Source organism: Rhipicephalus sanguineus, chromosome 4 (assembly GCF_013339695.2).
Source record: "Rhipicephalus sanguineus isolate Rsan-2018 chromosome 4, BIME_Rsan_1.4, whole genome shotgun sequence".
In the NCBI taxonomy this organism is placed as follows: Eukaryota; Metazoa; Arthropoda; class Arachnida; order Ixodida; family Ixodidae; genus Rhipicephalus; species Rhipicephalus sanguineus.
This window is the reverse complement of record NC_051179.1, coordinates 211,684,541-211,746,201: the sequence shown is the minus strand read 5'-3', so window position 1 is coordinate 211,746,201 and position 61,661 is coordinate 211,684,541. Positions and strand designations below refer to the sequence as shown.

General features: G+C 45.3%; 3 protein-coding genes across 3 annotated transcripts; 2 read left to right on the top strand and 1 right to left on the bottom strand.

The window, feature by feature from the left end:
• Window positions 1-2,678: 2,678 nt before the first annotated feature.
• Window positions 2,679-22,859, top strand: LOC119391091 (keratin, type I cytoskeletal 9). The gene is made up of 4 exons (XM_049415043.1): window positions 2,679-2,741; window positions 12,835-12,936; window positions 18,830-18,863; window positions 22,044-22,859. The coding sequence occupies exons 2-4, from the start codon at window positions 12,916-12,918 to the stop codon at window positions 22,679-22,681; spliced, it is 693 nt and encodes a 230-aa protein (XP_049271000.1). The 5' UTR covers window positions 2,679-2,741; window positions 12,835-12,915; the 3' UTR covers window positions 22,682-22,859.
• Window positions 22,860-38,230: 15,371 nt separating this feature from the next.
• Window positions 38,231-49,712, top strand: LOC125758382 (uncharacterized). Its single transcript, XM_049415486.1, has 6 exons — window positions 38,231-38,353; window positions 40,078-40,142; window positions 45,156-45,257; window positions 46,435-46,464; window positions 49,502-49,621; window positions 49,677-49,712. The coding sequence occupies exons 1-6, from the start codon at window positions 38,311-38,313 to the stop codon at window positions 49,710-49,712; spliced, it is 396 nt and encodes a 131-aa protein (XP_049271443.1). The 5' UTR covers window positions 38,231-38,310.
• A 36-nt stretch (window positions 49,713-49,748) lies between these two features.
• Window positions 49,749-51,857, bottom strand: LOC119392030 (basic proline-rich protein-like). The gene is made up of 2 exons (XM_049415485.1): window positions 49,864-51,857; window positions 49,749-49,814 (listed from the first exon to the last, which is right to left on the bottom strand). Exons 1-2 carry the CDS (start codon window positions 51,025-51,027, stop codon window positions 49,749-49,751), a joined length of 1,230 nt encoding a protein of 409 aa, XP_049271442.1. The 5' UTR covers window positions 51,028-51,857.
• Between the last annotated feature and the right edge of the window lie 9,804 nt (window positions 51,858-61,661).

Below are 61,661 nucleotides of genomic sequence, written 5' to 3'. Positions count from 1 at the left end.
GATAGATTAGATAGATAGATGAGATAGATCATAGACTTAGATAGATAGGCTCCACCACAGGCGTTTAATTTGGTAGACCCTTCGGACATTCAGGGGGCACTCGTTTACCATTCGCGGTGCGAAGGTAGGTAGCCTCCTGCACAGCAAGGTGCTCTTTGCAGTGGACAACTGCTAGAACAAGCAGCGGCAATACGCACTGACAATCACGTGCTTCTCATGTCGCCCGCGGATGTCTGTATGCCTATATTTTATGATAAATCAGTTGGTGTGTATGCCTATACGATGAGTGTACTATGTGTGTACGACCAATTTTTTCGGGTAAGCTTACAAACCAATTTCCCAACATAATAACAAGAGCACTTTGTCAGCAGATGCAAATTGAAATCAACGAGGCCTCCTCGCATGACAACAGTCTGCAAGCAAACAGTCCCAGAGTCCCTTATTGCATTGCCTCAGACGACTCGAAGGAGAAAACATCTTACTTTTCTAGCAGTCGATTGTATGGATCGACTTTCGCCATCCCAGCATTTGTGGGAATCAATTTCATGTGTGAGGAGGAAGAAGATCGGCAAGCATGAGGCCCATCGGCTGGCACACACCAACGATTCGCTCTCTGGCTACGCCCTGCGCGCTGCTGCTGCTACGATCGTCGCTCTCGTAGAATCCTCAATAAACCCCCCGTAACAAGTGGTGGAGGTGCGGGGTAACGCATACACATCCTTTCGGGTAATCTTGTTAAGCCGTCGATAATCGACGCAAAATCGTATGGTACCGTCTTTTTTCCGAACCAGGACGACTGAGGCCCAGGGACTGTTGGAAGGTTGAATGACACCACGTTGGAGCATGTCTTTCACCTGCTCATCGATAACGTGCCTTCGCTCACCGATACTCGTTAAGACGCTATCGAATGGGCGCATGGCTTCCGTATCGATGGTGTGCGACACAGCCGTCGTGCGGCCAAGCGACGTTGCGTGGAGTCCAACGATCAGAAACCTTCGAGCAAGCGAAGAAGCTGGTCGCGCTGCGTCGTCGTAAGCGCTTGCAATAGTTGGTGTGAAAGACCGCGGCAGTGACTGAGGAGGAGAGGTCTCAAGGGCGGCCAGGTCAGCGGAGTCTTCCATGATGTCGAAAATTGAAGAAGATGGCAGTGGTTCGCTCTTCCTAGGCTTTCACGGTGGCGCAGGGTGACTGGTGCGGCCGTTGGGTTTGACACGTACATCACAGAGGTGCCAGAGTTGAACTGAAGGACGGCAAACGGCAGTGGTAGTGATCGGCGGCGAAGTACAAGGTCAGAGGGTGCGAAAAGCAAGGTGCCGTCGGTGATAGAAATACAAGAGATGCTGACAAGAGCAGTAGACCAGGCCGGTATAACGGTGTCTTCAGAAACTGCGATTTTACAAGAGTCTGTGTGGTAATTGATAATATCTGGTGAAAATGGAAACAACTCGATTTCGGCGCGGGCGCAATTGATGATCGCATGGTGCATAGAGAGAAAATCCCAGCCTAATCACGTCGTGAGAACATGATGGCAACACGATGAATTCGATGACATAGACGACATTCTGAATTACGACACGGGCTGTGCAGGCGCCTGACGGCTCGACGTGCTGTGCGTTGGCGGTACGAAGAGATAGTCCAGAAAGTGGTGTCGTCACTTTTCCGATTCGGCGGCAAATGCGGGCATCAATTGCTGAAAGAGCAGCGCCAGTGTCGACGAGCGCTAGCGTCCGTATTCCTTCTATGGCGACATCAATAACGTTCTTCGGGGAAATTTGAGGCCTTAGACATTTCGCTGGCACCGCAGTTCTTGCCTCCTGAACTGCGCTACTTAGTTTTCCTGGCGCAAAGGGCTCCGCCGTCGTTGCATGGGTGAAAGGGAACGGCGGTGAGGAGAAGGCGAACGGCGGGAGGAGAGTCGTGCCTCAGCGACAGGAGCAAATTCGCGGTCGTCCGAATAACTACGGCGGGGCTGACGTGGCGCATACGTGACCCATGGTGGACGCATATTGTTGGAGACGTTCGGTACACGAAAGCGACAGTAACGTGCCACATGTCCAGGAAGACCACAATGAAAACAGATAGGACGGTTGTCTTCTGTGCGCCAAGGATCTTCAGCTCGTGCGTACTGTACTGCTGGTCGGGCGGGTGGAGATACTGGCGGGCGCCAGTACTTTTCGCCAGATTTTTCGCTTTGGGCAAGCCTTATGATGTGAATCAACGACTGTGTAAATTGTGTAGCTGTGCGCATATCTCTGTGTTGCCAGGCCGAAATCAAGTCGAGTCAAGAGGTGGTCAACTATGGAGGCGTGTACAGGAACATACTGAAGAGAGTATACACAATGCTACCCTTTGAACTCCATTAAAACTTATGCCATATGTGAAACGGGTGTTTGAAAACAGTGGGCCTTCATCCAACGAGGCCACCGGACTGATTTGTGGCTCTATGAAAAAACCACAGAGCACTGTTGATGTATGTCGCGGAAACCGGCATTCTATTGTATTGCGTATGCTCTCGGCCAAACGTTCGAATAAAAAAGTGGGTGTCTACTTACCACTCGTCTATGTTTTAGCTTTCTGCGCTGTAACGACCACATAACTGTTCTTCTAACGTGCCAGAAAGTTTGCCGAGACTCCTGAAGAAGTTCACCTATCTCTACGCATTATATTTTTCAGCTTTGCCGGACGTTCACGCCTACACATCAAGTAACCCATTCTGCTACCGACTTGTTCCCCATGAAATAGTAAGTGCACAACTTACCCAACCGTGCGCTCAACCCATTGAATTATTGCTGTCACTGTTATGCAGGGAAGAACACTGACATTTGTGAAAACTTACAAGGATACGTATCCCAGGTCGACTCTGCCACCGCACATTATTTCCAATAGAAACGCATGAATTTTTACGATTGTTCATATGTGAATTGTGCGCGTTGACATAGCACAATTACTCGCCTGTATGCAGGTATTCCAGTATAACCATTATTTTAGTTGCGGGAAAGCGTTCGTATTGTCTTCACGCTCTTTATAAGCATGTTTCTTGTTAATGTAGCACATGACACATCTATGTCAGGGACGACCTCTTTTTCACTGAAAATACTTCTTTCTGGGCGAGTTGGTCCATTATTAAAACCCAGTAACAGCACTGAAGACACGACACACACACACACAGACACACAACATTTTGTGTGCCCTCTCAGGAGTGGTTTGTGTGTTTGCGCTGTTACTCCACAAGTATTTTTGTGGTGATAAGCTCTACAAGTCGGGTGCGATTACATCTACATGAGCGCAGAATGCACGAGCACCAGTGCAATTACATTGCACCGTCTTAGAGGAATGGACCTGCTTGTTGCAGAGGAATAAACGCAATACTTATACTACATAACGAAGAGCGCGGGCTTGTTTTTGTAAAACTGCCACCTTACCGTTTTTCAATCACGCCGCTCTTCATGATGAAACCGATCTTGTTTAAACATAGGCCAACTTTGGCTGTTCAAAACGTTTCGGAGAGCAGGAGGATGTTAGATGTAGGCGGATCTAGCATTGCAACATAAGCGGCAACTTCCCCGCCCGTTTGCTTCCTTTCAGAATGCATGAAAGGAGACGACGTTCCTCTATGTTCTCAACTGCCGAGTATATTACGTAGAGGCTCGACTACCTGGTATCTGAAATCATCTGCCATGCACGTAGCATGTGAATAAAGACTGGAATAGGAAATCCAAAATAGTACCAAGCCATAAAACACAGTTACAGTCTCATGAGCATGTTGTTGCTGTATGGTCCATGCGCTTGCTTCAGTAATGCAGCGGGTCTCGTCGAAGAAAAAAAGAAAGTCACAGTTTCGCCGCAAGGGTGGTGCAACGAATGCGACAACAGCAAATGGAATGCTTTAAGAAGTAGACTAGCAGCTCAATCTTATCACGCGGCCGAGCGTAACCCAATAAAACGCTGCAGAAGAAATCGTGGCCGCTGCAGCAAGCGATGCGACCATCGCGCTGTCTGTGGCTTCAACTCAAGCTTTGCGATGGAAAGCACAGCACCTACAAAGCTATGAGCCACCTGGTAAACGTCTCGCAGGTTGGTCATGCTTCAGCTCCCTGGCGCCGCGGATAGCAAGGCGAGCGCCGTGCAAGCCACCTCGGTTGCGCCGGGCCGCCACCACCTCACAAAGCGAAAGAGCCTGAAAGCGAAACTTCTGCGCCGATCAAGAATAAACGTGATGCAATGCTTCGTGCTTAATCAGTTGAATGCAAGAAAGCTACGATGGAACTCGGCAGGATTAATGCCACTGACAACCCGGTTTTAGAGCGCCGCTCTTAGGCGCCCGTTCCTGCGTTATGGATCGTTCACACTGAGCATTCCGGCGACCGCAGAACCGCAGAATTCGGTTCGGCGGGTGGCGAGATTCGCCAAATCGGCCCTCTCCGCGCCGATCGCTCCCGCATCGACTTTTGCGGCACCGCCGCTGGACCCGCTTGCCGCGGACCAATAGAAACGCTAGTCTATGAATTTGATGAAATGGCGGCCAAGTCCGACACGCTCGTCTCGTCGCAGTCCAAAAACATCCACATAGCGGAAATGCTAATCGAAATGGTGTCGAACTACCCCGTCCTTTATGACAAACGCCACCCGAAGCACTAGAACAGTTGGGATAATTTCTGGAATGAAATTGGCAACGAGCTTGGATTGACTGGTAACAGGGCTGGGCAAAGATACTTTGAAATTGTATCGCAATACGATACAAGATACTCGGACAAGACGTATTTGAGATACAGATACAAGATACTAGCGCAATAATTGTATCCGATACGATACTTCCCAATTGTATCTTAAGATACTTCGATACATTTGCAAATCTACTATTATAGATCGATATAGTGAAGCAGCAAAGACCTATTTACAAAAGTGTTTACTGGAAAACTTCTTAATGCGACCAACTCAGTATAATTTTATTAAAATGCCTGTTTGTAACTCGAAAGTTCAATCCTTCTTGCTGAAAGTATACTCGTTTCATTCTGAAACAAATTATTCAGATTTCTTTGGCTGTTTAACATGACAGCTCCATGCGCATCGCCATATTTGCATCGCGCGTCGCGCCACCCATCGCACACGCGACGAAACAACATGCGCGGGCTGCCACGCCAGCAGACGCTAAGCAGAGCAAACGTGAAACTCCCGAAACTCAGCCCGTCGGAGAGCGTGTTTCGCGTCTTTTCTAGCCAGGACATTTTCGCTAATTTTATTGGAACATCAAGAACATCTTGCTCATGCAAGTCCACAATGTATACAGTACGTGCTGAGTGGGCTGCGGAAGCAACCTCGTCAGATACGTACGCTGTTACATTTGTAAAAAAAAAACGTTCTCGCTGTAGTACGCGTGAATTCTAATTGCATTGCAGCTCACGAAAGAGTGAAACGATGTTTTGTTGCCCCATATTACAAGTTGTGCACAAAGTTTTGTGAAAGCTCATCATTTCAGCATGCATCGCGTAATAATTAGTGTACGCTTTACGGGTAGTTTCGCGGAAGTAATTTTTGTTTCACGAGCGCTCTTACAATAATGCGTCTTGCTCACGAAAGCGTGCTATCAGAGAGTATAACCTGCAGTAGCGTTCAGCGATCCCTTTTGGAAGCTACCTGCGCGATTTTATTCTTGTAACGACGGTGCTTTACAAGCGAAACTGTGCTACTCTTAGTCAAGCTGGTTAGCTACGCCTGCGACGTAAAGAACACTGGCGCGAGTACTGTTTACTTACGTGCCAATATATGTATTATGTGCAGCTGGATGCCTCGTGTCCAAATAAATTTGGGGACATCAAACACTGAAATGAAAGCACGAAATTCTGGCCAGCTGTGGAGGAGCACCGTGACATTTATTACCTTTTGAAGACGAAATCTCGAAGGCGTGGATGCCATCAAAAGCACTAAAGCTTACTACTACGTTGAAAGTGGCAAAGCATGCTGATTGCTTGTGCTTGAAAGCACTACCTTGCACTAGATTGTCGTCAAAGGAAACGCTCAAAGGTATGAAGTGCACCCCCACACAAAGCTCGCGCCTGCCTTCAATTAACCCAGCTGCGTGTCACGCAAATTAGGTTAGCAAAATGAAATAGGTGGGCATCACAATGCGGAATACACGCAGTTAGTGTACTTACTCGCGCATTTTCACTCGGCTCCTAGTTTTTTTGCTTGAATCACAGTTATCCACTCGCGGCGAAGCTGAAAACACCGCACCGGCACTATTTCCGTGGCGCGTCGTAATCGTCGCAGACAACGCTAATATTCTCTTGTTGCGCTGCTTGTTTTGTCATCGAAAGACGACGCAGTAGTGCCCAGACGAGCTCTGATACGCTGAAGCGCCGTGAACGGGTACTTTCTCGCACTTTAAAGTCTCAGAACTGCCGCTTGCCCTGTTTACTTGGTGCAGCCCGCGCGCGCCTTGGCAGCCCGGTCAGCCCGGCGTCTGGGTGCGTGAGTATCCGCTCGGCTCGCCAGCAGCCTGGGTGCGAGACAGGCGTGCTCTGGTGTATACACTGCGCTGTCAGTGGTCTTTGCTTCACACTTCTGTAATTGATGGGTGTCGCTGCTCTACTTCGCGATCAGCTAGCGGGTCGCCATCTATTTGCAAGAGCACCATTACGAAGCCTCCGCACGATGTCGCGATGGCTGCTGTGCAGTCTTACCTTGTCCGTAAGCGTATTACCGTTTTCGCAATACCGCATCACCCGACAGTTGTAGAGCAGCAACGCTGGTAGCGATATTTCTTGCATCGTTTGAGACGATAACTACAGAGTCAGTGCTCAAAATTCATTCAGGACATAAAACTGCAATGGGTTTCATATTCTACTTATCAGCTGGCGTAAAGCGTTCGTTAGCAACATATTCACTAACGTGCAATCTTGCACCAATTCTTCTCCGAGAGGAGTTGTACCAACCAGAGACGTCTCAGACATATAGTATACCGGCAGAAAGCGTCGCAGGATATCGCTGCTATTCACACTATTGTCACTTCTAGCTCTGCTACCTGCTGATTTCTAAAAGTGAAAAGCAAAAAATACGGTGACCTAAACAAGCAAAATGAATATAAGCGAAAAAGCAGGGCGGTTCGGTATTAAACAATCAAATTGAATAAGTATACACGTTTCACGTAAGCAGAACCAAATATTTAAAAAAGAAGTGGTTAACCGCGACTGAATGAAGCCGACGGCATATGGTCTACCGTCATGTGGCGCTCGTTGTAGTGTTTTTGTATAGCGTTGAATTGGTTAATTAACTAAGGGCAATTATGCAACATTTTCAATTATCCCTTTAGGCCAAGTGTGCTTCGTCACGTAATAGAGCGCATTTGAAAACGACCGATAGAACTTTTTTGGCGACGTACATTCTGCGTGGTGAATGAAATCAAACCACGTCACTGCGCCGTACGGCAGCGCTCTGAAACGTGCTTCCACCGAAACAACCGGCGCGCGAACCGTCAGCCTATCGCTTCTCAGGGACGATGGCGTCTACTTGCCGTGTGCGGCAGTCAGAAATCCGGACGCACTATGGAGCCGATACTTAGAGCAGCGGCCGCTCATTTTCCCGCGGTCCACTCGCCGGTCGTTGCGCTCGATGCACGTTTGAGGGCGCTGCAGTACGATAGCGCACGAAGGCAGTACGTGGTAGTATTTCTCCGGCTTTCTATAAACGTCGGAAAAAGTCACTACGTAGCATGTACAGTGGGGATGGAAAGAAATTTGAAGAGTGCTGCGCGCTGTTTTCCTCACGCTGCGACCTTAACGCTGCGACCTTCCTCACGCTGCGGCCTCACGCTGCGACGCTGCGGTGACAATAAAAAGATGCTAGAATGGTGCTTGATTGTATAATGGAAGACTCTATTGGCTTTTATTATCATTCAGGGTACAACAGCTTGAAAAGATATGCGAAACAGTGGAGAATGTAGATGCCGCACTGTTCTCGTTTCTTTACATCCCCCCTGTACGTTTCCACAAAAACTTTGATAGGTCGTTTTGGAATGCCCTCTACAAAGTAACGAAACGTACTTGGCCCTAAAGTGAATATTATACATGTTGCATAATTCATCTTAGTGAATTAACAAATTAAGCGATATATAAAAATACGACATGGTTTACGACATCACGATAAACCATGTCGTTGGTTTTATTCAGTTGAGGTTAACCACTTCTTTGTAAATATTTGGTTCCAGTTACGTGAAGAACCCTGTATAAATACGATAAAGGCGGCACCCCTAAAAATTATGACAATAGAGCATGATGAATCGTCAACTTAAATCTTAAGGTGAGACAAGAGGAGACTCATTGCCTATAGAAAATAGCATGAAACGGCTCGTGGGGACGCTCATGAGAAAAACGGAGTACTTATTACTTTGTTTCTTAAATCTCTTTCCTAACGTTCTTGATTTGTTTTATAATTTCATTTATTATAATACAAACTCAATTTCGCTATTTTACTATATCGTAAGCAGAATTTTTGTTACGGTGTCATCTAAGCACGCTCAAATTATTCTAGTTTTGTCTTCATCATCGCCTTTACATAACAGTAAACTCACATGGAATTTATATATGGGAATAGTAGCAATGACGCAGGTAGTTAAAAAATAAAATAAAGCTGAGAACGAATTTAGGAACAGGTTACAAAAGATATATTACAGTAAACAAGCGAGCAAAAACTATACAGAAGCCCAGGTAATGCAAACGGAGGACAGCAAAGAGAGCACTGTACTAACGGTCAAATTATCATTAAAAGAACTTCTTGAATAATTCAGTAGGAATTACAAAGATATCTTCTGTTTCGTAAATTCTCGTCTCGTTCTACTGCATCTAGCATCGGCAACGAGGTTGCGATGGTTGTTACCTCATTTGTATATAAGCGAATCTCGTCGTATGTAAGTGAAGCTTACATCCATGATACATCACTAATCGCTGATGTGTGAAAGCAGCGAGACACAAAGCAACCCCATTCTTGCATTCCTGAGACTGCAAACGAAGCACAACGTGAGAAAAACTTCGATAACGACACTATCAATAACAATAATGACACATCATAATTTGAGCGGAAGGCGCCACACGCAATGGAGTACGCAACACAGTGCCGTGGCTACGAACAAATGTCATAACACTGACACAACTACAAAGAAAGTAAACATCGAGAAAACAAAAGGCCGGATGCGCGTAGACTTTCGCGCGCTAGTTTTTGTCGAGATGGCCCGAGTGCCATTACGTGACACTGCTCCACCAATGGGGACGCGTAGACCTAATAGCGTGTGCTCGCTGAAGCACTCTGGCGGAAAAAATAAAAGAATGTCACTGTCGCCTAGTTTCATTCTGGTAGCTTAGTAGTAGCAGTATCAGCTTGAGAAGCGGAGTTCAGCCACGTTTATCGTTTCGCTCGGGGGTGTTTCTATAGAAGTATCTTGTATCTTAAGATACACGATACATTATTGAATGTATCGGAAATACACATACAGATACTCGTTTTGCGGGACGTATCGCGATACAAATACAAGAAACCCAAAGAGTATCTAAGATAGTATCTAAGATACATGTATGTTCGATACTTCCCAGCACTGACTGGTAAGTACGAGTTCTGCTGTCTGTATTGCTTTATTTCTAATATAGCGAGCACTCGTTTGAGCATTGCGATGTAGCTTCCTTGCACGCCCTAGTCGCAAAGAGCGTTGAAAGGGGCATGGTCGTTTATAGCAGCGTTGAAGGCCCGCAAAATTGAAACGTGACGCAGTTGCGAGCCGCCACAAGATCCGGGCAACTGCGAATCCATCCCGCGCTCACCCGTGGTTGATGGTTTACTCGACAGGTGGCGCAACATGGCTATCCGGCAGCACGGTGCGCGTGCAGTGCGAACGACGCTGTGTTTCGGCGACAGGAGCATTCCGCTAGCCGTAGGCGGCGGATTCTCCAGTCTGAACTAGGCATTAAGCGGCGTCGCCGTCATCGGCGTAGCCCTTAGAACGAACGAGGGCGAAAGAGAGCGCACGCGGAGCGCAGTGAGCCGCTGCGTTAGTGTCTGCAATGCCTCGTGCCCGCGCGCGCCTCTTGTGACAGCGAAGAAGGGAAAACAGCGCTGAATTTTGGACGAACACGAAGGAAGACAACACAACTTACCCAAGCCTTACCCCTAGCAAGCTTTATTTCTTGTGACAGAGCAACGCATGCCTCTCGCACACGGGCCCGAGAAAGTGAGTTGACCTGCGAGGCTGCGGAGAAGACGTGCGTTCGTTGAAGGGACCTTTGAGTGTGGAACGCTCTAGCGGACTCTTAGATTTTGCATCACGTTTTCCGGGCACAAGTTCGCCCGTAATAAACAAGCTTTAGAGCGCAGGTCTTAGGCACTCGTTCCGGCATTGAGCGGTGTTGTCGTCGTCGAAACCGGCAGAGCAAACGAGGGCGAAAGAGAGCGAACGCGGAGCGCAGTGGAAGATGAAGGATGGCGATAGCGAGGAGAGCGCGAGGAGGAGGGAAGGACAGTGGTGAAACGACAAGTTCCGCGGCAACCACCCGCGGCGCCACAGATGTACGCGTCATCATGCTGTCGCTGATGACGTCATCATTAAGGTATACGGCGAGGGCGTCCGCTGATACCGTATATGGAAATAAAGCGCCGCATGAACGGATGATTGTCAGGAGCAGCTGTTGTAGAACGCGCCCACACGCGCTGCCTTCCGCGGTCTCCCAGTTAGCGACGCAGCCGCGCCTCAACTTATCGCAAGATCAAAACACCTGAACAACTGCGCTCAGAATACGCATTAGGCAGTATCGTTACCGTCGGTGAACTATTTTTCAGCAGAAACTTGTGGAAATGTTCTTAAATTGTTTTTCAAAATTGTTTTTGGTGTGGAAGAACTCCTTATTTTTTTACCACGTAGTGTTTTACTGTGGCACGTTTATGCTGTTTATTCTGCAGAGTGTTCAAATAATCAGTTGTTAGGCGGCAGTGTCATCGTGCATTTTCCTTTCGTTCTTCCGTCTAAAATTGGTGCAACCAGTCAACATGCAAGATTACCAACGAGCCCATATGCAAACCATACACTCTAGCAAAAACGAACTAATAAAAGTTTGTTAACGGAGCACAAGGGACAAATACTTGAACGTCTTTGTGGGCAATACCCCCAATAAAAGTGCGACAACAATCACCGAATATGTTAGAGACTCTTGCAGGAGCCCACCGGAAAGCGCCCGCTATCTGCCCGTCTGTGGGCACTATCTCAAGTTCACCGTATTCGATGTCAAATAATAAGGAACGGAAGGTCAGGCTGCTTCGAAACAAGCTTTGTACACCTGCCACGGATACATCCGCACTTAAAGAAGCACCTCGTTACAAACGGGCTTTGTCATGAAGAGTAACCTTAGCTGTCATCAGCAACGAGCGCGCCGTGGTTTTCCACCTGGTATAGGAACAGGCTACATTTTGAAAGCCTCCATCGAACGACTTTGATCAGAACGAAGCCAAACACTTTAAAATGAACTTGAGAGAAACACTCCATTACCTGCATGCTTTCAGTACTGAAAAAAACTTCCCTTCACACCCAGTATACGTGAATGCGTATCAATCTGCAGATGCGTTCTGGGAAGAGTGAACCGACCCATTTGCAATTAGGTACCACACTTCAATCTTCTAACCAGTATGGACGGTTTTGAAAAAAGAAAACGAAGTTTCTCACAATAATATCGCTGAATTACTCGCGACATTGGTTGATAAGTCATTGTAGTGTCACTGCGGCGGCATCAAAACAGGGCTTCAATATGTTTCGAAATACTGGTGTGTTTTCACATATTGAATAGTAAATGCGTCTTTCGGTTCGAAGCATAGACCAAATAATTCAACTCGAATATTCGAAGTTTGAAATATTCACACGTCGCTATTTTTGAACGTGGACCATTCAAAAACACCTCTATGTACCATACATTAGAAAACAATTTTATGTTAAAGCATAAGATATGATGACAAGAAAATTTGTGCATTGGGCTCCACAAAAACGGCCATATTCTGGTGAAGCAAAAACAGACAAATGCATGCTGATGTGCACCTAGAACCAGCTCATTGATATGACGCTAACACTATCAGACCCTGCGATGCAGCACTGTCTTCCACATCGCACTACTTTGCAAGCCAGAGCACCGTCAAAGATATTTGGGTAAAACTACATTAATTTTCGTATGAATTTTTTTGCTGCAATTGTCTGCTATTATGTGGTGCACTCGTGGTGTCAGGAGCCTAGTCAGGCGTGCATAGACATACCTTTTTCTCGGGCATCGTGGCAATTTATGTCTCACGTATTGTCAAAACAAGGAAACTTCAAACTTCAAACTACGGGAGTGTGGTAGCTCCGCGCCTACGGCGTTGCATTGCTCACTGGAAGGTAGTGCGATGAAATCCCGGTCACGGCTACCGAATATTTATTCGCGCCAAACCTAAAAAGACTGCGCAGCAGACATTGGCAGTGCATTAAAGAACTACACGTGGTAAAAATTAATCTAGTGTCCTTCATTAAAGTGTACTTTACGGTCATATCCATGTTTAGAGACGTAAAATACCACGTGTTAATTTCTGAATCGCTGCGATACAACAAACTTAGGCGTTGAATCCAAAATGATTTTACTTCCTATGTGCTCTTGGACATCTGCTTCTATCAAGCTCGAATAAAAGGTCCAGCAGCGACATTGACTGAAATTTTCTCGTACGAACAATTACAGCGTCAATCCTTGATGTGAATTCAGGCGCAAGTGTTTCCTCTGAAGACAGTTCATTGAACAATTCATTTACGAAACTCATCAACGTTCGTTTGATTTTTTGTTTCAGACGGCCGTCCAGACACCGTGCAGGTATCCATGCTTGCTGCTCTCAAGCAACGTGCAGCCTACAGTACACGTTCAATACGAAATGGACGGGGCGCCATGCATTGTGAGTGCCAACGCTTGTACTTGTTTAACCCTAAACAGCGCATCGCCACCACCTTATGGAATTTTCTACGCGTGAATGCGCCACAGATTAGCATGACATAAAATTCACCTATACGATAGTGATTCAATATATATGAAGGTAAGGCGTTCGAGTGAGCTTGACGTCTACTCTCTCTTTATCCGCATTGTTCCCTATTGAGTTCATAGTCGTCGTGTGCGTCGTCTGGTGCTGTTCTGCTGTGTCCGCTTCTGCACGTTTTACCTTTCTTCGTGATAAACAAACATGGGTCATTTTGATCCAACAAAATAAGTAGAAAATGCGCACGCACAGAATAGGCAAAGCGCGACAGGGCTGCAACATCATAAATGTTGGGTGTCGTCATTGTAAACGTTGTGATTGTGCGACAAAACACACATATCTATTGCGAATGCTTCCTCAATCGCTTCCCTGATAACGTGTGATGCAGGTATAGTAAACATTGTACATACACCATTGTGATGCACTTTCTAGGTTTATGGCTTTCTTTTGGCCGCTTTTAAATATGCTACCCTTTATCACATCTCTCTGGGAGTTTACACAGTAACGAAGCTTGTTGCGCATGCATAAAACCATTAATACGCACTGCTTAAAGATTAAGCATCAGTCCACTTTACTTGACCGTTACTTATTCTAGTTGCCCACACTATATGCTTGCATCTGTAGCTTGCGTTATCCACTTAATTCTTCAAAACTTAAACGTCAAGCTCTATGCTGCTACGTTATTGTGTTGGTGAATCAGCTACCTTCCGTGGTGAGAAAACTACGTTCATCTTGGCGTGAACGATACCAATACTATCAAAGCGTTTCACAACCAGCGTAGCATTGCTGCTCTTGGCTTTAAGTTCAAATTTCCAGGAGTATGTAAACTTACTCGCAGCATTATTTTCAACGGTTTACTCTATCAGTATGCTATAATAGCATGTTATCTAATTGTGGTTGGCGTTCAAACTCATCTAATTTTCCGTTTGGTTTTGCATAGAATTTCCCGTGGCACGTTGAACGTACATAACTCCAATATAATAAAATGATAAACACGTCATTGAGGGGCGTAAACAATGCAACAACAATATCTCAGTGAACTGCAACAGACACCTACCGTAGAATATTCGTAGCATATGCCCCCCCTGATAGATTAAGTAGGTCCCTACAGAAATGTCTCATCAACTACAAAAGTGCGGAAAGCTGGGCTTGTTGGTTACAACAAGCCCAGCTTTCCGCTTTCAGAATAACAGCGCCAAAACCCACAGGACACACAGGAGGGACACACAGCGCTGTGTGCGTTCCCTTCCTGTGTGCCCTGTGGTTTTTCGCGCTGTTATTCGGCTCACGAACTACGTTGGATGTTCTGATTGTTTCCGACAGTGTGCGAATGCGTTAGCAATGAACCGCTAGTTTTAGTTAACTCCTTATGTCCCGTGGCCAATCCAGCTATGGAAGTAATTTTTTCAGTGCACTCAGAACGTTAGAGAAAAGAGAGGAATAACCCGAAAACTATTAAAATTTAGCTTTAGTTATAGAAGAAAACGAGTGTACGCATGTGTGGATGGTGGCAACACCAGGTACACTAGGTCCATCATCCTTCTTCATCCCACATGGGAACTTTGCTGGGCGATGACTGTGTTTCAACGTTTTAATCAATATAGTCATCACCGATTATCACAATCAACGTCTTCATGATCAGTTCAACGCGTTCATCTTCAGCATCATCATCATCATCATTCTTAGAGCTCCTCCTTGCTAACGGCTCTGTTTCGACATGTTCGTCATTATTTTTATTTATCACCGTCATCAATGCGTTTATCCTCACGCCTCGAATAAAGCAAGTAAATTCTAAACACATACTTCTAGAAGGCGTATTTAGTCCTGTTGCAGACAACGTTTTGTGCAGAGCCACACGGCAATGAGCGTGTTCTACTAGCATACGGCGTTCTATGAACTCACAAGAGCTCGGTATGCCAGGCGTTCACAAATTGTGCGCTATAGTGACAAGCCAACATAGAAATGGTGGCAAAAGGCCATGTAGGCGAGGGTGTTTCAGCTCCACTAACGTGAATCCTGGGAAGAGGCGAAGTATGCAGTGTGCGCCGGTGTTTCCTACAGTAAAATCTTTACTCTTTACTGCGTTACTTGCCACCGTTGCACTAACGCACCATCACCTTGCAAATGTGTTTCAAGATGTGTTGTTTGTGTGTCCCGTTTTAGATAAGAAACTTGAGCGCCTTGGTAAATTTCGTCGGGGATTCTGACAGCGTTGCCTAGCCAAACATGTTTTCAACAGCAACGAAGAACCTTTAACTCATAATATGCATAGTATGGGCCGGTGGTGAGCGCTGGGATTTACCCAATTTTTGTGGTGCATACCCGTTCATGATGGACCATGACGACGGCATGACACGCTGACAAGCCGAGAGGTGCTTCGCCCCTGAACCTTTGGATGTTCTCAGTGCAACAAAAGTTACATAAAAACAACATAAACTCTTCCTTTTCTCGAGTAAAGCCAAATAGTCCAAAATCTCTAGGAAATTTAGGGTGAAATTATTGAGAAAATGTAGACATAGATTACAACGAGCAACTTGAATAAAATACCACTGTTCTGTGCGCAATTACCGCGGTTTGTTCACAGCAATTTTGTCATGGAGATATGTTTACGAAACTTTGAAGTAGTGCCACCTTTGTACATCGATTTTTAAGGCATTGCATTGGCCTGCTAAATCAAATTTTATTAAAACGGACGGTTTTGTTCAAATATGCAACGCCGTGATATAAAGTTGAAAAGTAATAGCGTAATCTTGCCCTTCCTTTTTAACGTATTTTTGTTGCGACAACGTTGAGGCATTGGAAGTAAAGTTAACCGTGCGTCAGCCCGTGCGCCCATTATGCTAGACTGCCGATGTCCACTATCGAAATCGATGACACAGAGTGAAAGGTTTTATATCATCATGGCGGTTGATCCTCCCCCGCTTGACCATGTCCAATGCGTGAGTAAAAAGAAGGGCTTTCCATAACGATCGCCTACGCGTGAGGCAACCTTGGCGAGGGAGTAATGTTCGTTTCGAAGGCGAACACATTCACGTGCCCACTCAGCAATCGTGTCATCGCTCTTAGCGCATTTTGGTGCTAACAGCTTGACTTAACGCAGCCGCCGATAGGAAAGGGCTGCTTGCGTACATTTTGTAGGCCAGCATAAGCAATACTGTATCCTCAGAGCATTATATTTTACAAGATGTCGATGTTCTTGCGTGCACTTGCACATTGATCCTCCTTAAAATGACACGGGAAAATAGCGTCGGCGGCACGAAGAGGGCACACATGACAATGATGACGATAAGGTCCCTAAATATGACGTTTACTAACAACTTATATCAGAAAACTTATATATTTAAATAACAGTAGTAAATGCACGGGTTTCACGTGCCAAAAACACGATATAGTTATGATGCGCGCCATGGTGGGGTATTGCGGTTTAAGTTCGACCGTATGGGGTTCTTTAGCGTGCACCAAAATCTAAGCACACTGGTGTCTCTTGCATAATGTCCCCATACAAACTCCACCGCCATGGCTGGGAATGGAACCCGCACATTGACCTAAGCAGCCCGACGTCGTTATTGGAATTCTAAGCAAGCAATTATTTGTCGTTACACGTGCAAATATAGCATTAACTATACAAACTGGTAGTACAATAATATGATTGTGTTGAGTAAGCGCCAAAGATGGTCCTTGTGTGTTTGTGGGATGTACAATGCAAATGACCAATTGCATCCTACTAGCTAAGTGTCATATTTTTTTCTGTGTACACTTGTACTGCTACACTGAAAGTATATGAGCTTCAAGATGACTATTTCTCACGTTGTTATATGTTGTACTTTCGATAGCAGACATGCTGCTATGTGAAGGCCTTCAGGAGTATTCAAGCTGCATGTCACAGCTTTTTCCTATGCGTAAAATAAATTCAGCCTGATCACGTTGAAAAAAAAGTACATATGCAAATAAACGAAACATTCGGTTGGAATATACATACACTCTGATTCTTATTCTCACGTATCATAGTAAATGCGGCAATATTCACACAGAAATAACAAGGCTACTTGTAAGGCACTGCGTACCTTTCTGACATCAACAGAACCAGAAGTACGCGACGCACAACTCCATGCGCACTTTTGTAACAGGAATATTAGGGAGCACATTATGCCAGTTGTGCACTACTTAATACTACGCGCTGTTATGCTGAGCTGTGATAAGGACACACACACAAACCTTGGTATATCAGGGCCGACCAGCTTGCTTAGCCAGAGCCCAGTTATTTAAAAGGCGTCGAAACACGCCACCCGATGATCTTCCAGTTTACAATAGATGTAACAAGCGCTGTGTCTGCTGTATAAGATGACGTGGCCTCCAACATCGATAATACCAAATCCAGACTTTTACGATGCATTACAGAGTCTTCAAGGCAGGCCACATTAACCAACGCAACAACTCTTGACAGAGTGCACACGTACTGCACACGTGAATCCGAGCATCACCACTTGTTGACGTAGGGAAAAAAACGGAACCTTTGCACAGCGTCTCAGACTTACAACGAATATAAAAGTGAGGTAGCATTATGGAAGTAGCTGTTTCTCGAATGTTGCCACAAGGAAGAGCGCGAGTTACCGGAGACGGCGACCTGCTTTCGGGCTTGCAAAAAAGCTCTCAGTATGACGAGCCACTCATGTCCTTTTATCTTCAGTGTTTCAAAATTCCGCTATCACAGTAAGTGAAATAAGTGCTGAACAAATTGCTCAAATTATTTCTGGGGAATGACGAATCTTCAGCTTGACGTGGACGCGCACCAAGAGTGTTAAAGACGAGCGGCTCCAGTTAAAGCAGGAAACAAAATGACTGACCGCAAGCCAGGGGCGTAGCCAAGGGGGGGGGGGTTCAAACCCCCCCCCTCCCGAAAATTTTGTTTTGCTTGCTTATATATACACGCACACATACAAACGCACGCACAAACATACATAGTATGGTTTGAACCCCCCCCCCCCCCCCCCCCCCCCCGAAAAAAATTTCTGGCTACGCCCCTGCGCAAGACGTGTTGGAACCGATTCATTCTTGTAGAAATGGCGCGATGAGGAAGAAAGGCGCTGGAAAAGTGCACGCGTTTTAATGTTTACTTCTAGGTTTTCCTAATAAATAAGCAGTCTTGAGTTCGCGCATTAGGGTCTTTTCTTTGCTCACATCCTTGTTCTTCGTAGATCACTATTGTTCCCAGAATCTCGCATCAAGACGTGAAGAAAATTAAGAACAATAGAATTACCTCCAGCAATGAAATATACGGTAAAACAAAATGAAAACTGTAGTATTTCCTCTATCATCCCTGTATTCAGTCAGGTCGACCCCATGAGGAAGCCACTTCTTCTTGTGGTTGTACTAAATGCGTGCGGCAGTCCACCGCCAAACAGTTGGCGACGTTCTATCCCACTAGTATGACATGATTGCCGAGATCAAGCACAGAGACGCAATGGTAATAGGTTATAATCTCAAGCATCTAGCACACCGCAATATTGAACCTCGATGTGCTTCTACGTAGAGACAGTAAATTAAGATCACTGTTGATTCTAAAAGTTCTTCGCGATTGACAGTTTGGAATGACTTTTTGAAGGACCCTGTTTTGATGCACTTTCTACATAATCTTTATGCTTTCATAATTTCAGTACAATTCGAGACACCTAAATCAACAAGTTCCCCTTCATTTGTTGAAAGTTAGCACCTGTGTACGTGCTCTCCCTACTTGTCCCATCTTCATAATTCTGCGCTAAACGCTTCAGATATGCTTCAGAAGTTCCTCTCAACTTGCGCCGCTTTTATGTTTCAGATTCCGGGCAGCCACTACGCGGGACAACATGAGGCTAGTATATTCTAAATTCTTAGTAATCTTGTTGTGCCGATATGTACACTGGTTATGCGAAGGGTGAAAATTTGTGCGAGTGCAGAAACTTTTTCCTAGAATGGCTTGAACGTATACTGCTACAGCAAGCGTTGGATCTGCGCGGTTCGTCTTCAAATTTCGTCAGCTTCATTCGCGACAACGCACGCTGTAAACCACTTTGTACCCTTAAAGCGATTTCTAGCAAGCAAAATACCAGCTTGACTAACCAGAAGTTGGAAAAATGGGGTGTAATGTGATCTTACTTCCGCAAATAGCCTTTTTTTAGGCGTTAGCGTTAATGTTTTACCTAAAACACCCTTTAGGAGCCAAGGGTGCTGTGGATTTTCAAAACATGTGTGGCCCATACGACAGGAGTGCCAGCTGATAATTGGAACTCGCTAAATAAAACAAGCGGTGAATATTAGGCAGGTTTAGAATAACATATATGTCCGTTTAACAACTATGTACTAGGTCAACATAAATTTACGCGCATTTTGTGAAAGTTTAATGTCTATTTATGTTTGTCCGCCGCGGTGGTGTAGCGGTTACGGTGCTCGGCTGCTGACCCGAAGGTCGCGGATTCGATCCCGGCCGCGGCGGATGCATTTCGGTGGAGGCGAATTGCTAGGGGCCCGCGCACTCTACGATGTCAGTGCAGGTTAAAGAACACGAGATGGTCAAAATTTTCGGAAATCACAATTTACGGCGTGCCTCATAATCATACCGTGGTTTTGGCACACAAAACACCAGATATTATTATTAAATGGGAAGAGCAGGAATACCCCCACCGCCACTCTACGCCGGCTCAATATACTATGCGCATATTGACGAGCGATGGTCATGGAATATGGTCAGGTGGTAATAGCAGATGGTCATATAATAGCTGTGCTCTGTCCACCTGTTGCTTTACGATGTTATCTTTGTCTGATTGGATGTGCGGTATCCCATCTTTCTAAGTTGATAGAATTGGGCTTTCCTCACAGGTAACCTTTCTTTTTATATTTTTTCAGTCATTATTATGAATCGTGGTCGTTATCACTCTCAGCAGCCTAATGAAAGACTATTGAATAATGAACATTTTAGTGGGTGAAGTAAGCGGCCATGTTTGCATTGAAATGTTGGAGGCAGTCGCGTTCCTGCATTATTCCACTTGAAGTAATTTTTCTAGCATGTCTGTGCTCTGAGATATCCCGCCGCAAAGTTTAATTGCGATTCGGATGCATGCGCATGCAAGAGAGTGAGGACGGCAGCACAAAGCTCCTCCCTGTTGTAGCACAGACATGAAGAAGAAATATTCCAAGTAGAGCTGCGTAGAAACACGACTGCTTCCAACTTTCAATACAAACCTTCCGCTTAGCGCTGTCAATTAAATGCTCACTACTCAAGCTTAGTTAACTGGGATACTGACAGTGATAACAATTCTCTTACTTCGAGTGCCCCTGTACACATAACATATGTCCAAAGGAAATCCAAAAAAAAACGGCAGGAAGTAGAAGATGAAAGTTTGCGAGGAAAAAAAATCCGTAAACAGGGGGTGGGTGCTCGAGCCGACGTTTCGACAAGTGGACATGTCTTCTTCAAGGCTGTAACTGATTTCCTTAGCTATCGTGTGTACATGCTTCGTGCCCCCTCCAGAGGGGGGGTAGGGGAGAGGCCGCCGTGACGAACTGTGTGAATTGTGGCGAATTGGGCCTGTTGGTTGATCATCTTAAACACTTCGCAGCGCAGGAAAAACAGACACAAAGAAGACGACACCAGCGCTCGTATGTTGTCTGGTGTCGTCTTCTTTGTGTCTGTTTTTCCTGCGCTGCGAAGTGTTTAAGAACTGTGTGAGTCATAAGGAAGGCGGGAAAAAAAGAACAAAACGCGGGGGGGGGGGGGGGGTTGTACGTTTCGCTGAATGATTGTCAGCGGAAGCACGCGGCATTTTAACAATACTAGGTTCGAAATTCCTAGAAGAAGGGCTTAACTCTCGTTGGTTTCCGTTGTGTATGTACCATACCGAATCGATTCAAAAGCCCCCTTAGAAACGGTAATACCTGCTGACTAGAGTGTATGGAACTTGTGAATAAGGTATGACTCTGTATATTTTCTGTCCCTTGGGGACCGGAAGTTGGACTGAAGTATGTAAAGTTTGAGGTCTTCGAAATTGTGACCTGCTACATTAAAATGCTGTGCCACTGCTTTGGGTAACTTCTTCGCCGTGTCCGCGCGGTGACCGTTTATTCTAACATTAACAGGTTGTCCCGTTTCGCCAATGTACCGTTTTTGACAATATGAACAATCGATCATGTAGATCACGTTTGAACTAGTACAGGTAAAACTAGATTTTATGTGATGGACGTAATCACTTCCGGTGCTTTTAACTATAACGTCATCTTGATGTGTTTAGAAGTCTTACATCTTGCACGAGAACAAGGTGTTATGTGGGCAGTAGAATGAGGGTTTACTTTTGCATGCACTAACATGTCCTTAACATTCCTGTTGCGGCGATACACGACATTTGGTACTCCGGGAAAAGCTTTTCTAAAGCGCTCGTTGCTTGCCAGTATTCGGTAATACTTACGGAGGATATTATTTATGCTTACCTTATTCACAAGTTCAATACACTCCAGCCAGCAGGAATTAACGTTTCTAAGGGGGCTCTTGAATCGATTCGGTATGGTACATACACAACGAAAACCAACGAGTGTTAAGCCCTTCCTCTACGAATTTCGAACCTACTATTGTTAAAATGCCACGTGCTTCCACTGACAATCATTCAGCGAAACGTACACCCTCCCCTCCCCCCCCCCCGCTTTTTGATCTTTTTTTCCGCCTAGCTTATGACTCACACAGTTCGTCACGGCGGCCTCTCCCCCCCCCCCTTCTGGAGAGGGCACGACGCATATACACACGATAGCTAATGAAATCAGTTCCAGCCTTGAAGAAGATAAGACCACTTTTCGAAACGTCGGCTCGAGCACCCACCCCCTGTTACGGATTTTTTCCATATGTGCAAAGGTGGTTTTCACGCACCTCCCAGTGCTAAATTTTAAGAATACCATAAAACTTAACTTTGAACACCCGATATATTGGCAACAAGCGACATTGCGTCGCAAGAAAATTGCTATTGCTTCTGTGCCTCTTTTTATTTTATATTGCTTTCTCTTAGCAGTGGTTTCGCACTGCATGGACGGGGTATGCCTGCAGCGAAAGGCAACCCACGTACTAAAACGTTCGAAAAGGGCATGCCTACTTCTTGGAGTAGCAGCATTGAAAATAATTAAGAAGATCAAGGAAGCCAAAAAGAGACGAAGGGATATGGAAATGGCCAGAGAAGCTGCTTCATACGGAGGTTCAAGCAGTGAAGATGAGACGGCAAGCGATGGCGGAGCCAACGGAGGCGTCAGTGGAGCGTTGACTAGAGGGCGGGGATCTAGCCCACGAAGCATAGGAGGAATCGGCAGTGGCCCTGGTGGAGCTATTCAGGGTGGATTTGGAGGAGCCAACGTGGGTGCTGCTGGAATGTTTCCAGGAAGATTTGGAGGAGTCAACAGACCTAATAGCGGCGCGCCCTCTTATTGGTCCCAGAGTAGTGGGGAAGGAGGCCCTGATAGTGGTGGACCTAGAGGTTCCTGGAGAACGAACGCTGGTGGCGGAGGCATGGGAAGTAGTGGAGAACCTGGTTTCACGTCAGAAAATTTTGGCCCGTCGAACGGCAGACGCTTTGGTTCAGAATACACAAGTTCTGGTGGAGATAGTTACGGCAGTTTTGGAGGTGACAACGGCGACTACCAGTCAAATAAGCTGAAGTGATTAGAAGAATTGCCTGTGAGGCTCATGTGATAAAAACACGCTTAAGCATGCCTCGCACAATGCAGATTATAAATAAAAGTCACAAAGTGCCCATGTGGGGACGCGCCAAGCAGAGTGAGCCTCAATTTCGCTCCTGAAATATCCGCTGCATAAATTGCGAACGTTTCTTTTGCTGTAATGAACTGGCCGTCATTCACATTTGTATGTTTTGTCGGTGACAGAGAATGTAGATCTCCTAACCCGCCAACATTTACTTATGAATTCTAAAAAGATACCTAAGTGGTGTAATCGTTTCTGGATATTCCTATCACGTCTTCCCGTGAAAGCGTTCCAAACGTATCGTTTGCTTTTAATCAATCTGTTAAGTAAGTTTGTTTGATCAAACATTTCTTCCGACGGCAGCTTGAATGGTCACAGCGCACAAGCGGTTCCCTTCAAGAGTAAGCGCCTAGTTCATGTTCGCTATATTGGTAGGATGACGAGATATGCGCATGCTTAAATAATAGTGCTTTTCTGCGTTGACATAAAAGCAGCTTGCGCTACAGAGCAGCACCATGTTCTCATGCCATTTTGACAAGCATTAGAATTGTCCATGGCCCTGTACAACTTCGGTACTATTCCCACAATCTTTGCGCACTTGCACACTTTAACAATCTGTCGTGTATGTTTCGTACAGGTATGAAAATTACAAGGGCGTATTCCTTCTGGTGCACTCAAACACAAGAAACATTCGAATACCGCACTGAACATGTTTTTTAGTTCGATGGATTAGTAACCGTCTATTGACCGCAAGATCAGACAGAGTGGGCACCTAGCGGCGAACGGACGAATCTCCGAAGTGTGGATGCCGGCGGCCTGTCGCCGCTCCAGCAGCAGTGTGTGTTGTGTTTTTTGCTCCAGAATTCACGATGGAAGTTGACGGTGACGATTTGGTCGACGTCGAGTAAACTTATTCTTTCCTTTTTTTGTAATTGAAGTTTGTAAACTCAGTCGACTTTTTTTAGAAGTGGCGCGAAAATCACTTGTCTATCGCGACCGCACCATATATGCTTGTCGCTTTTTAACGTGTTATGAGACTAACATATGTAATTCCGTGTCGCACTACCCTTGCCTCTGAGCACAATTCTGACTTATGTCGGGGACCGCGTCAGTTTGTTGTCGGTGGCAGCAAATTCGTTGACGCGGGCCGCATCACCGAATTCAGTGCCATCTCGTCTACGTACCGCTCTTACGATGCCATGTACGTTATCGCATTTGTGCTCCAGTCTTCCTGGCTTCGCAAAGACCCCAAAAAGAAGTCTACGTCAGGTTGACTGACGTAGACTCAAAACTCTCAAAATCCTCAAAACTCTTCCGAGTTTTGAGGATTTTCGGACAGGTTTCTTGGATCACCCTGTATATCCTCCTACTTTTTTACACGTGCGAGTTCCCTTATTCTAAAAACATTCCCCCAAGGCCGCTGATCACGGCGTCTGAACAGTGCCAAAGCGTCGGAAACTTCGTCGCAGCGCCTGTTCCTGCGTCGTCGCTCTTACGGCGGGTAGAGATATTGACATAACAGTGCGCTTAACCATACACGGTTGTGAGTGGCGGTTCACAGCGCGCCGCGAAGCAGCCGCTCAGTGCGTTTTTCCTGATAATGCATTATTCGTCTAGAAATGATTAATTTATGTCGATTTTCGTGTTCAGTGTGTTCGAAAGTACGATATGGTGCTTATGGGTCCAATTTTCTCGAAATTTCTTCAGCTCTGTGACGCCCAAAGAGCCAGCATTCAGGTCGCTCCTTTTCCTCGTGACGATCCTCCAAAGCACAACATGGGCACGCGCAGGGCTAAGGCTGTCCGGCTTCTCCGACACACCAGGTACGAACCTCGCTCGGCTTGCCTCGTAGATGCCGCCCAGTATGACCTCTCGGCAAGATTCGCTTGCGCTGTCTTCGATAACAAGGTTTCGAACCTAAGATCCGCATCTTTCAATGACTATACTTCCTCGAGGGCCGAGCGGGCGGCCATAGCCTTCGCCCTCCTGGACGATAGCAGATTGCAGATCTACACAGACTACATCGGCGGTTACGGCCATTACTTCTGGCTCCATTTCAGTCAAAGCTTCTAAAATTCTGGGCAATACGATTATGTCCCCGCGGGCAATTACTTGATTTCCAGACAACTTGATTCTCAGTTAGATTCCCTCGCCAACTTCAATGATACTGCTCACTCTCGGGCGCGCTCTAACCCTCTGCGCCGGGGAGGACGCAGGTCTGCAGGATTGAAACGGGGAACGGAAAGACTTTTGTTCACCATTAATGAAGTCACCAAGCGCTATTAAATGGGCAGGCAGGCCTTTCCGCCCCCGCACGGTAAACTATGCAGGCCTCAGGCAATTAAATTTCGAATGTCGCAGACAAGGTCATATCGCAATTTGGATTTCCTCTGCATGAGTGCTCCCGACGCTTTCAAGTCTACCTGAAAGGACTGTGGGTTGGTTATCAACCTAGATCACATGCTCTGGTGGCGCTGCTCGTTACGGGCGTCGAATAAAGTGACCGAGGTGGAGTGGAGCTTTCTCATCAAGAGTTCCGAGCTTTTTCCACAACTCCCGGCTGTCGGAGAGCCCATGATGCCATGGTGAGGCTACGACTCCCCGTGCCCGCGTGGGAGTGGCCCGCAGTGCTGCTCTATGGGCGGCGCTTCTTAGGACCTGAATAAAGTTATTCGTCTATCTATCTATCTATCTATCTATCTATCTATCTATCTATCTATCTATCTATCTATCTATCTATCTATCTATCTATCTATCTATCTATCTATCTATCTATCTATCTATCTGTCTGTCTGTCTGTCTGTCTGTCTGTCTGTCTGTCTGTCTGTCTGTCTGTCTGTCTGTCTGTCTGTCTGTCTGTCTGTCTGTCTTCAGCTTTCCTGAAGCATTCCCTGCTGACTGGCACCAAAGAGAATTTTGATATATGTGAATGCATGGACTTGAAAGCCTGATCTGATATTTCCTGGAGATGTCTCTGCTAAGGACTTCCAACTTTTACATCAGGTTCACGTATGGGTGATTCCACGAGAAATCGAACATGCCTGTCCGGTCGATATTTTAGATGCGAAGTATCTTATGGCGGAGTTCAATCCGGTGGCGGTGGTGGTGGTGTTGTGCGGCGTGACCACCATTACTGCGCATGCGCATACCCTCTCCCCTCCCCCTCTCCACTTCCCCTCTCCCCTCCCCTTTTCCTCTCTTCCTCTGAAACGCGGGCTAAACATGCCGAAATTCTCTCCTGCGCAACGCCGCGATGAGCACCAGCGCATGTGCGTCCTCTCCCCCTCTCTCTCCTCTCCTACGCTGCCTCCCTCTCGCATGCCTGCCGACTGCGTTCCCCGCTCGCCCTGTGAGAATTAACGGCCAGGCTAGAGGGAAGACAAGACGCGCGTAGCTTTCCTCTTTGCGTTCCACGACGCGAGGTCGGTAGCATGCCCAAAGAACTCCATCGGAACGCGATCGTGCAAGTGCACCGGCTTCGCATCGCCTCATGGTCCCCTTTAGCACGAAATGGTGTAATTTTTTGTTTTGCCTTGGTTTTTTATATGTTATGTGGGCATATTAAAAGTGCACGGAACTGAAAATTTTATTTCTAAGAAACGCTCCCAGCGCGCCAAAAAAATATTTGAAAGTGGCGGCGCGGGTCTCCTGTTTTTGCTCACTGCAATGTTTTCGAATTTCACGGCCGAATATAACGCGAACTATAAACGATGTGTCGAAAATGCTTCTTGTCGGTTTTAATACGCATTGCTGTGAATTACGTCCAGGCTTTTTTATGCCGTCCTCAAAAGACAAAAATCTGAAAAAATGCCAAACACGGCCAAAATAAAAAAAAAAGGTGCTAAGTTTCAGGCGCCTTGGCACCTTTCCTATTTAAAACAGAAACTTGAAAACAGTGTCAAATATAGAAATGAGCCTTCGCAACATTTATACGGAAGGTAATGTTCCTACGGGCAGCACGAAAAGAGAAAGAAATAGTTTATTTATTTATTTATTTATTTATTTATTTATTTATTTATTTATTTATTTATTTATTCTATACTGCGGACTCGTGGTCCATGCAGGGTGGTTATTACAAATACAAATACAAAAGAAGTAGCAATGACACAACAATAATAAAGGGTGAAGAACGTTATTTTGCAGTTGGATCACATGTATCAGTAAGGCAGTTCCATTCACTAATGGTTCTCGGAAAATATGAAAACTTAAATAGGTCAGTGCGAGCAAAATATGGGGCTAAGGCGTTTGGGTGTTGGTGTCGAGTGGGCCTGCTAGTTAAGGGCGTCAAATACGGGGATGGATCTAGAGCTAGTTTTTTGTTCCAAAGTTGATAAAGAAATTCTAATCTAGCGTTTTGTCTTCGTGCCTCTAACAAGGGAATGTCATTGGTTTGCATTAAATCTGAGGGTGAGTCCAACGGGGAAAATTTGTTAAATATAAATCTAACAGCCTTTCTTTCAATACGTTCGAGAGAGTTAATATTACGCTTAGTGTAAGGGTCCCATACTATGCACGCGTACTCTAGTTTTGGTCGCACAAGGGCAGTGTAGCAGAGCAGTTTAACATTTGTGGGAGCAGTTTTAAGTTTATGTTTAAGCAGACATAGTTTGCGAAAGGCAGATGAACAAATATCATCAATATGGAGATTCCACGATAAGTTAGAAGTAAGTGTCACGCCGAGGTACTTGTAGAAGCTTACTTGTTGAAGTGGTGAAGACCCCAATATATAAGTATATGATATTTGATTTTTTTTTACGAGTTACTGGAAGGCAGACACATTTGCTCGGGTTAAGACACATTCCCCATTCATTACACCATTCATTTATATTGCACAGGCTACTGTTGAGGTCGTTGTAATCGTCATTGGAAGCGATTTCTTTAAACAAAACACAATCATCTGCAAACAATCTTATTTGTACACTAGGGTGGATAACATCAACAATATCATTGATGTACAATAGAAAAAGCAAAGGGCCTAACACACTGCCCTGTGGTACGCAAGATGTGACGGGAAGACAGTCTGAATGTTGACCCCCCACATCAACGTACTGTTTGCGGTTATTTAGAAATGCGGAAATCCATGAAACATATATTTCTGGTATACCTAATGTTCTAAGTTTAAAAACCAGTTTATTATGAGGAACTTTATCGAAAGCTTTACAGAAATCTAAGAAGAGCATATCTATCCTACCGTGCCTATCGAGGGTAAATGCAAGAGAACGAAACAATGAGACGAGTTGAGTTACGGTTGATAGTCCTTTCCGAAAGCCATGTTGATGTTTGGTCAATATTGAGCGCTCTTCGAGGAAGGTAGTTATACTAGTAGCTATGATGTGTTCGATGAGTTTGCAACATTGCGAAGTTAGGGAAATAGGGCGGTAATTTCCTAGTGCTAAGCGGTCTCCCTTTTTAAAGATTGGCACGATTCGGGCTGTCCTCCAGTCACTGGGCAGTTGTGAAGATAACAAAGAAGAGCGAAAAATAATAACCAAAAATTTTGCAACAGATAAAGCATATCGTCGTAGGAATACGTTCGGTATGTTATCAGGACCACACGATGCTTTGGCCTTCAAATTTAGCAACATAGATACCACACCAGGATAAGAAATAAAAAGTTGCGTCGGCATAAGGAAATGCTCTCGCGTTACATGCACAATTGAATTCGGAAGTGTTGAACACACTTTGGAAATATTGATTGAAATGCCGGGCAAATGTCCCTCTGATCCGTCACGTTGGTTCCCTCGTCTGATATTTGCGATACTGGTTTTTTTTTTCGCTGATAAAATTCCAGAATTTACTGGGGTCGCTTGCAATAAAGTTAGGTAACGAAGTTTTAAAGTAGTATTCTCTCGAGCTGTGCACAGCTAGAGCGAGGCTGTTTTGCGCATCACATACCGAATTAGCCGGTGCGTGTCTTTTTTTCAGTCGCTTAACTTTCCGCTTCATCTGAATAATGCTGCGAGTTATCCAAGGTGTTTGCCTGTTAACTTTTTTTACTCTTAGATGGCACAAAGTTATCTAAGCAAAAACAACACATTTCTTTGAATCGAGTCCAGAGTACGCTGACATCTGAATCGTCAAAATCGGTAAGGCATGTTTCCATATGTTGAATTATGTCTGCATCGTTAGCCCTGGAAAAGTCTTTAAAGTAGCGAAGTGACGGATTTTTACGGCTTGTTACTGGAACTAATGAAAATGAGACGCACACAAAGCTATGATCAGAGAGACCTTGCCCTACCTCTACAGCATATTCAGAGAAATTGCGCTTTAGAAACACAAGATCTAATATTGAGGCGGAATCGCCCTGTACGCGGGTAGGTACGTGAACAACTTGCAACAGGTCATGCATAAGCATAATATCAAATACAATGTTAATATGCTTTGAAGCGTTAATACCGGCATCAAGGCGCTCCCAGTCTACTCCAGGTAGGTTCAGGTCGCCAATCAATAAGACCTTTTTGCTCTCAAATTTAGCCATGTAATTTTTCACTGTGCTAAGGTATTCTGGAGTGACATCCGGCGGTCTGTAAAGCCCAATTACAACAAAACTATGACCCCAGCATGCAGCCCTAATACATAGGCATTCTGTGTCATCAAGCTCGTCTAATAAAACAGCATCGATACAATTTTTACCAATATAGCTACCCCTCCTCCCCTTGTGCGTCTGTCTTTACGAAAAACAGTGTACGATGGGGGAAAAACGTCATCATCGGGCAAATACTCATGCAGCCATGTCTCGGTAACAACCGTGATGTGTGGATCGTGTTGTAACAGAAGTACTTGAAACGCTTCAGTTTTGTTCACAATACTTCGGGTATTAATATTTAGAAGCCTTAGCTGCTTGCTACATGGCGGTGGGGTAGGTCATGTGTGTGTATTGGAAGAATGACGGTCTTCTGCCTTCACTCTCCTGTTTTGTAGTTCATCCCAATGAAATGTTTCTTTATCAACTATAAGCCTGTCATGAACTAAGAATACTTTTTTTCCTTGCTGCTTTTCGCTCTTAGCACTATCCCAGAGTAACTTCCGCTTCTTGAGCGTCGACTGTGAATAGTTAAAGAAGCGAGCTTTTTCAAAAAAGTTCATTTTCCAAAAATAAATTTAAAACACTGCGGTCACAATTTTGACGACAATTTTTATCGAACAGCGCTTATGTCAGTGAGCACACGGTTTTAATATCATATGTCCTCATTTCCTTTGTTCACGAGATAGAACTGGCCAAAATGACCCTTGCTGTGTGTGCTCACTTCAATGCGACTGATGGTTGCTATCAGCTTGCATTGTGCGTAAAACTACAGCTTTAATTATTCTGCTGCAGCAAAACTTTGCTCTGGTGGCCTTTTGTCAAGAAAAATGTGTTCTCAGATTTTATTTGTTTCTAGCGTGTGCGAACGTGGGCTGCTGCCGCCCTTAAAGGGCTAACGTGTACACAGTTTGCAGCCTACAACCTCGCCTAGAAGCATCAGAGGAAAGGTGGGCGCGCCTGTTCAAGATATCAATCGCTTCTTCTTCCTGAAGAAATGCTTGGTCTAACTCATCGCAGTTACATGTAGACAGGTTTTCCTTGACGAACTTAAAGCAATGTAAGCAGACCTCGCAGGTGTCGCCAAGATCCTTAGCCTATGACAGTAGCTTCTGGGGGTAGGCAACAAGAAGAGCAAGGAAAAAAAGTTTGCGCAACGAAATGTTTTTCTCAGCAATCTTCTTTTTGTGAACACGTAAGTAATCGGCACAGAATACTCGGACCTAGCCATGGGCCGCGCACATGGCGTGCAGTGATCGCAGCTAGACCGAGTCGAAACATTTATACTGAGCAGCGCCGCACACATTCTCTCACTTCTGCGCTGCTGTCATGAATGAGTTTCTAAAACTGCTCACGGTTTCACATTTTATGGCCAATGGTGTCTAAACGCTTTGGGCTGTGGTAGTTAAATTGTGGGCCACACTCGCTTTCAAAAATAAGGATAATGTCCATCTGGCGCCACCAGTGACCTCTGCTGTTCTCGACGTGGGAAAGCACTTTAGTAAAGTGCCAACAAAACATCATCAGTTGTGCAGCTTCGGGCACTTATGGCTTAATCATGCCGCACCGAACGTTTTCTAGCTGCTGAAACGCTGAGGTAAAGGCCGAGATGATACAGGAAGACGTTATCTGTGACGCCGAAAACATGTGATAGCGGAAAATGAAATAAACGACTCGGAAATGATTGAGCTAACTTTTTACAGATGTTGTTTAGGCACAGTGTGCGTCGAATGGGGAAGATGGTTAAAGCGTACAATGCACGTAATGGAAGGGAAGCAAGCAGGCAGTGAGTAAACAACTGCATAACAGCGCGCCTGCTGATTGTGGCATTTAGTTACAGATTAAGTTGGCCTTCGCTGCATACAGACGCTTTATTCTGTGTGCAAGTAGAGTTTTGACAAAGTCATCTAAACCATGTGCTCGCGGTGTCTCGCTTGCTTCTGATTAGCGAATACTGGCGGGATAAGTTGAGGTATTAAGCTGCAAACTGCGTACGCGTGAGCCCTTTAGAGGGCGGCAGCAGCCCACCTCCGCACACGCTAGACACAAATAAAATCTGAGAACACATTTTTCTTGAGGAATAGCCACCAGAGCAAGGTTTTGCTGCAGCAGAATAATTAAAAACTCAGATTTACGCACAATACAAGCTGATAACAACCATATGTCGCACTGAAGTGAGCACAAACAGCAAGGGTCACTTTGGTCCGTCAAATCTCGTGAACAAAGCAAATGAGGACGTAAATATTAAGACGGTGTTTTCACTGACATAAGCGCCTTTCGATAAAAAAATGTCCTCAAAAATCAGACTGGAGTTTTTCTTCGTTTATATTTTTTAATAGGCTTTTTGAACAATCTCGCTTCTTTAACTATTTTCTTCTTCTTTTCCGCTGCCTGTAGGAACACTATCTTCCGCATAAATGTTACGAAGGCTCATTGCTATACTTGACACTGTTTTAAAGTTTCTGTGTGAAATAGGAAAGGCGCCAAGGAGCATCAAAGTTAGCAAACTTTGTTAATTTAGACTACGTTTGCCATTTTTCACATTTTTTTTCCTTTTAAAGACGGCATAAAAAAGCACGGATGTAATTCACACTAATGCGTATTAAAACCAGAAAAACATTTTTCGACACATCATTTACAGTTCGCGTTATATTCCGCCGAGAATTCCGAAAACATTGTAGTGAGCAAGAACAGGAGGCCCACGCCGCCACCTTCGAATATTTTTTTGGCGCGCTTTGAGCCTTTCCTGGAAATAAAATTTTCGGTTCCGTGCACTTTGAATGTGCCCACATAACATATGAAAAACCCAGACAAAACAAAAATATCCACTGGACAGGCATGTTCGATCTCTCGTGGAATCACCCTTTAGAGTGCGGCAGCTGCCAAATTTCGCATACGCTAGGCACAAATGAAACCTCAGAACAAATTTTTCTTGACAAAAAGACACCAGAGCAAAGTTTTGATACAGCAGAATAATTAAAACTGAGATTTACGCACAATGCAAGCTGATAACAACATCAGTCGCACTAAAGTGAGCACACACAGCAAGTGTCACTTTGGCCTGTTATATATCTCGTGAAGAAAGCAAATGAGGACATATGATATTAAAACCGTGTGTTCACTGACATAAGCGCTGTTCGATGAAAAATGTTCGTCGAAATTGAGACCAGAGTTTTTTTATTTTATTTTTTGAAATGAACTTTTATGAAAAAACTTGCTTCTTTAACTATTTTTTCTTTTTTTTTTGCTCTGCGCGTAGAAAAATCACATGCCGTATAAATGTTGCAAGGCTCTTTTCTATATTTGACACTGTTTGCAAGTTTCTGTTTCAAATAGGAAAGGCACCAAGGCGTGTTAAACCTAGCACACTTTTTTGATTTCGGCCGTGTTTGCCATTCTTTCACATTTTTTTTTTCCTTTTGAGGACGGCATAAAAAAAAGCATGGATGTAATTCACAGTAATACGTATTAAAACCAGCAAAAGAATTCAAGTATTTTTTGGCGCGCTGGGAGCGTTTCTTGCAAATAACATTTTCGGTTCCGCGCACTTTGGATGTGCCCACATAATATATAAAAAACCCAAGCAAAACAAAAATATCGTCCGGACAGGCTTGTTCGATCTCTCGTGGGATCACCCGTGTGTGCAATAGAACGGGAAGGCTTATTATATGGCCATTTTCGGATCAAACCATTCGGTTATTTTTGCGGCGAGAACAAGGACGGGAAATAGAGATGTTAAGAAATAAGGCCAGGTTCTGGTTTTTTCCCATCCTTATTTGCGCTGTAAAAATTAACGTATACAAACTAGCCCGCATCTCGGCGCTTCTGCAGTCCATTTGGTTATGTTAGCCCGTGTGCTCTGTGCTCATCCAATCCCTGTGTTCTCATCGTTTTGCTTGCCGCGAGGTCGTGTTGTCATCCTTATTTAGCTTAGTATTCTTACGGCAGTACACTGCAACGCTGAACGGAGGACAAGAAATTAGGAGGGGTGGGACATACAAGATCCAAGTAGAAAACCGCGTTCCTTCTTTTGTTTTGTTCTTTATCTTCTATTGTCGCACAACACCCTCAGACAAAGACATGTGAAAAATGGAATAGTGTAGACGACGCCAAATAATCTTGCGCAATGCCCAGTACACCGGTATATTGCTGTCGACATGTGAGTGAATGTAAGATGTGTAACCCTGAAGCTTTCGCAACCTTTTCTATTCTTGCGAAGGAAAAGCAAAGACACAGACTCAGTGCAGTTGTCTAATTGCATGAAGGCTCAGTTGATGGAAAGCTCAAGCCTGGCCACCGTTTCCCGCATTGTTCTCTACCCTTGCTAAAGTAAACTTCACTACTGCAGATGCCAGATAAAGCCGTGTCAGACACGCTTTGGTACATTGACAGTGCACTGCCGCCAAAGAATAGGTTGCATTGTGCGCCACGGCAGCAAAAACTGTCTGACATAATCTGTGGAGGCAGAGGGGTATGTATGCGTATATAAAAGCAAGCAGAGGTGGTGACTGTTACAGTAGCAACAATATTAGGAGGAAAGCGTACAAATAGGCACAACACGTAGTGCATAGCAGGGCTGGGTGAAGGAAAGAAGGAAGGAAAATGAGAGAGAGGAAAGACAGGGATGTTAACCAGTTTGGCATAACCGGTATGCCACCCTGCACAGGGGGAAGGGATGGGGGAGTTTGAAAGAAGAGTACAGAAAGAGAGAGAGAGAGGGGGAACACACACGCACGCACATAACTTCACAGCGCAGAGCGGCAGTCTTGTGCGGTATGCGGCATCATTAGAAGTCTACAGCCGCTCATGTTGTTCTTAGGAATTTGAGCAATGACTTGGTTGCTTGAATTCTCGATGACGTTTCAGGATGACATTGAAGAATTGTTTTAAGCGTCGTCGTTCTGTTGTCGAGACGAGCACGAGCGAATAAGCGGGATTGTCTCTGCGCGGCGTAGCGAGAACAGTCGCAGAAGATATGCTGCAAGGTCTCCTCGGTGCCGCAGGCGTCGCAAAGAGCCTTCTCGGCCATCCCTATGCGAAACGAAGGCTGGGTGAAGGGTGAAAATGCTTTTATATGATATGGAGGTACGATAAAAGATGCCAACATTACAAGTATTTGAGATGCAGATAGAAGACGCTAGCAGAACAAACGTATCCAATGTGATACGTGCAATTTGTATGTTCTCAAGTTTGTATCAGCAATTGCTTATTACAGTTACTCATTACTAGTCCTAATTATTAGGGCTTTTGCAAGTTGGGAGTTGTCTTTTGATAAACTGCTCTCCGACGTCCAGTGCGCTCGTCGGGACGAGAGATGAGAGAAAGCGCCTGAAACGCGCAACAAATCTCTAATTCCGCTTGTGCTCGACAGATTCGACAATTTTTGCTGCAATCAATTCGTTGGACAATAAGTTCCGATACTGACGTCATTCGATGATTACTCGAAATAGTGGTTCAGGATCGCTTTCAATACAAACGCATACAAAAGATACATCAGGCATGAACAGCAACTCCACATGAGATTTTCATGGGCAGAGCTATTAAATATTTTTAGATAAAAGGCTTATATCCCACTGGTTGTTGTTGTGTACGTCCTACTGTTTCAGATACATTTAACGGCTCTCTTTGAGGCGTGTATACGCATTAGCGAAAATTTAATAAACTTGTGACTCAAATATGACTGTATTTTCTGTGTCTCGGTGACCGGAAATTTGACTAAAGTGTATATGAAGTTTTAGGGCATCGAAGTTGTGACTTGCAACATTACATTCTGTGCCACTGCCTTCCGTAATTCCTTCGCCGTGCCTTCGCGATGGCCGTTTATTCGAATTGGTTGTGCTATTTCGGCAATGCACTGCTCGCGACATAGAGAACATTGTAGCATGTAATTAACGCTTGAACTAGTGCAGGTAGGAGTAGACTTTTTGTGATGTGCAGGGTTAGGAATGCGCGCTTTGTCAGCGCAACCGAATATCCCGACGGCCATAAGTACACTGCCGAAGTAATAGACACAGACTCCAAAACCAGAATCGCATGCAGCGTATGCACGAAAGACTGGGAAATAGCGGAGGAAATAGCCACCGCACTGGCGCTGACAGATCAGGAATGCGAAGTCGTCCTACGTGACTCGCAAACAGCAGTAAAAAAACTAAGCTAAAGGTAGAATTTCCAAGGAACCCTGGCCATTTTGGCGAAAACGGACAGACCCGAAAGCGCAAGCTCGACCATCGTGTGGTTCACCGCTTCCGTCACCACGGAAGGTGATGCGCTCCCGAATCTAAACGAGACGGCACACCTGACGGCGCGAGACATGACCCGCCGCGCTGAACAGGGATGCGCCTTTTGCTCAATAGCGAGCACACCTCGCGCAGAACGGGATAGGCTCACTATGTATAATGACATAACAAAAGCATGTCTAAACAGCTCGAGGCGAACATCTTTCCTAACCCATTACACTTAAAACGGCTATACCCAGAAAAACATCAGGACGACACGTGCAAATTGTGCCAGGAAGGGTCAGCAATGCACAAACACATGCGGGAGTGTAATAATGTTATCAGAATGAAGGCAGTTACTCCGGAGACCATGTCGTCGAGGTGCTCCACCGCTCTGCGCAGCTCAGACCTCGGCATCCAAATAGTGGCAGTCCAGCAAGCTCGTGAGGCGGCGTTGAGGCAAGGCCTTGACGTTCCCCCGCGGGATACCATGTTGCGGTCGCGTTAAAGCTTCCCGGACGTTTAATAAAGTTGTATCTATCCATTCATACGTAATCACTTCCGGTGCCTTTGACTGTAGCCTCATTATGAAAGTGTTTAGAAATCTTACATTCAGGACCTGAAGAATCTGTCATGTGGGCGGTAAAATGACGGTTCATTGTTGCATGCACTAGCATATCTTTGCAGGTGCTATAACGACGACAGGTGAAGGTGACACTTGTTAATTCGGGAAACGCTTTTCTAAGGCGCTGTTCGTCTGCGATTATTGGTTTATATGAGATATAATACTTACCCTGGGGCACACAAGGCACATGTTGCCTTGACGAAGACAAGTCCACTTCTCGAAAGGTTGGCCCCGACGACATTTTCCGTTCAACAATTTCTTATCGCTTCAAAGCCTTCATCTTCCTCTGATGTTTTCCTCAATCGGAGGGTAGTTCTTTATAACGGGAAGTTGTAAGGCGTCACATCTCATGGCATGTCTCTTTTTTACAAAATGAATCATCTAATTAACATATATTTCCAATTAGTCTTTTTTATGAAAATATAGCAGGGGCAAAGTGTTTCTGCATCGAGCTTTTCAACCATCCCTTGTCCACTGCGCTGTTCATCATCACGAATCATGACGACATTTTGTATTTCGTCAAAGCTCGATAAAAGTCGTCCTCTGTCAAATGCGAGGGCTCAAAAGAGCCCTGGAAAATTACTCGCGTGGGCCAAACAGTTATTTTGACGTGTTCAGTTCGAATATATTCAAACAAATACAAAACCGAACAGCCCGGTTCGTCTTGGGCCGGTACGGAAGGAGAGAGAGGTGCACTGTAATGAAGTCTGAGCTCAGGTTGGAATCCCTGTCTGCCGACCGAAATACGCTGAGATTGGTATTTTTGTATTCGCTTTTCTACTAAAGGAACCGGAATAAGGACACAAATTTACCTAAAAAATCATACTTACGTTTCAAAGCTTACTGATCATGCTTGTGAAATTCTGGAGCACCCTGGCAATACGAACATGACTGCCCATTAATTTCTTGTACGAACAACTAAACAGTGGAACAGGCTGACTGAAGAGCAAATGCACATCATGAACGACGTACTTTACTCAGTGTTGTAGCCCTACTATTACACCTTTGGGCGCTGCGGGGCACTCGATGACAAAGAATAAGAAAGAAAGGGGGGGGGGGGCGCAATAATGCAGGATACTATGAATTGGGATTGGGCTGGCAAAACTCTGGCCGTCTTCCCTGCTTCCCCCCCCCCCCCCCGCTCCATCTCATTTCCCTGAATACGTGCCCATTTCGACAGCTGTCCATGATACCATGTTGCGGACGCTGAGCGAGCTGGCGCATTGTAAGGAATCCATTCTTTTGGCTATGACTTTTCAGCAAACCTCGCCACCCATTAGTTGTTTTGTTCGTTTGAGTGCGCGACAGGAGCGCGCATTGAAACCGCCATGCGCAAAAAGGAAAAGAAAAACTCACAGGCTCCTTAATGTATACACCTCAGTTGACTCGAAGGCGAAAGCCACCTTCTTCTTCTTCTTCTTTTCCTTCTAATTCAATGTATTGAACCTCCCACGCCCCCTCCGAAAGCTTTCTGCAACTAACGTTTGCAGAAAGCGCTGCCTCCAGGTCCCTTCATTATGAACTTTTCAGCACCATTCTGATTGTTTTAGGCACCGCCTAAAAACATTTAAATGATCGTCAAACGATGGCACGTTTTTTTGCATGAATAGTGTTGCGATCAGACTGTTTGTGCCCTACATATCACCACACAAGTTTTATGTGTTTGAACAATCATTAAGGAATGCCATTGATACAATACTGAGCGTGCGCAGAAAGCACGACGTATTTAACTTACACATTTCAGTGACTGGAGAACCGACGACAAGCTTTTTTAGCGGTATGTTCACAAGAAGACGGTTTTCTTTATTTAAAGTTAATTTTAGTGACTTTTGCTGCGGAATTACCAGAGCCTAACGAATCATTTAACTGCATGTTTTGAACGCCTTAGTTTCCTGCAGTAACGGGAACGCAGGTGTCCCAGCCCATTGGTACAAGCTATGAAAGTTACCAATCCGTATACCGTCAATAAACAAACATCAATGTCGCTATTAAGCTGTCTTGAAAGAAATGTACCTAAAATAACTAATGCCATTGTTCGAGAGATGCACGTGTGTTCCAGCAATGGGACGGGAGTAAAGAAAACGTATAGCGCAGCGTGAACTTTTCCGTTGTTGGACGAAGAACTAGACAGGATATCTTGCGTCACTTCGCCCCGAATACACCAAACCATAAAACCAGCAGAACATCGTTGTGTCCTACACACTCAGCGAAGCACTGCCTAGCAAACATGGCAACCATTCCAAAACTACTGTCACTTCTTGTGTTCTACGGTAAGTTTAGAAATATTCGTAGCTTAGATTTTATGAAAAAATTTGGAACGCAGGAAGAAACATTCCTTGTTTGAATTACAGTCGCCAACCTTGCTGTCGCTCGCTAGAAACATCGATATGCACATTTTTGTCATTTTTTGGTACATCAAAGTATAATTTTTTTTATTTCAAGGATGAATATTCGATATAGAAATTCGCTTTCTACGCATCTCAAAAAAGCCTGCAAATAGTTTCCACAGGGTCAGGTAAAGTTTTCGCGACACGTGACGTTGGAAATTTCGTTTGCCAGAAACAGATTTAATGCTGTTAACTAGTAAAATCGCAAACAGCTTTTGTGTGCTCTTGCTGCGATTAGATTTTTATATCTACAGCTAGATTCTTGACTGCGCTCTGTTGAATTCTGAAGAGTGTTGTTACGCAGCATGCAATCAATAGAAAATATTTACTGGAAGTACAGCTACGCACATATGCAGAGCTTCTTAGGTGTCCTTCATTCGTTAACAAGCAGCATGGACAATATTACACATTTAAAATGTATGTCTCGAATGTTGCATTGATAGTACTTAATACCGCGTGGCGAAATGGTAAAAATAAATCGGAAAAGTGGTCTACCAAAACCAATCGATGAACTAGCTGCGCCTACAGCGGAGGACTGTCGTTCAAGTAAAACAATTTTTTTTTGCTAATTGATATATATATATATATATGTATGTCACCCATTACGGCAACCCTAATGCTCTTATACTTCAGCCGTCTCGAATAAATGCTGGATATGTCCACGAGTTTCTACGAAGTTCTGTCGCTGAGCACATGGCCTTTCAAAGCCATCTTGTGCAAAACAATTCATATAGGAATAGCAGTGAAATTAAAAATTCATATATTTGCCTGGAAATTTTCTATTGCACACAATACTCACACGACCTCCCAAAAGCACGACGTTGGTGATTATCCATTTTCATGGATGACATCTTCCAGATAATATTGCACTCCTTGGCGTGCAATAAAAGACATAAAAAAGGATATTGGTCTGACCATAATTTTTTTCACTTTTATAAAGGTGTGGAGGCCGAGTGCTAGGATAATCATCTCGTTTTTCGACAGTCAAAAATCTCAAGCGAGGACATTACAATGGCAATAAATAACTATGACTGCAATAACTCAGTGTGCGCAAAACGTGTACTTCAATTCAAAAAATTCTTCGATTAACAAGGATCTCTGCGGAGCTGTAATAGCTCGATTTCGTGCGGCAATCTGTAAGTCTATCCTGATTTAACAGGTTTCGTTGCTTTCGCAGTATTCGGCATTTTGTGGTAATTATTTTTCATCGCCCTATGATTCTGAGTAATGTGCATCTAATTTTCCGCGTTTGCTGAGATACCAAACATGGATATTTCACTTGTAGTGTCTTCACGGTTGCGATCTTGGTATTGTTTGTGGGTTTTTGTTTCTCCCACATTTCAACAGCACTGCAATTAGGCCTTATCGACTATAGATGACCAATTTTGACCCATATATTGCTATAGCATAAGAGAAATATTTGATCGTATGCTGAAGCACCAATAGACATCGTATATAAAAGGAAATAACACTGTACACAAGAACGGGTGTCTTGTGAACGGAAGTGTTAATATTTAGTTCTCAAGTAAAATATGACGCAGAAAGTGTTCTTTAGGATATTGACAACGTTCCAGTAAATGCAGAGTGCCTGCGTTGTTTTTTAACAGCCCTGTCGTACTGCCCCACCTATTCATTGAGTCAATTCTGCTACCGTCTTGCTCCACAACAAATAGTAAGTACACCTTCTAATTCATTGTAACACCGGTCCATGTAATCACTGTTGCAGCTGTTACGCAGTCAGTCAACGAAGTGAAGTGCTGGATGTCTAATGAGCGTAAATATTGCACGGAAAAGAAAAGCTAAATGCGCGTTTTGGATCCCGGCCTATGCGGTCGCACTTTAAAGGGCGCGAAATGCTGGAGGCTCATGTACTGTGTGATGTCAGTGCACGTTAAAGAACACGAGACGATCGAAGTTTCCGGGGACGCTTCCTGCGGCGTGCTTAATAATCATATGGTGGTTCTCGCGTGTAAACCCCAACATATGTCCATTTAGAAAAAAACTAAACAGCATATATATATATATATATATATTGAGCCCGAGCCAACCATTTCATTTCTTCGTGTGGTAGTAACACGACAAGAAATCATAAAGTCTCGGAAGGACTCCGTTTACGGAATGGAGATGACCGCATTATCACGAGCACCGTCCGCACGAGAGTTCTTCCTTAAAGCGCGGAGCGCTTGGGAGGCCTGGGCTCTCGTTTCCTGTCCTCGCTTGGCGTCACCCTCAAAGTACTAAACCAGGAGCCATCTGACGTGAACAAAGAGAAATTGATAAAGGCAAACAAGCTTTCTCTCCGTGGCTGGGATTTGAACCCGTATCTCACCGGTCCGAAAGCGAGTGTCTTCAACAGTAGGCCACCCACTCATTTTTGTTCTTTATTACAGATAAGGAAACCATTGAACATAGATTGAAATTTCAAAGAATAATAATTAGGCATACTTGAACACATATTAAACACGTGTAGAGCGTCACTAAACAGTCTAGAGAATCACTAGAACGTTCACATGTCCCATATATTTGAATTACTTATTCCTGGGCGACATTTTTTTTTTATTGATTGCGGAGGTTCCACATTTCTGTAACTGAGTCTTGCTCGCCAGAGATTATGCAGAACAGTAAGGAAGATGAGGTCATAGGGTATTGTCCTGTCTTTTGTCACATCAAGGTACCTAATTTTTACAGGGTTGATTTCAACGCCTTTTTTCAGTGTTCGCTGCAGAACATTCCAAAAGAACGCAGCATCACAACAATAAATAAAACAATAATCAATTGTCCACGGCTTTTTGCGCAATCTGCAATTTACGTCCCAGGGAACAAAGAGTCTTTTGCTTTGGCTTCACAGGAAGAGTATCTGTCAGCACAATAAAAAGGATGCTGTTCTCGGAGACACACAAATTTTTTGAACCCCAGTTAATACTTCCAAGGGGATTTGGTCTTGCGCATTTGTTTATATGGCAATAACCCGCACGTTTTATTTACTCACCCGATATGACACATCCGTTTGTTCGAGAGGTGGTTCAAGGTCGCATTTCACTTCATTTACCAACCCTTATTCCGCCATCATTTGTGGAAAATTATTCGCTCTATGGTTTTCAAAAAGAAATTTTTGATGCTCTACTGCTTTTGAAAGCAAGAATTTCAATAACCTGTTTTTTAGCGCAAGCGGAAACGAGTTGGTGAAGAAGGTTATTGATGTTCGCTTGCCACTCCCACTGTACTGGTCTACGTTTGGAAATATCCAGTGCTCTGATTTACTACATCGGAGAACTGATGGGCGCGCCCTCATACTTATCTGAGGTGAACAGAACAGAAGCCTAGGAATGTGTTATACCGACGATGCGAAAAAATTATTGGAAAGAGGTCCCTACAAGTCATTACCAAAATAGCTCAACAGAGGGCGCCACTGCATTAAATGAGAAGGTTTCCTTTGAATCCATGGACGCCGCGCAGGTTGCACGTTTGGAACGCCAGTGCGCGCTTGACCCCGAAGCCAGCGTCCCCGAAGAGCTAATTCGTCCGTCCGAGCAAGCTAAGCGACAACGAAACGGCAGCGCCGGAAGTTAGACGCAGATCTACGGAATAGGGAATAGGAGCCGAAAGGCCAGCGAATGTGAGGTAACCCTCATTTTCGGAAGGCTCACGCAAGCCGATCGCCATCAAAGGCAGGAGAACCCCCAGCTTTGACTCGGATAACCAAGCGTCAACAGAGCCAGGCGAATTCTCAGCTCTGCCCGCAGTTTTTACCGTTTTCACGGTGTGGAACTCGCGCGATTTTTTTTTCATTTTGGCCTTTTTTTGTGAATAATACTTTTTCTCGTGTTATATATAGGTGTTGACTATTCTTTCGACTGCGAAGACGGTGGATATTTTTCTCGACCCGCCTACTTAGTATTAGTTAGTAAATGCCTCCGAGTGCAGGACGAACTCTTGCTCCCCATCCCAATGCGTTTTCATACTAATAATTCTGGGGTTTAACGTCCCAAAACCAACTAATGCGTTTTCAGTTGGCTGAGAACTCGTGTTTTGAACACATGTATCTTATGGTAAGCAGTGCAGTTTTCGTGAGTTTACCGTTTTCGTGGCCAGTATACATGTTACGCTCGTTTTCCTAACGCTTAGAGTTGTGAGAATTCTGTGTTTGAGAGAAATCTTATCTACTGCACAACGCATGAACGAGGGCTGTTTAATAAAGGCTGAGGCTGGCTCCGGTGTTCTTCCATGTGCGCTCGCTGCGTTATCTCTTCGCAAAATTCGCATTCGTTGGTTGTGACAACATTAGTTTCCACAAGACGTACAAAGTTTAATTTTCACAGTAGAACAAGAACATGTGCTAGTATATCGCCGTCTCCAAGTCACGACCAATGAAGGCTAAACCGGAAAAATTGGGATTGGTCGACAAGGCAATGGCGATCACATTTTGGACCACACAGGAATGGTTGACACCCATTTTGTTCGTACGGGCCAGAACGGCAACGCTGAACGCGACAGAAGCACTTTGGATACATTGATGAAACAACACATCTCACGAAAAAGAGCCAAACGTTTGGAAACTTCACGGTGACGCAAGGGCTCACGTTGCGAACTCTGCCGTCTAATTTCTGTGTCGAAAAAAACACCTCAACAATTCCTCATCGACGCTATAGCCCTCACCTCGCCCCCTACCACTCTTTTTTGTACCCTACGGCGAAAAGGAAATGAAAAAAAATTACGCCATCTCACACAAAAGGGAACCATGTGGGGATGCGAAGGAGCGCATGGGTCGACTTAAAGTTCCATTCATCACGGGCACCTTGCCCGATGGTAACGCGTCCTTGCAAGTGGAGCACACCATGAATTCGCTGTAGTTGCTGTTGCTGTTACTCGTCCCGAACTCTTGTTGGATCACGCCACGCGGGAGCACGTGCGTTTATAGCGCGTCTGCAGAATCTCGTTCCCGGACTCCATCACATGATTGCTCAGAGAGTGTAAGGGAGAGAGGCCACAGAGTCTTACCCAGCCCCTTACAAAGGCGCGAATGCGCTAGCGCGTGCCAGAACACATGGTTCCCGAGCGGACGGTCGCCTATGGAAGGACGGACACAGCCCCGAGCAAAAACTGCTTCGCATCTAAAACGCAATTCAGATACGGCACATAATGCGGTCGAGGCTTTGGAGGTGATTTTTCAAGTCGATTACGAAAAATAGACCCCCCATGTTTTCCTGGAATGGCAGAAAAGCTCGGACTACTGCTTTGCGCTCCGCGGAGAATACTTTGAAGGGGACAGGTCAGCATGACACAGGTAAGCATGACAGTAGTTGCAACAAGAAAAATTAACACAAATAGAAATGCATTGTACATTGCTCATGTACGGGCAAAATGCATAGTAACGTATACCACATGTCGCATTCTTATATGAATAAGGTATTTCATATAACCTCATAATGAAATGAACAATAAGCGACAGCAAGATATTGCACAAATCGTGAATGAACTTATGGTAATGATGCTTTCGTCAGAAAATCTGTCCGTAGTTTTTTTTTAAGTTAGATTAATGAAATACGAAAGAGTCGCTCTCTGCTAATTGCATTTCGTAGGTGGGTAGAAGGGACAGGAGCGAGTGTTTGCCACAATTTGTGGCATTTTTTCAACTTGTCATTCTTTCGTTTTGTGCTTATTATATTGCATTATGCTAGCTTCTTGTTCTTCTAGCGTTCCTAGCGCGTTAATATTAAGTAAACCAAAATTGACCGGGCGAGACAAGTATATTTGTACACAGAACCGACCATATTGTTTCTAGGTTTCAAAAATAGGTCCCCGGTGTTATGAACGCATGAGCCCGCAAATAGTCGAACCACACGCTTTTGCAACACCGCAAGCTGGATATGTCCCATAACCGGAAAACGCCGTCACGCAAAGTTACGTTTTCAAAGCAACATACCTTCAAAGTGTGCATAGATTTTGACGTCGTAACATGCTGATGTTGTTCTCTCCGTGTCTTTCGCCCCGGAATTTTCGAGGTGCTAGGAGCGCGTTCAGTTTCCTCATTGACGGCGCGCATTCACTTGCTTTTGTATTCGTGCATAGGACTTGTGGCTATCTCTTGAAATGTGACGCCCTGGTGAGGACATCGTATTTCAAATTTCAAGAGCATCTAGCCAAGCAGATGGTACATGCATTGCGATGAACGCTACTGCATTATCTAGGCGTTTTGCTTATTGGTTGGCAATGATGAAATGTTCTGACGGTGCCTTTGTGACTTTCTTTTCCAATTAACTGCTTTTACAAACGTTCAGGCGGCATGTTTGCTGCATTTCATGAAGGTTTTCTCTTTCGTTCTATAGGTAAATAACTGCGCGCAATGTGATATAGATTATTTTGCTGTATCATATACGAAACAGCCAGGTGCACTCTCTTCGGCTACATAGAAAGGCGCGCTTTTTGTGCAATACTAAAACTTAGGAACTTATTTGCAATGTTTCTTTGAGAACAGCAGAGGAACGTGTTGACACTTTCAAGCACTGCGATGTGGCATGTCGCGTTGCCCACAACAACCATCGAAATGTGATGCCTTTCAGGGGTCTCTTCGTAGAAGCACTGCTACAAGAAGCTTGCACAAACTTTTACTTAGTTCGAAAAACTGCTGAGACACGGACGTACTATACGTTTGCCTATAGATAGTTTGCTTTTTTTTTCTGTTCAGACAGCTGTGGCTACTCCGTGCTACTACCCTTGTATGCCGCTGTCAAGCTACGTACAGCCTATAATACATATGCAGCAAGAGATGGATGGAGCACCCTGCTCTGTAAGTACGAACAACTCGATTAACTTTGTCAGAAATTTTGTAGAGGAGCTGGCTGATTAGAAGAGGTCCCTTGCTTACGAGTACGTTTGTACGCGTTGCAGCCAAAATTAACTGATGACATTTACATCTCCGCCTCTAAAGGAAATACACGTACAATTTTGATACTCCGCCATGTGAAATTCAAGCGCAGCTAGTTAGGTGTAATATGACGACATATGAGGCAACCAGTTTGTATGCATTTCTCAGTGGTCGCGATGGCTCACCACTTTGGTCGCGCGAACACGTGAATTCTGGCATAGGCGTCGCTGAATCTAAGTTCACGTAGCTCGTTTAGCAGCATCGGCAGACGCCACATTTATACTGGCAGCGTCCCTTATTGCTTAGGTAAAATTAGCTAGCGCTGCTCGGTTGTATTATGACAAAGGAAGTATACATATATACGTTTTATTGTGTATAACGTACAGTTAATGGCTACGCAAGGGTAGGGGGCCGCTCGCCTATATATTCAATGTTGCGAACCAGCTAGCGTGCAGCGGCCCTCATTATATTCATCTCAGCATCGACTTCGGTCACACTTCGGTCACAATGACACTCAGCTAGTCTAATGTCTCTACATCTGGCTTGTGATTTGCTTTAACAGGATTATGCGCTACTGTTCGCAGTGTGGCACCTACAAATGCATGTTATGCACCCGTTTCACTCCTCTGTCGCTTACCTACTTGTTTGACAATGCAAGTTGTTTACATTACATCTAAATCCTACATAAGTAGCAAGAAATTCCTAATGTGTGTGAGATTGTTCCATACGTTGACTTTCAGTTTCTTTACACCAAGTCGCATAAGAATAGCGCAGGAGCTTTGATGAGAATCTGAAGAGTATGTGCCGGGCGAAATAGATTATTTTCCCCATTTAGAAGTCTGAGTCCTCTTAGTGGCTACAACATTTCGTTTTAGAGAGAGCAAATTTCAAATACCATAGTTACTTCTTCGTGGCATCGTGTATTAGGAGCATTAGTTCAAGAAGCCGCTACTGTTTCCATTATGAATATTCTTTTTCTATTCGAACTCTTCAATAGTGGGGTCAGTCACGCTAACATGCTTGGAATCAGATTATATGGGATTGAATATTATGGCACTCAATCAGCTACTTTTCTTATATGGCGCCGTATTCGTTTCAGATTCCAGGTGGTCACAACCATGGCCATCAGGTATGTATTATATCAATTTCCTTTTTACATTTTATTCTGCCCATTTTACGTTCGTATCGCGCAGATACGTACTGTGGCTATGCAGAAAAAGGCTGGTATAATTTACAACCATATACATTTTCCGCTGATTGTTACCTTTGCCTTTTTTTGTGAATGAACACTTGATTTCAATAACTAGTTAAAAATTCAATGACATTTCGTACAGGTGGCGCAGCGTTTTATGCCACCATACAATTGCCCCGAAAAGCCTGTTTGGTCCTCACACGACTCTGGTATTAAATATCTGCAGAAGCTTTTTGTATAGCGTGGATCTTTATGTCAGACAAATTATTTCAGCGAGGTTACTGACGGCAAAGCCACGACTCCTTACATAATGCGCATAATAACAATCAGTAGCGTCTGTTGTATTCTAGTATAAGTCGAGGCGAAACAGGCGATACACGAACCCACTATCTTGCCTCATTCATTACTCTCATCAAGGAAAGCAATATCATGTTATATAATATTTTTCAGGAGATAATGGCTGCTACGGACCGTACTATATGAGGAAGATAACAGCTCTTGCGAGATATTAAGGGTGTTTTAAGCTCCAAGCTCTCCGTGGATGAATGAATGGCTGCAAAACTTTGTTAAGGCCCTCCGGAACCCCCTCTAGCACGCAGTGGGCCGTTCCAGGGGCGGAACGGAAAGACCAAGTCTATCTGCTGCTTCGTGGGGCTGTTGGACGGCCTATAGGTGTTCTTCGATTCCGGGGTTACTAATAGCAGTCTCTCATTCGGATGGCCCGATGCCTTCGCCGCCGCGTACCGCGGGGTACTGCCAGAGCATATGTTTTAGGCTCTCAATGTTTTGCACTAAAAATATGACCTAATATCTCGTGTAATAATTTACTACGCTAGTTTTAGCTCAGATTTTGCCATTCCGCTTTGCTGTTGGTGTGCTAATACATGCAGCGCTCAATGAAGAACTCTTTACTGTTTGTGCAACCAAACAGCCGCCCGAGAGAATAGTCACTGGTCTGGTCTACACAGTGATAAATCAACGGGCTAGTGACACCCCCAACGCCCCAATTTTCTTTTTATTTATAATATTGAGTATTTGCTCTTGAGGCTCTCGTGTAAATTGTTACGTATGCAAGTATGTGCATGTTAGCACACAATGTTTGCTGTTGGATGAAGGCTATGAGCGAACATGTTATGACTCGAGCGGTTAATGGCAGTTTTGAAAGTTCCTGAAGGAGTCATTGTGTGATGATTGTGGCATGGTGGTACAGCAGGTACGTAAGCCTCCAACGCCAAAGTCGGTGCTCATGCACGGATAATGTATACTGCGAGACGGCAGCAACAGATTCATAAGGAAAGGCGAGAGCAGCAACGGACGCGACGGCAGCAACGTATATGTATGCAGGACTGAGGAAGTAGAGGCGGACGGAAAGTATGGCTACTGCTCTACCTAGAAGTTGTGTAAGCAAGATAGAAGCGCTATTTGGCGTATCCCGTACCTTAAACTGCCGGCACTCGACGGTCAATCGGTACCTTGAGTGCCATTTCCTGACGAACTTGTTAGGAGCCCGATATGAGAGATCGCATTGGAGCTGCCCGATCAGAACATTGTGCAACGCTCTCTTTTGCCACCGCACAGTACCACAGCATCGATACCATCGTCGCCATCTGTAAGTGGGTACCAGCAGTACCACCGGTAACGCAGGAAAACACTGACATTTCCACGCAGTGGCAATGCACCACCATGCGAAAGGTGAACTGTGCAGTTTCTGCCCCTTTGATCTACTTTACTGTGCTTGTGATCGCACCATGAAAACTATTGGATAGTAGCGCGAAACCAGCGTTGGTTGGTAAAGAAGAGGAACACTGGTCGAAAGTGTTTTTAAAGGTCGACAATATGAAAACAAATGCACTTCTCAAAGAAATATTTTCCAATGTTGACTATAATACACAGTGAGCAGAGAAACACTGCGTGGTGTTTTGTGCATTTTCTCAATGTACAAGTCTATCAGAAACACTGTTTCAGTAAAGAAACAAACTAGAACTTTCTATACACCGTACTCAGGCAAACCCTTATGTCTGTGCGTCCCTGTTCATATCTATGGCTTGTTACGAAAAAATGGGAGCATGAAAGCCGCCAAACACTGGGGATGTTCCCACCTACTTGGTAAAGCGGTTGATAGGTTACGTGCGGTAACAGCAGTCCTAGGGTGATTTTCCTAAAATTCATTTGCGTCTGTCATGAACAGAGACGCACGTCTAAAACAAGGTGCTTAGGAGCAGCACTTGTTTATGAAACAGATGAACAGTCACGACAAGGTACGCGGTAATGGCGGAACCAGCCTATGCTCCGAGCCAACCAAACATCTTTTTCTTTTCCACCTCCATAGTAGCCCCTGCCTTTCCGAGGAGCACTCATCTTCACTACAGATCAAATGTTAGAGAACGCTTCTTCAGAATCTATGTTCAGAGAACGCTATCTTCAGAAAAAATACTCTTTATGACTTTGTGATGCTAGATTCACGGCGGTAATATAATGATATTGTTTATCCTTTGGTGCTTTAAGCTCTTACTGCTGCTACCACGATGACGTCCTGTGAGAACGTGCTTATTCACACATGGTGCATGTATTACTATGCTTTGACGCCTGATTGTATGATAGCCTATTAAAAGTAGCTCCTGTTGGATGTCAGAAAGAATGCTAGCTTTACGCAAGTAATTCGTTTGTGGATAGAAATGTCCAAAGGTGCAGTTAAGCCCACATCATACTTTCACGAAAATTTTATCAAGAAGAACACAATTACGTGCACTGATGTGATAACTAGTCAAAAATATTTACAGGTAACACCCACATGATGAGTGGTAAACTAATGATATATTCTTCAATGAGAGATAAATGCAAGGCGGATTTATTTCGCCGTGTTATTATATCGTGACCGAGGCCTTAATTAACCCACAAATCACACTGCTTCAAACGAAGATAACATAACATATTTGGATCACTTTCATTCAACTGGTATTTGCTTCCTCCGCAGGTATCTCGATGCATGGGCGGCATCTGCCTGTCGCCGATGGCATCCCAGGCACTAAAACGCGGTAAAAGAGGATGCCTGCTCGTTCTAGCAGCGAAGAAGATAATAGGAAAGGTGAAGGAAGTGAGAGAGAGAAAAAGGACTCTTGAAGGCTCTGGAGGGGCGGGGTTCTCCGAAGCAAGTAGCGGTAGAAGCGATGGCGCAGCCGGCATAGGCGGTGCTGGAGCGATTGGAGGATTGGCAGGTAGTGCTAGCGGACTAGGTAGTGATGGCCCAGGGGGAGCATCTGGATCTTCTCCAGGAAGCTTTGGAGGAGCTGGCGGCCAAGGCAATCGCGGCTCAGGAGGAGCGTTTGGACCTTCGACAGGAAGCTTTAGAGTAGCTGGCGGACTAGGGAATGGCGGCTCAGCAGGGGCATCTGGATCTTCTCCAGGAAGCTTTGGAGGAGCTGGCGGACTAAGGAATGGCGGCTCAGGAGGAGCATCTGGATCGTCGCCAGGAAGCTTTGGAGGAGCTGGCGGCCTAGGCAATCGCGGCTCAGGAGGAGCGTTTGGACCTTCACCAGGAAGCTTTGGAGGAGCTGGCGGACTAGGGAATGGCGGCTCAGGAGGGGCATCTGGATCTTCTCCAGGAAGCTTTGGAGGAGCTGGCGGACTAGGGAATGGCGGCTCAGGAGGAGCATCTGGATCTTCGCCAGGAAGCTTTGGAGGAGCTGGCGGACTAGGGAATGGCGGCTCAGGAAGGGCATCTGGATCTTCGCCAGGAAGCTTTGGAGGAGCTGGCGGCCTAGGCAATCGCGGCTCAGGAGGAGCGTTTGGACCTTCACCAGGAAGCTTTGGAGGAGCTGGCGGACTAGTGAATGGCGGCTTAGGAGGAGCATCTGGATTTTCTCCAGGAAGCTTTGGAGGAGCTGGAGGCCTAGGCAATCGCGGCTGAGGAGGAGCATCTGGATCTTCGCCAGGAAGCTTTGGAGGAGCTGGCGGACTAGGGAATGGCGGCTCAGGAGGAGCATCTGGATCTTCGCCAGGAAGCTTTGGAGGAGCTGGCGGCCTAGGCAATCGCGGCTCAGGAGGAGCGTTTGGGCCTTCACCAGGAAGCTTTGGAGGAGCTGGCGGACTAGTGAATGGCGGCTCAGGAGGAGCATCTGGATTTTCTCCAGGAAGCTTTGGAGGAGCTGGCGGCCTAGGCAATCGCGGCTCAGGAGGAGCGTTTGGGCCTTCGCCAGGAAGCTTTGGAGAAGCTGGCGGACTAGGGAATGGCGGCTCAGCAGGAGCATCTGGCTCTTCGCCAGGAAGCTTTGGAGGAGCTGACATAGGCACTGCTGGAATATTTCCGGAAGGTTTTGCCGGATCATTTAAGGAAGGAGGTGCTGGGTCATCCGCAGCAAGTGCCACTGGTAACGGTGGTGGAGCCGGCATGAGTGGTACTGGAGCAGTTGGAGGATGGGGAGGTAGTGCTGGCAGACTAGTCAATGGTCCGTCAGGTGGAATGTCTGGATCTTTGCCAGGAATCTTTGCATGAGAGGACATAGACCCTGCTGGTGCATTTAGGAGAGGCTTTCGGTTACCTGACGGAGACTATTCGAACACAATGAAGAAGTAATGTGGTAAGAAGCCTTCGTGGAGCGAACGAGGGACCAGGTGGACCACTTTCAGAAATTGCGGGAAGAGCTAACGTGGTACCGGCTGGAGCACTTTCAGTATTAGTAGGTGACAGACTTCTTAATGCAATGCCTTCCATTGAGCCGAGGAATGCTCGCTGAGAGGGCGCATGCGATGCCGCGTTCTCACATCTTTCGGGAGGAAGCATTAAAAAAGGAAGTATCAAAAACGACAGATGACATGCTTGTTTGTGTGGACACATTGAGGCGTTGAGCGGCAGTGCTTCGGGCATAGCTTCTGACCGAAAATACAGCACAGCGTAGACGATTTTTGCGTTCTTACAGGCGAAAATGGTGAGAAACATATATGTAACTGGATAGCTTACAACATATACGACTGTAAATTCTGTCACAAGGGCAGATTTAATCGAGCCTGGGGCGACGCAAGTCACATAAAAAATGAAGCGCCTATGTGGGGACATATTAGCCGCACTCCATTATCTTGATGCGGCTCAGCGCGATAACAGCTCTCTGGTTGTTAACGCCAGTAAAACGCGGCACAGAAAAGTTCGTAATTAAATGAGGTTATGACCGTGCAAGCTGTCACTTCAATAATTCTGAACTTGCAAGGAGAGGTAAGTAGGAGCGTAAGAGGGGAGATTTAAGCCGTCGATGAAGCACGCGTTTTTCTTCGCTTTGTTTTTTCCGGGTGTAGTGGGGGTCTGCTAGTATTCAGTGACGCATATTGAAATAAAGCTGCTTGTGCAAAATTTTCGAAGAAAATTCACGTGTCTTTTGCAGGAACATCCGAGTAGCCTTCCGCATCACACGGATCGAACACATTTCAAATAAACACCCATGCTCACTTACCCGCCAAGGTGGTCTAGTGGTTATTGTGCTCGACTGCTGACCTCAAATTCGCGGGATCGAATCCGGGCTGCGCAGCCGCATTTTTGATGCAGGCGAAAATGTTAAGAGGCCCGTGTACTTAGATTTAGGTGCACGCTAAACCACGCCAGATGGTCAAAATTTTAGGAGCCCTCCACTACCGCGTCTCTCATATCAAGTCGTGGTTTTGGGGACGTCAAATCCCAACAAATATTAATATTATTATCTATGCACCCTTGCATCGACGTTGATTTGGAGTAAGGGTTAAAGTTGAAGGGTGCGATCAGCCAAATCAACAGAGCACCACAGAACATTGCTGAAGGTAGGTAGCTTGCCGCAAACTAAGGGGCCCTAGCACGTACTGCTTACTCAAACTCAAGCTGGATCGCCGAGACCCGGATGGTATTCACAAAAAACGTCAAACGCCTTGCTGCGATGATTCTCCGAGTGAATACGCCACAGTGACGACACCTCATTTACGAGCCAGTGCTGATCGCAAACGTCTCGCCTAATGAAGCTCAAACATGTGCAGTTCGTCTGGGTAACATGGCGTTGCAGTTCCCCTTCTTCTGAACGGTAAAGCTGCGAATGTAGACTGTACTATTCCGCCATGCGTATGTCGTGCGCTTCCTGTTGGGTGCGCAGAAGCACAGATAGTTCCTTTGTGTGTGTTGGCTTTCCTGGAGTTGATGGGCTTTCCCCATACACCCATATTTATGGAAACTCCTTATAGTGGCTGGTGACGTAGACGACAATCGAGGCCCTGATAACAGCCAGATTGCTAAACAATTAAAAGATATCGCCAGTAATATAAACAATATCAAAGAATGTCAGCTCCCTGGAATTGAAAAAACAAAGATACACGCCCTTTCCAAACTTGAAGAAAAGTGGTCTACTGCGACAATCACATATTGCAGTTGAAAGGTGCCTTTAAAAGATTGAAAATAGGGTTGACCACTTGGAAAACCACAGCAGAACATCAAATCTAATTGTTTACGGATTGCCTGAGGTTGAGGGCGAAACTGCGAAACACAGGAACGCAACGTCGATCAAGCGAATACCCTTGGTTTGGAGCCAGTTAACATAAAACGAATATGTCGCGTAGGCAGGCCAACTAAAGATAAAAACAGACCGGTCGTCCTAAAGCTGCTCGGCTTACGAAAGAAATCAATGATACTAAAGAAACGTTGCAAGTTGAAGAACACTAACTACTCGAGAGCTGAATATTTTAGTCGTAGGGTGCGTGAAAGGAGAAGAAAACTCTGGGAAAGTGCGAGACTAGAAAGGAGAAAAGGTGCCGCCATTTTTTCACGAACTACATATGTATAAATGAGAGCACATTTGTCTGAGACGACGAAAGAAATGAAAGGATTGCAGACCTCTCGTTTCTCATTCCTCTCACTACTCTCTTTCTCACACCAGGTCCTCTCAGACGCCAACCAGTAACTCAAAGGCACAAACTTTCGCAGAAATAACAGTACTAAATGTAAACGCGAGAAGTATTCTCAATAAAACTGAATGACTAGAAAACGCGCTGCTCGATCATAGCCCTGACATTGTGGCTATTACAGAAACATGGCTTTCAGTAGAGGTATACAGCTGCGGAATAGCAACCCTTAACCATTCAGTTATTCTTAAAGATAGACCGACCAGAGGCGGTGGCGTAGCTCGGTTTATTAAGAAGCCCTTACGTTTTGCCTCGATGCCCGAGGGTCCAGATGCTGAGGCGGTGTTCTGCAAGATTATGTGCGGTGACTTTGCAATACTTACTGGTTGCTTCTACAGAATCCCTGTGTATGGTTACGAAAGTGTGGCTACTGTCCAGGATTTTATACAGAATTATGTTAGCAATCGTGTTATTCTTATGGGAGACTTCAATCTGCCTGATATTGACTAGAATACCATGCACCACACTTCACAATTATCCGATTCGTTACTGTCACACACTTATTGTGGACTTGCAAGGGTCTACAATTAAGCCGTCGTCGTCACCTACGTGCAACAGGTCTCAGGCCTGGCCGACTGCCCGACCTTGACCGCTGGATTAGTGGACCTCACCACCGCTCATTACTGGAATTCATGTATGACGCAAATTTTTATGTGTATTTCTGAATCAATAATTATTATGCCTAAGGGCAGACTTTCGAAAAAAATTTCGTTCATTGACTTGACGCTAAACTTCGGGCTTCACCAAGTTGTACCCTGTCCTACGCGAGCACGAGGACCAAGCGCCAACGTCCTAGACTTAATTCTTATTAGTGACAACTTCCCTCTTGGTGCACTAAATTTGGAGATCATAGATGGTATATTCCAAAATACCAGCTACCCCTCGGATGCACTGTTACCACGAAACTGCTGAAGTTTCTGTGCTAATTTTCAAAAAGCAGGTGATTTAGCCGTATTTACCTGCTTAGCACATGAATACCAAGACTTTTTTTTAAATGGCCAACGATTCTTCTGTTCACATCAATCAGCTCTGGTTTCCATTTGAGCGTATAATCCCGCACTCCATGTATCATTATATCCCGACAAAAAGTAAAAAATCGCTTAAAAATAACCGTCGCATCACACGGGATATAATTCAAGTCAAGCGCAGAATAAAACGCTTGAGGCGCAACATAAAAACGAAAGGCGGAAGCGTACAAAAAAAAGTCCCTACTACTGCGTGCCACCGACGAACCCAAGCTAAAAACTAAGCTAGCGAAGCATAAATACTCCAATGTAACCTTACCTGACCTCATCAATAACAACCCTAATCGGTTTTGGAACTTTTTTCGCGTACGCTCCGCGGCGAAACCACATCGCCCACCGTTGGAAAAATTGTCACTAGCTGATAAATTCAACCAAAACTTTCATTCAGTGTTTCACTAAAGATAACGGCGCACTTCCATATTTGCCAATACATCATTTCCTTCTATTCAATCATTGGCGATAACCGAGTCCGGAACATTAAACCAGCTACTTGCGCTTGACGACAAGAAAACAAATGGTCCGGATAACATCCCAAGTGAGTTTTAAAAAAATACGCCGAATGCAATAGCAAAAATCTTGGCCTCATTTTTCGCAAGTCACTTTAGACGTCAGACAAACCTGAATATTGGAAGACTGCTAAAATTGTACCAATCCATAAGTCAGGGGACATTAACGTACCATCAAAATACAGACCAATTTTCCTTACTAGCACGTTATGTAAAACTTTGGAACAGATTATATTCAAGCACTTAGCCATATATTTCGAAGAACACTTTCTAGTAGATGCTCAACATGGCTTTAGAAGAGGATTATCGTCAGTCACTCAGCTTACAGAGGTGGTGCACGATCTCGCTTTAGGTATTAATATCCATAATCAAACAGGGCTACATTTACTTGACTTCAGAAAAGCATTTGATGGCGTGGGCCATACCAAAGTAGTTCCAAAATTAGTGCTGTCATTGGCGATGGACCCGTCACTGCATGTATACAAAACTTCTTATCTCATCGATCATATCTTTGTCATAATGGAAAACATCTCATCTGCTCCTGTGCTCGTGACTTCAGGAGTTCCAAAGGCTCAGTGTCACGTTGTGTGAGACGCCTGGCACGGCTGGCTTGAGCACGCGCAATAGACACACGAAGGCGACAAGGTGTGACATAAACACACACTTCATTACACTCCACGAGACAATTACACACACACAGAGAATAATATAAATAGATAGAAATAACTGTCCCCAAAACACAATAATTAACTTGTCCTAGCACGTCCGCGTTCTATACGCGTCCCTAACTCCTTCTGAACAGCTAACGTTTATAGAACGTACACCGTTGTCCGCTTACGAGGATCGGTCGCGCTGTCACCAGATCGTCGCTCACCACGTCCGTCGGTCCCGTCGTCTCTGCTGGTGTAGAAGGGCGTCTCTCCGCAAATGATGAGGTCCTCGTACGTCTTCTCTTTCGTTGGCAGACTGAGATCAGTGCCGGCAGGCGCTCCTGGCACATCTTAGCTCATTCGGCCCGTGCACTGTTGGCATGGCTGACGGGTGGCCGCAAGCCCGGGCTCGTTCAAGGTCGGCGGCGTAAGCGCTGACCTGTCCCGGCAGCTCACTGCACAGCCGGCCAGCTGGACGACCGGATCGTGAAGACAGCTGCTCGCCGAGGCTACTACTCAGGCGGGCTCCACGCTCCACAGCATTGGGGCAAGACCCAGACTGCGCGGACCCTCGGCTATCTTCACCGTCGCCTTGACCGCTGTTCTCCTCTGCGCGCGCCAGCCCTCCAAGATGGCGTCTCTCGCACGCGCACCTCTCGCTTCTTTCTCCTTTTCGATTTGTCTTTATTCGTATTCCATTCATTTCTTTTCTGGCCTTCCTCTTTTTTTTCGACATCTCTTGTCATCCCTGACACTCAGTAATTGGCCTGCTGTTAAATGCGAAGCATTTTTTAGCGAACCTTTGGCACTTTGAGCGTTTCTATCGACGTATTTATCTATCTATCTGTCTATCTAGCCGCCTACTTCTGGGTGCTCTCGTGATCGCCTCCTTAACTTGGTGTGGACCAAACTCGGCATGGGAGGGTAAGATGATTTGACGAATATGACTGTCAGGTCGTGACATGAATAACTTGAAAATTCTGTCGCGTGCGTCCTCAAACCCTTTCCTCCAGACACGTGTGGCACATACCCGTTTACTACGTGCCGTGGTGAACGGGTATGCGCCACAGGTGATTGACAGTTTATATCTACCCAGGAACGGCGAGAACAGACACTGGTAATTTAAATACGAGAGCGTTAAGAGAAACTGACATCGGCAGCACTAATTCGACGAATCGAAAGAATAAAAATTAGAATTCCAGCAGGAATCGAACTCAAGTGTCCTGCGTGGCAATCAGGTATTCTACCACAAAGCCACGCCAGGTCTATAATGTGGTTTGGAAAAAAATTGGCCGCGTATCTGCGTGCTTCGCTGCAAATGTCGTATAAAGACGATAGAAGAGGCGCTGCGTGAGATATGGACGCCATCTGGCAATACGTCGGGAAACATAACTGTTGTGTTGCGGGCTGGTAGTCCCGGCGCAGCAGAAGGCGAAGACCGGCGGGGACGCCAGCCGGCCCGAACACGCGGTTTGGCGCGAAGCAGGGGCGTAGCCAAGGGGGGGGGGGGTTGGGGGGATCAACCCCCCCCCCCCGATATTTTTCAGTTTTGCTTGCGTATATAGGCACGAACACATACAAACGCACGCACGAACATACATAAAGTATGGTTGAACACCCCTCCCCCCCCCGGAAACAATTTCTGGCTACGCCCCTGGCGCGAAGCGCTGAATCAGAAGAAACGTCCGCACTTAACGAGTACTCTGCACACACTCTTTTATTTACACGTCGCCTGTGTAAAACAGGAATGCCAGAGCGGCGCCCCGTGGCATTCGTACGGTGCAAACAGAACCGAAACCGAAACACAACATTGGGCTCGTGCAGAGGGCACGGAGCAAGGCAAGTTTCAGCGCAGTCGCATTTTCAGCGCAGCTTAAGAAACTAGGGTCTTTAGAATTACGTATGTTTGTATTTTCTATTAAAGGAACACACCACCTAATACTTACCTAGTGATGTTGCGCCTCAGATGTGTGTAATGTTTGCTTTCTGATCGACAATGTACACAAGTATGAACCTAGTCAGCCGTCCAAGATGGCTGGCCTTTGGGCAAGTGGTTCAACTTTGGCCAAGTGGCTGAATCGAGTGACTTGCCGACAAACAGAAGGACAGACAGACAGACCAAAATTTCTCCATTTAAGTATCCCAAGAAAGACTATCGTCTTTAATAAAAGTCGCCCGCATCTTCCCATGGGGGGAACTCGAGTAAATGTGTCGCAGAGTGGTGGGGGTATCGCGTGCATGTCGCGGAATTGGGTATGGTTTGGGAATGCTTAATTGTTACACGATGCGCACACCAAGTACGACGTGAACGGCTCCAGCGTACACGAAGTTCCGGGTCCTCGGCTCGCTTCAAACGCTTGTGTTCAGCGTCGTATGCTCGTCTCTTCGCAGCCTTGTCTTCTGCGTTGCTTGCTGTTGTTGACGCCCACGAGGGTGAGGGTGGGTAACGTTGCCTTCAACAAGTGGTGGGACGCTGATCGAAGGTATTGCTGCTTCCATCGCATCTACTCGAGTCAAGCAAAGCGTCAAGTCAAGCGAAAGCCAAGTAAAGACGCCCTTGACTGAATTCCGAACGCGCGCTCCGCCGCTTATTTACAACCGCCCGCGTTCGAGGGAGAGGAGGGAGGAAGGAAGAGGAGAGGCTTGCTGCCAGCACGGACGAGCCGAGCATGCACAGTGGGGGTGTGGACGGCGCCGCCGTCGCCGCAGGTGCGACTAAGAAATGCTCCGCATTTAAAACAGCCTGCGCAGGTGTAATATCGGTGCAACGTAAATTGTGGTAGTGGCGTTGGCTGTCTAATTTTAAAAGAAAGCAATAAACACTACATATGTACTCGCACGATACATGCGTCACATTAGATTAACATCTGTGGTTCCAGTGTTGGCTCCGCTTTTATAGCAATTTAATAAACTTTACATTTGTATTCCTATGATTCAGCAAGCTATGTTGAAGCATCGCTAGACCTCGGTGGAATACATTATCGAAAGTTACATATGAGATTCACATGCTATCACCATAAAAGGCACTTAGTTTTGATAATACTGACGTATGTATCTCACGCGAGGGCTGAGATCACGTCGCAACATAAGTTACGCTTTAAACGGCAGTGTTGTCAACATGCCTGGTAAGCCCACGATGTGCACACAGCTACTGCACTTACAAAACCACGTCGATCCACCTCGTAACGCTTGTCTCGAAGCCATAGAATACAGTACAGAAGCACTCGCTGACTGCTTCGCATGAAAGCGATTCCCACAACTCGTGGGATCTGGCGAATTTTTATTTTTTACTTCTTTCAATGATATAACAAGTAACGTTGGTTGTAAAATTAAACTCTTCGCAGACGACTGCATAATATATAGTGAAATACATGACAGTGTGGGTCACGTTCTGCGCAATAATTAACACACTAACAAAATAACCCATTGCTGCGGTAGGTGGCAAATGACCATCAATACAAACAAAACAGTCTTCATGACAGTAACACGGAAAAAGTACCTGTCACTCGTTTCCTACGAACTTAACTTTCGCCTCGTTCGCAGAGTGGAACAGCACAAGTACCTCGACATAACATTAACATCGGACCTTAACTGGACATCCCATAATAACAATGTCACTTCTAGTGCATAAAAAAGACTCTTTTCTTAAAAGGTGTTTGCAACTAGAGCCAACTAACGTCAAAATTCTGCCTTATATATGACATTTATTACACCTGCTATTGAATATGCCAACGTCTTATGGTTTCCGCACACTAAAACGAATACATGTAATGCTGAAAGCATTCAGAGAAAGGCGATTATATTCATCCTTTAAAAATACCGGTGCAGTGACTCACCTGGTTCTCTACTAACAAAGTCGCAGATTTCAACCTTAGCTATTCGAGCAAAACGAGCTCGCCTGAATTGCTCCACCAGATAATACACAAACGACTAAAATTAGATGCTTCAAAATACGTTACCTTCCATCAATCCCGCATTGGCCGCCATAATCATCCACACATATCAAATGAGTTCTTTTGCGATAATGATACATTTCGGCTTTAGTTTTCAACGTGTTGGCCATGAGTTGAACAGCCTAGATGCCCCCATAACTAACACCGTATTACAGTCCAATTCCGTTAAGGTATTAGAACATGTTATAAATAGTTAGAAGAATATCTGCCGCGGAATTATATTTTCAACTTCCATTTTTCTGAACCGAACCTAATTCTAAATTTCTTTGTAATGATGCTTGTTCAAACTTGCACTTTCCTGAACGAAACCTAATTCTTACTTTCTTTTTCTTTTGTATTTCTTCCTCTTCCCTACTTTAGCTTGTTGTATATTTCTATTGCATATACCATTAATATTTCAGTGTTGTATATTTCATGCTTCAGTGTTGCAGGTTTCAGTTTCAGTATATTTTAGTCTTGTGCATTAGTTTGTTGTATTATCAGTTTTATATATAGACATAGAAAAGAAACTGCTGTATTAGCTTAGACATTTCTTAATGACCGTTGTGTAAAACTTGCATTTATGTGTAACCATATGCCCACCTGCTATGGTCTGAACATGCGACTGGCATTCTTGTAAATAAATAAATACACCACGGAGACGACAATGCAACGCCTGTACTTAAACCACCTGATATCGTTAACGCAACTACAACATGAGCACACACGACAGTAGCAAAAATAGTCGAATAATTAAGAAAAAAGGATGGCTGATTCCTGCGTCGTAGGAATCGGTATAACACGAACGTTAAACGCGTCGTCACAGAAGTAGTTGATTGTTTACAGTGCATTGATATATGAGAGCTTGTACAAGGTCTATTGTTGTGTGGCAGATATAGCACCGCTTGATATGCACGCACCCACGTTTACGCCTAGTGGAACATCTCCGTCCCGACGACTAACGCCCATATCATGATTTAACCCTTGCGGTAGCTGAGGTACTTAATAGAGAGTTCGAGAATTGGAGACCCAAGACAATGGGACCCCCAAGCTGCGTTGGGCAGCCTGTTCATGCGTTCGTATGATCAGCAGAGTTTGAGAAGTGGGCCAACGCAGGCTGCGTTGGGTCAAGCGCACGGAGTGCCACGTGTCACGAAATTTAAAATCATGCGAGACGCGGGCCATACTGTGCCGTTGCCCGCGCTCCTTCTGCCTTCTCGCTGTTGACCCAAGACGCCTATGGGCCCCACGCTAGTTTTCAATTTTTGCATCTGTGGTCAACGCGAGCGCAAGAGCCCAAGAGTGACTTGGGTTCTGCGCATGCGCCCTGGCGGCTCGTATGATTCTTGGGTCCCCAAGCTCCTTGGGGCCCCAATTCTTAAACTCTCTAGTATCTATATAGAGACTGCATATGGTGAATTCCGCGCAAAGATGGCATCAGCAAGCACATGGTAAACACTGATACTCGATATGCTCTTCTTCAAAGCGTCGTAAAACGCGAAGCGAAACGCGGCGCGCGTTTTGTCTTCCCGCTAGCCTGGCCGTTATTTCTCACAGGGCGAGCGGGGCGCGCGGTGCGACAGCCACGCGAGCGTTGGAAAGCTATTTTTCAATATGAATGGATACTATCAGCGAGGCTTGCGCGAAAGCCGCCACATCATGGTGTGTTAAAGCGCTGATGAAATTACACTGCCCTTATTGGAAACGCGCCGAATGGGACGGACATAGCAACGGCGCGTTGTCGGAGCTAATTGTGGAGTCCACGCATTATTTTTATCTTCCGCGTCCAGACGGCAAGAGCTCTGCGAGAGAAAAATGTCAAAGATGACAGGCGCGTTCGTGTAGCCTCCTTTATGTGTTCAGCGGTAGCGCAATAAGCTAAACGCCCGCCAGCCGCCGTGGAAATACGTCGTAAAAGTCTTGGTGGACGCCGGCACGAAACACCTTGGTGTTAAAATACAAGAACTGTAACATCCACAAAGCACAGCGACGAACACGACCAAGGCCACTCGTGGTGCTGGCTTAGTGTCTGTATTTTGCCAGGCCTGATGCAATGGTTCATATTTCTGCCGCCTTTCTACGGTGGTGAAATATACATGCCGCATGTGTGCATGT

What these genes read in the sequence shown, in the direction of transcription:
- LOC119392030 (XM_049415485.1), bottom strand. Translation starts at nt 51,027, where the DNA reads ATGTCCTCTCATGCAAAGATTCCTGGCAAAGATCCAGACATTCCACCT. An exon ending in CAGCTACTCTAAAGCTTCCT is followed by an intron (nt 49,815 to 49,863) that starts GTCGAAGGTCCA and finishes CTTGGCCGCCAG; the next exon opens with CTCCTCCAAAGCTTCCTGGA.
- LOC119391091 (XM_049415043.1), top strand. Translation starts at nt 12,916, where the DNA reads ATGGACGGGGCGCCATGCATT. An exon ending in TGGACGGGGCGCCATGCATT is followed by an intron (nt 12,937 to 18,829) that starts GTGAGTGCCAAC and finishes TTTATGTTTCAG; the next exon opens with ATTCCGGGCAGCCACTACGC. An exon ending in CTACGCGGGACAACATGAGG is followed by an intron (nt 18,864 to 22,043) that starts CTAGTATATTCT and finishes TCTTAGCAGTGG; the next exon opens with TTTCGCACTGCATGGACGGG.
- LOC125758382 (XM_049415486.1), top strand. Translation starts at nt 38,311, where the DNA reads ATGGCAACCATTCCAAAACTACTGTCACTTCTTGTGTTCTACG. An exon ending in TGGATGGAGCACCCTGCTCT is followed by an intron (nt 45,258 to 46,434) that starts GTAAGTACGAAC and finishes TATTCGTTTCAG; the next exon opens with ATTCCAGGTGGTCACAACCA. An exon ending in GTCACAACCATGGCCATCAG is followed by an intron (nt 46,465 to 49,501) that starts GTATGTATTATA and finishes CTTCCTCCGCAG; the next exon opens with GTATCTCGATGCATGGGCGG.